General features: G+C 40.9%; 1 protein-coding gene across 1 annotated transcript; it reads left to right on the top strand.

Annotated features, from left to right (window-relative positions):
- Window positions 1-21,015: 21,015 nt before the first annotated feature.
- DMRTA1 (DMRT like family A1) lies at window positions 21,016-26,851 on the top strand. The gene is made up of 2 exons (XM_026718600.2): window positions 21,016-21,609; window positions 23,625-26,851. The coding sequence occupies exons 1-2, from the start codon at window positions 21,054-21,056 to the stop codon at window positions 24,467-24,469; spliced, it is 1,401 nt and encodes a 466-aa protein (XP_026574385.1). The 5' UTR covers window positions 21,016-21,053; the 3' UTR covers window positions 24,470-26,851.
- Window positions 26,852-72,089: the final 45,238 nt, after the last annotated feature.

Raw genomic sequence — 72,089 nt, 5'->3', positions numbered from 1 at the left:
GTGTGTGTGTGTGTGTGTGCACTTTCAGCATGCAACAACGAAAAGGTTAACTATCACTGCTCTAGGACAATGAAGGTGTTGACATAAGGGATATTGGAGAGTGCCATGCTGGAAAAGATGAAGTATTTAAACTTTAAAGAGACAAGGAAAAAGAACACTGTACTCACCATTTGGCACAGTGAAAAGTTGCAGGATCTAGTAGTGCAATTGTCCACTTGTACCTAGATGTCGTAGCATCTAGGTACAAGTAGTCCTTGACTCACAACAGTTTATTTAGTGACCGTTCAAAGTTCCAACAGCATTGAAAAAAGTGACTTATCACTGTTTTTCACACTTACAACCATTGCAGCATCCCCATGGTCATGTGATCAAAATCTGGATGCTTGGCAACTATTCATATTTATGATGTTTGCAATGTCTTGGAGACATGTGATCCGCTTTTGTGACCTTCAGACAAGCAAAATCGAAAGGGAAGCCAGATTCATTTAACAGCTGGGGTACTTATTTAACAAGTGCCGGGATTCAGTTAAACAACTGTGGCAAGAAAGATTGTAAAATGGGGCAAAACTCACTTAACAAATGTCTCGCTTAGCAATATCAATTTTGGGCTCAGTTGTGGTCGTAACTTGAGGACTTCCTGTATGTGAATTTAAGTCTCCATTTCAGTGTGTCTGATACAGGTGGGCTGCCTTGAGTTGAGGATAACACATTTAAGAATGTCAGGTTGAATGGAGTCTAATCCCTTCCTTCCTTCCTTCCTCCCTTCCTCCTCTCTTTTCTTTCTTTCTCTCTTTCCTTCTTTCCTCTATCTTTTCTTTCTTTCTCTCTTTTCTTTCTCTCTCTCTTTTCTTTCTCCCTCTCTTTTCCTTCTCTCTCTCTCTCTTCTTTCTCTCTCTCTTTTCTTTCTCTCTCTCTTCTCTCTCTCTCTCTTTTTGTTGAATGGATTCTTCCCTGATAAATTGCTCTTGTGACATTAAAAGTACACCTGTCCCCGTAGTCATTAGAATCCCAGTTCAATTCGTATGAGAAAAGCTGTAGCCAAAGGCATTGATTAGTGGCAAATCAATATCTGTAGCCAATCTCCAGACCTAGTTTATTCCCCGGGACTACAATGCTGCCTCTGTTCCCAAACGTGGTGGGAAACCAGAATGAAAAGTACTGAGAGAGACTCCATCATCAAAGACTTCCTCTTTCAATTGCTTTGCTAACATCTGTTCCTCTAGCCTTCCTATAATTGGGTGATTCTCCTTATTTATAGACTTTTTTTTTTAAGAGGAGGGGAGATTCTTTTAAACAGAGGGAGTTTTGCCTTCCCACAAAGGCATTAAGGAGTTTTGCCAGCAGCCCAAGTTGTTTTCTCGTTAGTGATTCTTTGGCCACCAGAGACGCGATTCTAAAACACAGCCAGCAGGCTTCACAACACCTGGCATCCTTGCTATACCTTGGGGAAAACACAAGCTAAAATAAGGCAAAAATAGTAGGCTATATAGATCCAGAAGGAATAATAATAATAATAATAATAATAATAATAATAATAATAATAATAATAATAATAATAATAATATAAAACAGCTGTGCCCAGGCTGGGTCTTTTAAGAGTAAAGATGTGAAGAAAATAATCACAGCAAGTAACAGACAATGCAATATTCGAGAAATGAAAGCAGCAAAGAAAAATTCAATACACGGATTTCATGCTGTTCCCATTTGGCTAAATACTCCTAAATATAAGCATTACCACATCTACAATATTGTCATCCTGGCAGAGGCACCACTTAAAACCACATTTAATAAGAGGATTTAAATAAGTTGAAGCAGTGACAAATGCAACTCGGATGCAGCTGAGGTGACAATTAAAAGGTGAGCCCCAGGCAAAGCTTCCAGAACACATTTTGTGAACTTGCCAGAAATGTGTAAGTAGCAAGGATAAAAGTTTCTTCCTTCTTCTTTTTTATTTTCCCTCACATAAGGACCTGATTTTTCCTTGCCTCCAGGGTATAATTGCTGCCATAAGAAATTAGCTGGCAAGACTACATTTGTATCTCTATTTGAAAAACCTTCTGGTTACCTGAGGCTAAACCAAGCAAAGCTTTCAGCCAAGAAATAGTTGCCTTTGGAAAGATTTTGTTTTGGTCCTCCATTGTTCAGGCATTGAATACAAAATATGATACCTTCCCAGCCACTAATAACCTCTAAGAAAAGAAAAGGTAATTTTAGCAGCTTCATTCTACTGGCTTTGATTGTCAGCTTGAGCTAACATGACATTTTATCATGGCTTCCTATCAAGGTGCTAAAGAAATGGTATTTTCAGAGAAGCCATTTGCTTCATCAGAAATCCTAATGAAAGAGAATATTTATAGTTCAGGGTTGACACGAGGGGTTCTTGATGCTCTATGACCATGATGGCAAACCTATGGCACGCAAGCCCCAGCCAAACTTACCTGCACTGTGCATGCGTGCACCTCCCAGCTGATTTTTGGACTGTTTGAGGCTGTTTTCACCTTAACAGTGGCTCGAGGGAAGACTCTGCAGCCTCGGGAGGCCGAAAAATGGGCCTTCTGGAAATACCAGAAGTGCTGAAACGGGCTTGTGTTCAGCCTACCGAGGCTCCCAAGGCTTCCCTCGAGCCTCTGGGAGGGCAAAAAAGGCCTCCCCCGGGCTCCAGAGGCCCTCCGGAGGCTGAAAACAGGCACTTTGGGTATTTCCAGAAGACCCATTTTTTGGCCTCCTGAAGCTGCAGAGGTTTCCCTCAAGTCTCTAGGAGGGTGAAAATGGCCTCAAATGAGCTGAAAATCAGCTGGGAGGCACACGCATGCACAGTGCAGGTAAGGGGTTGGGGCGGGGTGTTTCTGTGCATGCGTAGAGGAGGCAGGGCGCATTGCATTGTGGATGCTGGCATGCGCGCGCTTTCGGCAAACCACAACAAAAAGGTTCACCATCACTGCTTTATGAGCTTGCTTGTTTTCTTGCAGATGTTTCATTACCCAAACTAGGTAACAACATCATTGCTAGTAAGGTGTCTTACTTACTTCTTACTAGCACTGAGGATGTTACCTAGTCTGGGTAATGAAATGTCTGCAAGAAAACAAGCAAGCTCAGAGAGCACCAAGGAAGTCTTCAGTGTGTATTTTACTATTTGCATTTTGGGAAGGTATCTGAATCAAGTGTTTAGCTTTCTTTGTGGGGCCAATGGTTTTCTTTCAGTGTGCATCTGGAGAGAACAATTTACAAGTTCCGCAGTTCTTGGATTTGCAGGAGGGGTACAAGAGCTTCCATCAGTAGCTTGATAACTGTAAAACTGTGATTTACAAGGTATTTCTTTGCCTCATGAACTGTTGGCGATTGATATGATAGGAAATGCTTGTTTGATGAATTAAAATGTTTTATTTGATTTGAAAGTATGGATCTCTTCAATATTAACTCTTTGTTTCGGATCACTTTCAGAGCGCTCAATTAATTTGGCCAGTTTTTTTTGGTTTTTAACACAAAAGAGCTGTTTATTGTGATTTAAACTGGTGCTCCTACACATTTTCTCCCTTGGTTTACTAGGTTAATCTCAAATTAATAACACTTAGTCTTGAATAAAATTTAGGCTGGAGCTTTTCAAAACATTCTACGAGGAGTGGTCATCTCATTCTTATCTAAGCTGAAGGTTGATTCCATACAGCAAATGTGACTTAAGGAAGATAGCATGCTTTCCTGTCCATTTAGTCACAATGTAGTGTAAAGTCTTCCCATTACTTAAAAGCTAATGCTACTACGACAATCATATCAGAAACATTGAAGTGCTTCTGGGTTGAAAGGATTGAACAGTGACATCACGGTTGCCCCCCCAAAGTGGTACCTATTTATCTACTTGTGGTCACTTGCTTTCAAACTGCAGAGTTGGAGCATGTGACAGAAGTTGATCCCGTTCCAACTGGGTCTCGAACACAAGCCTGCCGATCCTCAGCCCAGTATCCTAACCTAATGAGCCACCTCACTCCTTGTGCTTAAAGTTTAACAATCTTGACAGAAAGAGGGGAACAAAGGAAAAGAAAGATGGAAAATCATGCTAGAGAACAAAATTATGACTTAAGATCAAAAATTGACCATACATCTCAGAAGTCATTTTCTTTCCTCTTTTTCAGAAAACATGCAAACTAAGCACCCTATTTCAAATGTTGGCTATAAAAATGATCATAGCTGCAAAATAAGGATATACTCTGCCTTTGATATCTGATGACGTATTTAACCAACCCTGAAGCCTGCAAAGAATTCTTCTTTACAGTGGATGTTTTTTTCTGTTTGAAAGGCTCTCACAGGACAATTTCTTTAGGAAGGGTGTCCAATTTTCAGCTCGCTTTAAAAATTTACCCTAAAAAGGGAGATCAGCTAGCACGTCACATCATGGAACTCCTGGCACCTATTGGTGGACTTTCCTACTTTGAAGAGATATCTTTTTCTATTTAAGTAATTCCCAGATGTGCACATGTGCCTTGAGTTATGTAAAGGTTACATAAGCCTGCATTCTTTGGGGAGACAGAAATAGCTACATAGTTGACACTGGATAGTGTGATGAAGTGATGAAGTGATGAAAGAATGTAAACTGACTTCATTCAAAATGCAATTTAATACAAGTTGCAAATATAAACTAGTCTCCTGGAATTGATAGTGTATCTGGAAGTTGAGGGTTCTGCGCAGTATCTTTGTTGTTCCTAGCATTGGACAAAGCATTCTGTTATTGTTCCTGAGGCCTGTTGGAGCCTCAACCCCAAGTGCTCCTACCATTCCTGGAACCATTTTGGCTTTTACTCTCCACATCCTCTCTAGTTCCTCCTTCAGGTGCTGGTACTTCTCTAGTTTCTCATACTTCCTCCTCCTGATGTTGCTGTCACTTGATACCTCTACATCTATCCACCACCATTGTCTTCTGGTCCTTGTCTACTACCATGATATCTGACTGACTGGCCGGTACCTGCCTGCCTGCCTGGTTCTGGAAGTCCGACATGATCTTAGCTCTCTTATACTGCATGACTTTCTGTGGAATCTCCCATCTGGATTTGGGAGGGTCTAATCCATACACTGTGTAGATGTTCCTGTACGCCATGTGAGCAGAGGTGGTATTCAGCAGGTTCTGACCAGTTCTGGAGAACCGGTAGCAGAAATTTTGAGTAGTTCGAAGGACTGGTAGTAGAAATTTTGAGTAGTTCAGAATACCACCTCTGACTGGCCCTGCCGCCATCTATTCTCTGCCTCCCAAGTCCTAGCTGATCGCCTGGGTCTTCTTTTGTTGCCTTGAACAGGAGAATGGAGCTGGAAAGCAGGTTAGTGGGGTGGGGAGAGAATAGAGATTTTGCAGTAACCTTTCCCTGCCACGCCCACCAAGCCACGCCCACCAAGTCATGCCCAGAGAACTGGTAGTAAAAAAAAATTTGAATCCCACCACTGCATGTGAGGTATTCGTTTGTGCCATTCAATGTATGGTGCACCTGCCTAAATCTTACACCCTGCCAATATGTGTTGAACCTTCTCTGAGGCCTCTCTTCATAGTGTCACCTTGGCTCTTGTCTAGTGCGGTAGACCTCTGCTTTTATGGATTGGGTGCTTACTGCCTGTTCTTATGCTGCCTCAGTGCTGTCTTTTAGTTTAGCCCTTTCAAGCCACCAGTAGGTTTTTCCAGTGGCTTCCCCAGAGTTGGTATTCAGCAGATTCTGACCAGTTCTGGAGAACCGGTAGCGGAAATTTTGAGTAGGTTGGAGAAGCGGCAAATACCACCTCTGACTGGAGATTTTACAGTATCCTTCCTCTGCCACGCCCACACATACATACATACTCTTTATTTTTATAGCAGTCAAGTGTCTCAAGGGTGGCGTGGGAGTATTATATGAGGATTGCAGTTTGACCTCTGGCCAAAATAATTTATCGGATTACTGAAAACTGTGGATGGATAAACAATTAGAAAAGAATCACAGAACACTATTTATATCTTTGATAATGGAAGCAAGATTATTGCATGGGGGTCAAGATGGCAGAACAAGTTGAAATGGCTAGATTGAATAATTGGATTAGGGAAAAGAAAATTTATATTCCTTTGTGACTGGAACCCCTTATGGCTTTTTGTGGAAAAAAAAACCCCATATGCTTATCATAAAGAATGTATATAATAATATATCGTATTGCTGAAGAAATATACACTATTGATACTGCATTTTGGTAAACCACTTGCTCTGAGGACTGGGTATGACCCCATGGACTGGGAGCTGCCTAACCCTATTCTCTTGATGGTAGTGTTTACTGCTTCCCAAGAGTAAATTAGGATTGTCATTTACTCTTGAAATGTAAATTTTGCACTGCAGGACTCTGCATGAATGAAGAGAAGAAATCTTTATCTTCTCTGATGGGAATTGCACGTTCTTCTAATAACAGCAAAATACAATTGGTTGACCGTGTCGTTTAGGTAACTCCTCACAACCCAGAATGCTGGAAACCCGAAGTTCGTTTCCCTTCCAAAGTGTGGATTGTTAAAAGTGTTAATTTATTTGAATTAATCGAAATAAAACTGTTTGGCCTTAACAACAACAACAAAAAGTTGTAGTAGCCCACCATATAATTAATGGCCAAAAGGAGGGTGGGAGGAGGCTTTGTCAGGCAGGGGATATCTATGAAAAGCTAACCATGAATAAGAGAAGTCTAGATCCTTCTTGTTTTATAAAGGCAGCCAATATCCTCCCGTCTGGCTAATTGGTTGTCATAGAGTTGATATCAAGGAAAAGCCGTTCCACAGCGACAGCCTTGTGAATAAAGCTCCTTTTCTCATTCTCACCTTTCCCTCCCTCCTTTGTTGCATTCAGCAAGTGTCAGGAGGAGGAAGCAATGATTTGGATAGGCTCTGAACTTAGGATGATAGGCACATTGATCTAAACCTTGGGGCTTTCCTCTCAGCAGGCCACCTTGCTCTGTCATTAGCCTTGGTCCCAGAATTAGCGGCATTCTCACCAGCTGACCCGTACGACCCCAGAGGTCACATGCCAGAATGTGGACATTGGTGTGTGAGCAGGTGTGAAACTTGGTCCGTTTGTTATTGGTTTATTATTGCACTTCTGTCACAGTGGGATTTTGGGAGAGAAAGGGTGGGGAAAGGAAGGCAAGAATCACAGGAGACTATGTTGAGCGAAAGTTTCATTAACATAAAAATGTGGTAGATGCCCACACTGGCTGTACTTGTCTCTGTGTACATTTTTTCCCCAGAGCAATAATTACTTTTCTGTTGAATTCCAGCAGGGAAAATGGAGTTCGGTGCTTATTTTTGTCGTTAGATGCTAGAAGGATTGCCTTATTAGAGCAGGGATTTGGGGAGTATTTAATTTAGAGATGGTTTCTGGGCAGAAAATATGAAAGAGTCCATATGAAATTATATCAGTAATGACTGTAATTAAAACGTATTATTTTTAGAGCAACCCCTTCGTTGGAATGGCTTTTCTGCTCTGGGCTCCTCAAAGGTGCTGTCAATATAATTTTATTATCAGTCGTTGCGCATGAGTTTTCCAACTGCAATTTTTGGGTGCGGGGGGGGCATGTGGTTTAACTCTCTGGTGTAACTGAAATTTGCTGATAGTGACATTCATTGCTTTTGAGTTTAGGCTTTGCATACTATTATCAATGTTTAAGTTCATTTTATATATATGTATATATTAAAATGTATTAAATATAACAACAGAAAATATATAAAATGACTTAATAAAAAGTTGTTAAGTATTTGTTTCAAATACTACCTTTCTGGAAATAGCAAGTGATGTATGTATCTCAACAAAACACTTTTAAAAATGTTTTAAAAGAAACAAAGCCCAAATTCTTTGTCTATGGAGATTCTCAGCCACCTAGGTCATGGCTGTCCCAAAGGTGCTTTTTCAAGAGGCAACTGGACTTTCTGTTTTTTCTTTGAAGACGTTTCACTTCTCATCCAAGAAGTTTCTTCAGCTCTGACTGCAAGAAGCTTCTGGGATGAGAAGTGAAATCTCTTCAAAGTAAAACCGAAAAGTCCAGTTGCCTCTTGAAAAAGTACCTTTGGGACCCAATTCTTTGATTTATAAAACTTTCCTCCATTGAACAAGACATGAAGGCAGTTCTTGTTTTGGCATGAAATTTGGCTGAATCCTGAAGGTTTATTTATATTGTATTTTAACTTTGGAAATAAAATAAAAGACTTGTGAAAAAAAGAATATCAAACTTTTACAACCTAATGTATAAATTGGAAGTAAGTTGGAACCCAATCAGCTTTTCCTTCCTCAGTTTCCACTTTGAAGATTGTTGAGGGTTGAAGATTGTTCACCATCACTTTCTTCTCACACTCATCCTGTAAGTGTTGATATATATCTATATATATTTATATCTATATTCTCCCCCCCCTCTAATATATATATATATATATATATATATATATATATAGAGAGAGAGAGAGAGAGAGAGAGAGAGAGAGAGAGAGAGAGAGAGAGAGAGAGAGCAAGCTCACATCACTCTGAGAAGCACAGAGCCGAAGACACAAGCCTGAAGATGATGAATGAGACTTCATCGAAACGTTGCCTAGATACTTCCAATCTTATGTGGGAGAAAACCCGAATAACCAAAGATCCATATATATATATATATACACACACACACACATATATATAAAACTACACATATATATAGCTACATATATATATATAAAACTACATATATATATATATAACCTCAGAAAACATATATATAACTATATATATAAAACTAACTACATATATAACTACACACACACACACACACACACACACACACACACATATATATATATATATATCTTTCGTTATATATATATGCAGGTCTTGGCGTGTTCGGGTAAGATTGAGAGTATCCTGGCAACGTTACAATGAGGTCCTTCTTGCCATCTTCAGGCTGGTGCTTTCGGCTTCATGCTTGTGCGAGTAAAGTGTGACCAGAGCTGCCATCTCCCTATATATACTGGTGGGGAGGTTGGCTGTGTTGTCATTTCTTGATTGGTTGATGACATCCCAGGTGTTGTGCTGTAATATCCTGGCTGTGTTGCAACATCCTGAGGTTTTGTGGTGTAACCTCCTGAGGTACACCACAAAACCTCAGGAGGCTATGACCCAGGAGATTACATTACGACGCAGGAGATTACAGCACAAGACCCAGGATGTCAAAACAATAGAACTCAGAAGGTCATCACACAGCCCATTACCCAGGTCGTTACAACACAGAAGCCTTATAGACACACAGCCAATACCTCAGCCACACATGTTCTTATGAAAAAGCCAGCCAATCTGCAAACATCAACTCCATCAACTAATCAAGAAATCACAACACAGCCAACCTCCCCACCAGTATATATAGGGAGACGGCAGCTCCGATCACACTTTGCTCACACAAGCAGGAAGCCGAAAGCACCAGCCTGAAGATGGTGAGTGGGACCTCATCGAAAGTTGCCAAGATGCTCTCAATCTTACACAGGAAAAGACCCGAACATGCCAAGACCTGCAAACATATGATTATGGGTCTGAGAGGTATGCCTTCTTTGTGTACTATTGTGTATTTTGTGTAGTACTCAGACCCATAGTCAGCTCCAGAGAAGCACCACTACAAAACCTAGCTAAACACTTAGCAAAGCAGCTACAGCCCCATGCTGAAGCAGCAGCTTCACATGTACAAAACTCATACCACTTCTTGGAAATGATCAAAGATCTACACATGGAACAAGAAGATCTGCTTGTAAGTTTCAACGTGGTTTCACTATTCACTCAAGTCCCGATAAAAGAAACTCTTGAAATCATCAAAAATAAACGCCAACCAGCTAAACACCTCATGGAACTAGCAGAACACTGCTTAACCAACACATATTTCATATACAAAGGACAAAGATACAAGCAAATTGAAGGAGCCCCTATGGGAACACCACTGTCACCTGTCATTGCAAACCTGTTCATGGAAGAATTCGAATCCAGAGCCCTAGCTAATGCCACCCACAAACCCAAACTATGGTTAAGATACATCGATGACGCATTTGTGATTTGGCCCCATGGAAAAGAAAACCTAGACAATTTCCTAACACACCTAAACAGCACACATCCCAAAATCAAGTTCACCATGGAAATGGAAACAAACAAACAACTACCATTCCTAGATGCACTAATCTACAAAAAAACAGATGGCACACTAGGACACACCATATACCAGAAGAAAACACACACCAACTGCTACCTCAACGCCCAATCCCACCACCACCCAGCACAGATAAACTCCGTGGCCAAAACATTAATCGCCAGAACCAAACGCCTGGCAGACAAGACACACATAAAGACTGAACTATGCACCCTGACTAAAGTACTGACAACTAATGGCTTCCACAAAAGCAAAATCACCGGCTTGATCCACAAAAACACACTGAGACATAATGGAGACCTAGAAGATGAACAGACCTATGGAACAGCTGTCTTGTCCTACATAAGAGGTACTATAGACAAAATCAGTAAGATACTATGCAGGCATCACATCAAGACTGCCTTCAAAACAGACAGAAAAATAGCAGCCATCCTAAGAAACCCCAAAGATAAAATTGACCTGGAAAACCAAGGCATATATGAAGTCCCCTGTGCATCATGTCCTGCCACATACATTGGACAGACCAATAGAAGAATAGGTATCTGCCTGGATGAACACAAAAATGCAGTAAAAAAGCTGGAACACACTTCCTCACTAGTCTAACAATGGCACCAAAACCCTAGCCACTATAGAAAACCCCAGCCACAGCATTATCAGAGAAGCCATAGAGATTGAAAAAAGATCTGAAAGCATGAATAGAAGAGATGATTCCACCAGACTGTCAATTATTTGGAAGCCTGCACTCACAAACAAAAAAATCTCCACACCACAAGCCAGGCAAACACCTGGGCACAAACAGATCCCCCCTGATACCTCCAGCTCAAACACACCCCAACCAGGCACCCAGATGAAACCTAGCTTCCTAATAAATGATAGCCATCCATTTACTCAGAGCGAAGCCTCACTAAAAGCCTCCAATATAGGAAACACAATGTTGCCAGCCAATCAAGACAAAAAAGCCACAAAACAGACAGAAGATATTAGAAACACCAATCAAGCAGAACACAGCAAACTCCAAGACCAATAAACACAGACCAAGACTCCCAACCAATCAGGATGAAGAAAAAACCATTCTGGCACAGCAGTAGTCTAGCCCCAAATTTAAAACAGAAACAACTGTGAAAGTCTGACTCACAGACGAACACAATACAGAAGCCTGATGATGGCAGATGAGATTCTGTCAAAACGTTGCTACAACTTTAAAAGCACAACTACAATGACGTGGGAAAATACCTGAACAAAGTTCATACATGTAAGTTTTGGCAGGCCAATCAGAACGTTCCTCTGAGGGTGTCATACCATGTCTTGTTTCGGACTCTCTTGCTGTCATGTACCAATTTGGGTGGCGGAGTGGTTCCTCTTTGCAGCATGGTAATCTTGGGGAGATGCAGCTTGGAACAATCCACCCTCCAGGCATTTCCCAATCAATATTTTACCTACACTTTGTGGTAGAAACTCCGCATGCAACATTTGCCGATGCTGGTAATTATTTGGCTTTCTTTATGTAGACTTTTAAGGGATGCGGTGGCTCAGTGGCTATGACGCTGAGCTTGTCGATCAGAAAGGTCGGCAGTTCGAATCCCTAGTATTGCGTAGCAGAGTGAGTTTCCATTACTTGTCCCAGCTTCTGCCAACCTAGCAGTTCGAAAGCAAGTAAAAATGCAAGTAGAAAAATAGGGACCACTTTGGTGGGAAGGTAACAGCGTTCCATGCGCCTTCGGCATTTAGTCATGCCAGACATATGACCACAGAGACATCTTCAGACAATGCTGGTTCTTTGGCTTTGTAACGGAGATGAGCACTGCTCCCTAGAGCCGGAAACGACTACCATGTATGTACAAGGAGAACCTATACCTTAACCTTGCCATAAAGTCTATGTTACTATCACCACCAGCAAAAGTGGATGTCAATGGTCAAAGACAGTTATTCTTTCTAAGTATTACAGGTGAATAATTGACAAAAATAATATCTAAATTTGGTCTAGTTAGAATATTAAGAGGAAAAAGAGGAGGTAGCCAGCCAGCCTGGCTGCCAGCCAACCGATCAATCCTTTAACCAATCAATAACAAGGACTAAACACTGGCAGCCACAGCTCCATAACAATTGTATATGTATTTCACCAGGTGCATATGGAAGTGGAAAAGTGCGACTGGGGTGAGAAAGAGGGAAAAAAACAAAATTAGTTGTTGTGTGCTTGCAAGAGCTCTGGGATTGGCCTAAGCAGATTGGAAGAGAGAATGAAAAGAACACCTGGGGGATCGATTTTCGTTTTGATTTCGGTTTTGACCCACTTGTCTGCTTTTGTGAAGATTCCAGCTGGGTACAATAGATTGCAATGCAGCTGGGTACAATAGATTGCCTGGCACCTTGGCAACAGAGTGCATTCTGAAGTGTATTTGTCTGGCAGTGCCCAACAGTTAACACAACAGCTTAAAAATCTTTAGAAAATGAGAGTATTTAATGCTCTTCAATGGATATGATTCTCACCTTTGTTTTCTAACACTATGCTTTTCTTTCTTTCTTTCTTTCTTTCTTTCTTTCTTTCTTTCTTTCTTTCTTTCTTTCTTTCTTTCTTTCTTTCTTTCTTTCTTTCTTTCTTTCTTTAATATGCCTCAGGTACTCCAAAATCCACTGGCTTCTGAAGAGATAGAGAGTTTGGGGAATATTATTACAGATACAGGTATGAAAGGCACAGTATAAATTTAACAAACGACTAAATAAAAGGACTGAATTTGTAAGTGGTTGGGCATTCGTGTTTTTACTAATTTTAGATGATGTTTAAAAGAAAGGACAACTAGGAGTAGAGCTGTGCCTCTGAAATTAAACCGTGGATAAGATTGTGTACATGGAGTCACCTTATGTGAATTGGGCTACATAAATCTGTTTTATGAATAAATAAATAATCTTTGTGGATTATTTGCTCTTCAGAAAAGGCAGAGTCTCCTGCACATACTAAATTCTGTAAAAATATTAATATATTGTATGCTTATGCACACCGTTACTCTATTCTCCTCAGGAGATGACCAACTCCGTTCACTTACAGGTAATTTTCAATGTACAACCACAATTGATCCCAACATTTCCATTCCTAAGATATAGTTGTTAAGTGAGTTTTGCCCCATTTTATGACCTTTCTTGCCACAGTTGTTAAGTGTATGCCTGCAGTGATTAAGTTAGTAACATGGTTGTTAAGTGAATCTGGCTTCCCCATTCACTTTGCTTGTCAGAAGGTCACAAAAGGGGATCATATGATCCCGGAACACTGCAACTGTCATAAATATGAACAGTTGCCAAGCAATCAAGTTTTGATCATGTGACCATGGCCACAATGGCCATGTGAAAAATGGCCATAAGGCACTTTTTCCAGTGCCGTTGTAACTTTGAACAATCACTGAACTAATGGAAGGCCACCATTCCTATTTCCTACCTTGTGAGCAACCCTTGCTTCTACAACATTCATGTACCAATTTGCATGTTATCTTTTCTTTTTTTAACTTCTCACCTCTCTTTCTCACCCCCTCATTAGTGCTATGCGGCCATGATTTCCTCAGTTGTCCTCTTCCTCCTGACCTATTCAATTTCTATGCATATATTTGTTTAGCGAGCCTGTTCTCATTCATTCTGTCTATACTGCCACTTCACTTCAATGCATTTCTTTCAAACTGTTCACTCACTTTTGTATTCATTTCACATATATTCAGAACTTGTTTGTTCTTGACCCCATTTCTTCTTGTTTTACCACACGTTTCTTAAGTATCCATTGTATTCAACTTCATTTTGTTTAACCCTAACCCCAACCCTGACATATCCAGCTTCCATTTCCAAATAAGAGACTCATATTCTTAAATGGATGATTTTTGCTTCTTTCAACAAATATTCATAAAATCAGCCTAAGCCTCTACTTAACCCATAAACTATGGGACATCACATAGTTTTTTTTCTTATTTTCTGATCGATGTCAAACCATTCATTAAGCTTTTCATTTATTCTCATGTGTCTTTTGCAGCCAGCATATATTACTTTTACTGTATTCAGCAACCAATTTTCAAATCCATATTCCTGCAATTTATTTCATAATACAAGCCTATTTTACTTTTATCAAAATTTCTCTAAACAAGGGGCCAATGAATCTGATCAAAGCTATAGAGATAAATGCACAAACACATGCACATTAAATGTTGCACAGAATTTATTTATTCTTTTGCACTGGAAAATGATTTTGTTCATATAGACAGAATATACTTTTTTTTACAAAGAATGAAATTTCTCTCATTTTCACTTTTAATGCAAATATTAATGAATGTTTCCTAAACAAATTGAAAGAAACCTGAAATGTGCAGATAACATAAAATCTAAACTTTAATTCATCTCAAAGGTAAATTTTAATGAAAAGACTGTGGCTGTTTGGCTTGAATAAACTGAAATTATAGTATAGTCTTTGACATGACAAATGATTTCTGACAGTTAATTAATTTCAATTTTTCAGACTGAAGGCAACCACTGTTATAAACTGTGCTCTAAAGGTATGTAATAGTAAACTAAATTAGAATAATTATAGGTTACTTTGCTATATAAGACTAAGATTATATTGAGGAGTTCCAGAAGTTTGCATGACTCTTTGAGTTGAATTAATTTTTATTGTCTTCAAGTCAATGAGTAATCTATGGCAAACTTTGAATCACCGATACTCTCCATGTCAAAAAAGACATGATTTCCAATCTGTGTTTCAGTTTTGAAGCTATGTTCAAAAGAATCCTGCAAGGTTTTCATATATCTGCAAGATTTCTGCTCGCAGAAAAACTGACAAGTCTTTTGTCTTCCTTAACTCCCTTAACTTTATTTAGGAGTAGACATTTAGCATAATTCTCTGCTTATAATCTCCTCTTCCAGGGTTGCAGTTTGGCTAAACATCTCATGTGTTTTTTTAGCAGCATCTGCAGTGGTGCTGGCAGGGCCTTAACCCACAAAATTTACCTTGGCCAAAAATTTGTATCTGTCAAGTAAGTCAAGCCATGAATGCACTCTTCTATTTCAAATTGTTTTGAGAGTTGGTTTTCCTTGCCTCTTAAAAAAAAGGAAACTTGCCCATAAGTTCTCCCGCTTTAAGAGTTGGTCTGTGAAAAGCCAATGAACCTCTTAGCAGAGATTACATTCTCATTTTTTGGCACTATTTTTGGGTTCAAGGCTCTGCTGATGAAGAAGTTGATGACTTCCAGTATACAAAACGTTGGCAGAATCATGGATGCAAATTTGTGCTGATAGGGAAAGCTTAGGCCAGCTACAGTAAGCGTACAATATACATTCAAGACATTTGATTTCATACTGTAAAAATGCATGCTACTTTTTTATTTGCACAACAATTCATAAATATTTAACAATGTCCCAATGTGTGTAATTTTTAAATATAAATTACAGTGTCACCTCAAAAATACTTGTTATTTACTTTAAATTTCAGTAGGATCCAATAGAAAAAATACAGAAGTGCATAATCATCATGGTAAAATATTTAATTTTTCTTAATTTCTATTAATAGAGAATGATTCTATACATTAGAACATGGCCACAAGGACGTCTGTCCATGCCATCCCCTTGGGATACAGAATCCTACAGCTTTCACTTGTCTGGACTGACATAAATCCTTTAACAATATTATTAACTATGTTTACAAGATTTTTTTCACTACTAATTTCCAGAGCAACAGGGAGGAAATCAAAGGTAAAAGAGGAGATGTGATAAGAACCCTTGCTCTACATGTTTTCCTAATAGAGGTTGTCCTTGACTTACAACCATTCATTTAGTGACTGTTCAAAGTTACAACAGAATTGAAAAAAGTGACTTATCACTGGTTTTTACTTTTGTGACTATTGCAATATTCTCCCATGGTCATGTGATCAAAATCCAGACCCTTGGCAACAGGTTCGTATTTATGATGGTTGCAGAGTCTGGGGTCTGGTGATCATTTTTTGTCACCTTCTGACAAGCCAAGTCAATGGGGAAGCCAGATTCACTTAACAACCATGTTACTAACTTAACAACTGCAGCGATTCGCTTAACAACTGTGGCAAGAAAGGTCATAAAATGGGGCAAAATTCACTTAACACCTGTCTTACTTAGCAATGGAAAAATTGGCTAAATTGTGGTTGTAAGTTGAGGACTACCTATATACTGTGCGATGATATAACTACATAATTAACTATGATAGAAGCTGCTTCAATATGTAATAAATAATATCCATTGCCTTTCTACATTGTTCATAGGTCTGACAGTGCTCTTCTAGGCAGCTTCTGCAGAGGAATAAATTATTCTGCTCAAACTCTGTACCGGATGTAATTGGGAGCACTGTATCTTCCCTAAAATGTCATATATATTTTTGTCCTTCCTTCTTCCAGGTAGGCCCAATGACATTTTTTTTTATGATGGCATCATCTGAGGATAGGTAATTATTGTATTTATGTCAAAACTGTGTGACCTTCCCAATGTTGCTGAATCTTAATTCCCCGAAAAAATTACTAATGGGGAGGGATCTGAAGCAGTGAAACTTACTTAGCAAAAGCTGGAGGACCGTAGATTCCTTATCCTTGAACTATGACCTGCTCAGAAAACATGTTGTGGATCTTAATTCAGATAAAACAAATTGCTGAAAAAATGAAAATTGGCAAGATAAGAAGTGATGTGATATGGAATGCAGGCATGCAGCATATTATGCAGGATATGGCTTGTTCTAAATTACACAGGATCCATAGAATTTCAGACATCCTTTGGTGTACACCAGGGGTGTCCAACCTTGGCAACTTTAAGACTTGTGGACTTCACAAGCAAAGCTGGCTGAGGAATTCTGGGAGTTGAAGTCCACAAGTCTTAAAGTTGCCAAGGTTGGACACCCCTGGTGTACACGCTCATCATATGTATGTACACTTAGAGCTTACGCACCGGAAACAAAATGCTTGTGTGTCTGATTCTATTTCTATTTTGTCCTATTCTGTCCTATTCTGTCCTATTCTATTCTGTCCTGTCCTATCCTATCCTATCCTATCCTATCCTATCCTATCCTATCCTATCCTATCCTATCCTATCCTATCCTATCCTATCCTATTGCTGTGATCCATTTTCCTTGTTTCCATTTGGGCAAATAGCTGAGCTGTTGTAACCCAGTTACTGTCTACCTGGGTTTGAAAAATTCGACTGAAAGAGGCAGTGGAAAAACAATATTCCAGATTTCTTCCCCTTTTTAAATTCAAACTATTGTCGAAACTCAGTAATTCAACTAAGCTTTGCACGTATGATATACATAACCTAGTTGCCCGAATTTCTTCCTTTTAATTCTGATGAATCAGAAGCATTTTTCCCTCTGAACTTCCATTTCTAACCTTATCAATTCTAAGTGTATTTGTGCATGTATGTGTATGTATATAAGCTTAACAGATGTGAACTCTGTTCCAGTTCTAAGCCTTCCTACTCTTTCTATTTCTAGAGTTAGAAAGGGCTTACAAGTGAGAAGATTTCTTTTTCCTTGGTTAAGCCAGATGATGTGGCAGCTGGCCATGGCCTAGCTGCTGATCCTGTCTCCAGGAAAACTTTTGATTCCCCTCCCCCACCATTCTTCCGGCACCCAACCGTGCCATCTGTGGGTATGTCAGGTCCCACACGTTCCTATTTCTCTCCTTCCATTAATTGGACCATCAAACGCTTTATGAATTTCTAACTGCTCACAAACTCACATCCTTTCCGAAGTACAAATGTTGCCCAATTGTATTAGGATTATAAGATACTGAAATGAAACTGGTAGTCTATCTCAGGGTTCTTCAAACGTGGCCATTTTAAGACTTGTGAACTTCAGCTCCCAGAATTCCCCAGTCAGTTGAAGTCCACAAGTTTTAAAGTTGCCATGTTTAGAGACCCCTAGTGTAACTTCAACACTTGCTCAAACATGTTTTGGTCATACAGGTAGTCCCTGACTTACAATAGCTCATTTAGCGACTGTTTAAGTTACAAAGGCATTGAGAGAAGTGACCTATGACTGTTTTTTCACACTTACGACCATTGAAGCATCCCCATGGTTACTTGATCAAAATTTGCACGCTTGGCAACTGACTCATATTCTAGCTGTAGATGCTTACACTAAGCTAGTTATATAATAAGGTGAATTAGGAGGCAGCCAGGAATATACGGCCTAACCCTAACCTTTTTTCAAAATAGGCCTCCAGTTAATGCAATGCAGCTACTCTTAACTTTAAAAGTGCTGCAAAAGACCATATATAAAAAGAGACACGGGGATGAAAATTTCAGTCTTATTCCAATACATACAGAAATGAACATCTCTGGCCTTTATGGAGATAGGAAACAGAAACAGTATGCTTATAAAGTTGGTCTGGATCTATTTATTTAAAGCAGGGCATTGGGAAGGCTATATATTTATGTATATTTATGTCTGGAAAACAAAGGAATTACTGGCAGTGAGGCATCTGTGGCCTAGCTTCATGAATATTAGCTTTCTACTTAGAAATACATTGTAATCAAGAAGCAAAAAAATATTACTGACTAGGTTAGAAAATATGAGAATGAATGAACATACACACACACAAATATCCCCCACAGCAAAGACAAGCAGAGATGGCTAAATTGATTTTTTTTTTTAATCCGAAGAAGAGAATATATTTAATTTTGTCTCAATTTTGAATTTACTTCCGGATTTTGTGTTTCCAGTGAGGGGAAAAAAATGACCCCTGGACACTGCAAATGTCATAAATGGGAGTCAGTTGTCAAGCTCTGAATGTAAATCACATGACCATGCTGCAGCGGTCATAAGGATGAAAAATGATCATGAGTTACTTTTTTTCAGCGCTGTTGTAACTTCGATTGGTCACTAAACAAACTGTTGTAAGTCAAGGACTATCTATATTGCATGCTTAGACAATCATTTCAGGAAATGCTGAGCCTTGTTTTGAAACTCAATTTCTAACATTGTCTATAATGGCTCTTAAAACCAAAGAAAAAGCATTCTCTTAATATCACAGCAACAAAAGCCTTAATTTTCAGATGTATGAGGTTGTTTGAAGGGTACTGTTTTAAACATAGATATAGAATATAATGTGGTGGCTTAGTAGAAGACAAATGTTTTTATATTCATGCTGGGCAAGCAATAAAATCATGGGTTGACCCAAGCTGGAAACTTGCTGTTAGTGCATGTATACCCTGGCCCGATTCAGTCCAAGGCTAAATATGTATATATTATTTATTTTTTATCTGCCTTAGATAACTATTCTCTTTGGCCAGAACTGGCTGGATTCACATTATTGAGCAGGAAATATAACCATTAAATATCAGTCTAATATTTCAAACAAATTAAATCACTAGCCCCCTACTTCTGAGAATAGTTTGAGAATAGTATGTAAACACCAATCAATAAGGTCTTCTGTCAAACATTTTTCTTGGTCCTTCAGACTTCCACATCAAATATCTCTGAATTCTTGTACAGGGCATAGGAAATGGACAGGAAGAAGATCCGTCACTAAGGCAACAGTCAAATAAATATAATAAGCCAATAAACAAAGTTGAGAAAAATGTCTCAAAATTATTCACATAATGGTAGAGCGAGTGAGGGCAGAAAAAAGTACATTCAGACTTGCAAGACTGTCTTATTACAGCTGTTACAATAAAAGTAGTGCTGACCTATATACAATTGGTTTCTTATTCTGCTCGACCTTGTCGTGCTGACAGTGCTTGTGTTAAAAGTTTCAGAGATGTGGAGGAGGCATGGATAATCCAGTCACAAATTTACCTAAGATTAATTTTATTTTGTTAATCTATCTTGCTGTGAGAACTTCAGGGAGGGGAAGGGATGATGGATCTTGTCAGTGTTGGAAAGTGCTTTAACATTCTTTGGGGATTAGCTATGCTTTTCTAATAAATCTTGCTTATTCTTAGGAGTTAGGAGCAGCGTAACATCACTGCAGTGGCAAAGTTAATTTTATCTGATGCTGCAGCGCATGCCAATCATAGGCCACCAGCAACAGGAGTGTGTATGGGTGGGAAGCAGGAGCGAAAAGTTGTCAATTATTCTCAGATTTTTTTTTTTAATCTCAAGGGTGCTTTTTTTCAAGAAGCAAGCAACTGGACTTTCTCTTTTGTTTTTTTTCTTTGAAGATGTTTCGCTTCTCACCCAAGAAGCTTCTTAAGCTCAAATTTTTTGTTCATCTCCACTGAAGGGAATATATTTGTGAAGGTCCACAAATGAAAGGGATTTTTTTAAAAAAATCAAGCCTGCTGAAGGTTAGACGGTTTGCAGGCTCACCTGCCTGACACAGGTTGGTGTTGGAAGGCACCAAGGGAAAAAAAAAAGATAAAGGCGGCAGAGTTCCCGAATGCTTTTCACACACTAAAGTGGAGGTGCTTCTTAGCACCTCTGGAAGCACACAGTAGTACAGCCAACTGACAGACACAAACACACCCTTCCAACTCGTCCCAAAGGTGCTTTTTTCAAGGGGAAACTGGACGTTTCTTTGCTTTTTTTTCTTTGAAGACGTTTTGCTTCTCACCCAAGAAGCTTCTTCCGTTTCGTTTCTCACCCAAAGAAGCTTCTTCAGTTCAGAGCCGAAGAAGCTTCTTGGATGAGAAACGAAACATCTTCAGAGAAAACCAGCAAGTCCAATTGCTTCTTTGAAAAAAAAACAAAAACGCACCTTTGGGACAAGGGCGACCTGGATGACTGAGAATCTCCACAAACGCTTCCAAGCCGTCCGGAGAGTTAGATTCCCCTGTCACTTCGGTCATGGTGGGCGGCTCCCTCCCTGCTCTCAAGTGGGCGGACACCCCGCCAGCCGCTCTCTCGGGGTCTGCGGGGACCAGCGCCCGGTCACACTCGCGCAAAAGCTGTCCACCCTCGGGGGAGTTACTCCCGTGCGCTGCTCCCGATCCGCGGACTCATGGCCACGGGCAACCCGCCGCTCCTGCCCGCGCCGGGGCTGCCCGTTTCGATGCCTCGAGCAGCACCCCCGGCAACGGCGGCGGGGGTCCCCATGCCGCCCACCTTCCTTCGCCCTCCCAGCTTCTTCGTGCGCGCCGCGGCCGCCGCGCTTTCCGCGGGCAACGCTCCAAGTTGCTACGCGCAGGCGGCGGTGGGCCTGGAGCGCGGCGTGGGTTACCCGCGCACGCCGAAGTGCGCCCGCTGCCGCAACCACGGCGTGGTGTCGGCGCTGAAGGGCCACAAGCGCTTCTGCCGCTGGCGGGACTGTGCGTGCGCCAAGTGCGCGCTCATCGCGGAGCGGCAGCGCGTGATGGCCGCCCAGGTGGCGCTGCGCAGGCAGCAAGCGCAGGAGGAGATGGACGCGCAGGGCGGCGGGGGGACTCACCCCAACCAGCCGCAGAAGCGGACGCCTGTTGCGGCTCGCCTCAGCTCCGGGAGGCAGGCGGAGGCCGGCGGCGCTGAAAGCGAGCCGGCTCCCAAGAATTCCTCTCCGGAGTTCCAACGCGGGCGAAGAGGTGGGATTCCCCTCGGGGTTGAGGGGGGGGGGAGTGTTAAATTTCCATAAAAAGTTGTTGTGTTGTGTTGTGTGTGTGTGTTTGTGTGGCGGGGGGCAGAAAGACAACCTCCCGAACTCAAATCCACCGCGGCGGATTCGAGCTTAAAGGGCTTTAAATCAGAGGTGGGAAATTGGTGGCGTTTCAGTCAGCGCGGTTCGCGAGAGTTGACGTCTGAACGGCGGAGAATCGAGGATGTTGGCAATTACAATGAAGCGTCTCTTGAGGGGAAAGGAGAACCGCTGGTTCTTTCCCCCAACTTTTAAGTTTTTTTTTTTTTAGATTTCTTCGAGATCAGAGGGAGATCACCGAGAAGGGGGAGGGTCTCTTTGAAAGTGTACAATGATGTGTTTTGAGAGCAATTTGCGATAGGACCGATTGGACGCTCTTTTTCTTGCGTTCTTAATGACCTTCAAGGCAAATAATAGTGTGTATTTCACGTGGAGCTATTTTATAGACGAGTTGCGCAGCTCAAATCCTTTTTTGGATTATGGAGATTATTCATTCCTTAATGAATTGTTGTTTGGGATTAGGGAAGAAACGCTTTAGGAAACCAGTCATCGGTTTGCTGGATGTAATAGATTGTAAAGTAGGAATCTGCCTTTTCTGTAGCTAGAGAAAAAGAAAAAAGAAAGGAAGGAAGGAAAGAAGAAAGGAAGAGAGAAAGAAAGAGGGAAGAGAGAGGGAGGAAGGAAAGGAAAGCAAAAAAACCCCATAGTTCAGCTCTATGTATTGCTGGAATTGAAATGAACCATAGATAGAATCCATTGATCTCTGTAAGATCCGTTCAACTAAATGGGTTTGTGCTGGTAGAAAGAATATGAAGTCTTTTTAGGTTCAAAAGATGCTAAAAAGTCTGTTTTTAATAGCATTGTAGCTCTTCGTCCATCTCAAACACAATCACATTCTGGCATTTCCCAGAATGTGTTAAGATTGTGGCTTTTCATCATGTTCCATAGCATGGATTATTAGAACTTTAAAAAGTTTCATTTTTAATCATGGGTGTGTCAGGATTCATAAAATATTTCTCTGGTCTTTTTAGAGCTGCCAGGGTACAGGTTGGCCATTTGCTTACATTTTAAAGAAAATATTAATGCTTGGAAAAATAGTTTTTCTAAAAAGTATACAAAAGTATTATTCATGTTGCAAGCATTTGGCATTGCATGTACACTACCAAAACAGAATATGTTGCTTATTCCAAGGCAAATGAACTGAATCTATGATCTGGCCTTCATATGGGCAATTGTAGAATATAAAGATATAAAGCACCAAGAAATTGTCTTGGGAAAGCTCTGTTAAAAGATAATGGGTATTATAGTTTTCTTTTAGTGCTCTCATTAATTTAAATGGTCTTTCTGCAGATCAGCTTGTGCTACAGGAAATCTGTGGAGGGAGGCAGAAGAACGAGTATGGGGAAAGCATTGAAACATTATTTGCTTCTTTATGGATGACAAAAGCACATCATCCAATTACGACAATTTACTTTCAGATACAGTTTGTAGGTTTTAAGCACTTGGGAATGACTTCTTCACACATGAAGAATATCCTGTGTGGATATTGCTTCCATTTTACCATTTCCATTTTACCATTTCCATGTTGTACTGTTGCAATATTTCTACTTTGCAGTAAGTGCATTTATTTCACACTCTGTACAAGTGAACAATCCTGCTTGGATATTTCATAATAGGTACGAAAAAAACAAGGATATGTACATCATATGCCATGCATATAGCAACCTGTGACACGGACACTTATGGTAAACTAGGTGTATATGGGAAATCTGTTGTATGTGCAGTGCAGTGGAAATAAGAGTTTTTAAAGGCACTGAATTGTGTACGTAGCATATGGAATACAAGATGCGATTCCATAACTGGTAATGCCTAGAGGCCTTAGGGTGTTTATATGAGAAAGTGGTAGATAAATCAGATATATTGTAATAACTTTAGTATTTGCCTGCATTTTTTTCCCCCCATTAGAAGAGAAGATTCAGAAGTATGACTTCTACTGCAGTGGATCGGGCAGTTCTGTAGTCCATTTGCTTACACCGTCTCTGACATCTTCTCCTGAAGTTGCTGGAAGCAATCAAGAGAAGCCACCCGAGATGCAGGCTTTAAGTAAAGAGATCTCTTTATCGGGTCCTGATGAATCTTTAGAAGGAACTGACAGCCCAGCCTCTTCGTCTTCTTCGGACATGGAATCAGGAAACGAAAGCGAGTGTCCCAAGGATTTTGTTCCCTGTAATGCCAGTGTCCCTCCTGTTCCTGCTGCTGACGGTAGCTTAAAGCGCAGAGACCCCCTCAATATTCTTACCAAGGTCTTCCCTAATCACAAATCAAGCAGGTTGGAAAGAGTTCTGCAGCTCTGCAGAGGAGACATAGTCCAAGCTATAGAGCAGATCCTGAATGCCAGCGAACACAGGCAAGGATTCCGGGAGCTTGCAATCCCAGTCTTGCCCGAATGCAGTGCTTTTCAGAGATCTTCCGATTTTGGCCTTGGAATAGATGTCGCAGCGCTTGGCAACAAGTCAGCATTTGTGCCTCTTCAAACCAGCTCGGCCTCTTCCAGGAGAGAGATGACCTTTTATGGCTTAAGCCCTAGACTTGGACTCGGACCTCTAAGAGTGACTTACTCTCCTCCAGGAAGAGCGTTACCTGGATTGATGGCACCGTACCTGAGGAATGGCTTGTTTCCTGCTTTTCCTTTCCATCCAGTGGTGGATTCTTCCTTTTCAGGGGTGATCAAAGATGCGTCTTATTCCCCCAGTGAAGACAAGCTTTTCAGTACCAAGATGTACGCCAGGTTAAATGAAGACCGCAAATAGCATTTTGATCGACAGTTGTTTTTTTCTTAGTCTAATTTGTTCAGTTGTGCTGATTACTCGTTGTGGAGCCCGATCCTTAAATGTACATCCAATAAAGAGAAAATTAGTATTAAATCCTTCATTTAAAAAAAAAAAAAAAGGCTGCCACAGGGTTCTTCCCCCCAAATCAGTTGAAATTGGCCATAAAATAATTTGAAAATGGAGAAATTTGTGTCAGCAGTGAAACATCGTTAGAAGCAAAATTGATATGGCACATTATATTATATATTAATATAACATAATTTCATCTCATTTGAATCTTTGGAAGAAAAAAAAGGTGACACTTAAGAGATTTGAAGTTGAAAATCCAAGAGTAATGTGAAAAATACCAGAAAATCAAAACTTTTTTTTTTCCATTTTCAAAATATTTGATACATTTGTCTTTTCTTTTTTACTTGAAATGTAGGTGTTTGAAGTCAAGAAATAGTTTTCCAAATATAGACTCTTGATTTTTCCTAATGAAACAGTTCTTGAAATATGTAGTACATGTCTCTGATTAACTGTTGTAGCAAAATTAATAAATGATTTTGGATATAAGCATATTATGACTGAAGATATTATGAGTCGTGATGGCTTAGTGGCTAAGACTCTGAGCTTGTCGATCAGAAAGGTTGGCGGTTTGGTGGTTCGAATCCCTAGTGCCGCATAATGGAGTGAGCTCCCGTTACTTGTCCCAGCTTCTGCCAACCTAACAGTTTGTAAAGCATGTAAAAATGCAAGTAGAAAAATAGGGACCACTTTGGTGGGAAGGGAACAGCGTTCTGTGCGCCTTCGGCGTTTAGTCATGCTGGCCACATGGCCACAGAGACGTCTTCAGACAGCGCTGGCTCTTCAGCTTTGTAACGGAGATGAGCACTGCCCGCTAGAGCCAGAAATGACTAGCATGTATGTGTGAGGGGAACCTTTACCTTTATTATGTCTTAATTATGTTTGCATATGGATAGAAGAATTGAATGAATTGCCTGGTTAAAAAATAATTTGGAATTATGCTTTAGAATAATGTGATTGAGATTCAAGCTCATGTAATTTTATCCTAGTGTATATGAATAATAATGAAGATTGGAAAATCTTTTATTTTGCATTACTAGGTGTAAAACATCTGCCAACTGTAGTTATACTGTGGCTGGGTCCACACATTATACTAAGTCATAGTTTGCTCAAACCATGATTTTTAATAGCCTGTAATCTCCAGGTTCACACAATGTGCTAAGTGAAAATAGCTTAGTGCAACATGTGAATCTAGTCCAGAGTTTGTTTGTGCTAAAGAGTGGCTTATTTAATAATGGTTTATTAAATAACCCACAAGTTTATGTGCAACAGGGTTTAATCTAATACAATGATGGGCATCTTGGGCATCTCTACAAGCCATGTGGGGTTTTGTAAGCACCCACTTCTGAAAAATATTGGTCTACCAAATATGGCAGAAATATCACATTTCAGTGGCCCAGTCTTTCTGGGATGAGAGGACCCCCAAGTGGGGGGGGTTAGAAATCTTCCTTACATTCCCACCTATAACTCCCTGGTATCCTTCCCCTCCTAAAGTCATAAACAGACCAAATTTAACTTGTTTTGGAAGAGCGGAGTTAAGAACATGAGGTATCTGGGAGCCAAATCGCTCCTGTCTTGAAATTCCCATGCAATCAGCCAAACCAAACAAACCACGTTATGATATAACAGGGTGTGTGAATATAATACATATAATACAGTTTGTTATGTGACAGAAAACAATTTTGGGAATTTGAAGGGTTTTCTTTTTTAGACTAGACATTTTGTGGAAAGAGAAAAGGAAAAAACAGATGACTCTCTCAAGAAACATTTCTGTAATGTGAAGCCTTAATTTCCAGCTAGTAGCACATTGGCTGCTGCTTCTGTGGGATCTGTAGGCACAGGGTGGACTTCTGATTCTGAAGTTAAAACCGGCAAGGGATGACAGAAGCATTTGGAGAACAAATGGGTCACATGTGTAATAATATATGTGGATTAATAAAATAATGAATTAACTAGTAGGAAGATGATAGCTGATTTGTTGATTTATAGGACTTTCCACTTCAAATTTCCACACTACAAATGGGTTAAAAGCAAGCTTTTTTAAAAGCATAAAACGATTCAGTGAAACAATTACTCCAGACTACCCGATAAAACTGCTACTTTTTGCATTTAATAGACAGGTTTTACTAGGGGTGAGGATTTATCTGTCTTTAAGTACATTCAAAAGATGTTCAGTTATTGTCCAAAGAAACCCCTTGTTTATATTACCTGAGACTTAGTCTACTTTTTAAGATTTGAGTGTGTGTGTGTGTGTGTGTGTGTGTGTTCATCTAGAAAGTTTTGTTGTTCATTTGGGCTTGTGGCCCAGCCCTAGATAATAAATAATCAAATTATGAAAAATTTATTATTTTATTTAAAATAAAATAATAAAATCCTTAACATATTTGTGGATGGGTCTTACTGCCCTTGCTCCACTAAAATTGCTCAACATTAATTTTGTCAACTTTTATTTCTGGTGCTGTGAAGATTTTCTTCAATGGAATTAGGTTCCAAGGTTAGTCACCACCATCTAGTGGCTGCTTGCAATCATTACAGGTTTAACAAACATTCCTCCCTAATTTTTTGTTTCGCCCTGAGTAATGAAACTATTTTGCATTAGCTGAAAATGATAAGCAATGATGGATTGAACAGCACTGTAAGCAAGCATTTTATTTTCACAGAAGGTATGTGGATTTTTTTTTTTAGTTCACTTAAATTTTATCCTAAAAGAGTTGGAAAGAGTGCAGAACACCCCCAGTAAAAATTAGAAATTTGACTCTCTGGATTCCACTCTAGCGCAAAGTTTAATGTACTTTTTGTTAATGCTTAAGAAAACAATATACATTCCTGTCTGTGTACACTCATTAACGCCATTCAATTCAATACCAATAAGAAGAATTGATGCATTTTCAGGCTATGAATGATCTCCAAATAACAGCATGGTCCTGAATATCATTTAATTGGAAAGAGAAAAGTCGAGTGCCAATGTTAATAAAAAGAAAATGTGTGATCTTAAGAGCTAGATTGAATTGCAAAACTAAATCCTCATTTCTGATTTCTTCAGTTTCTAATCTGTAGAACAGGGGCGTGAAACTCAAGACCTGCAGGCTGGATGTGGTCAGATCTGGTCCATGGGGCCCGGTCTACCCAATGTGAAGAGGAAAGATCAGGCCAGCATGGCTTTGACCCAGTCTACCCAATGCGAAGAGGAACATGCCAGCGGTTTAGGGAGTGGTTTCAAACTAGCCATGCCCACCCAGTTGGACACACCCACCCAATTGGCCAGCGCGCCCCCCCCCGCCAGGTCAACCATAGCCCTGATGCGGCCCTCAATGAAATTGTGTTTGACACTCCTGCTATAGAGGAAGCAATAAACAGACCTTCTGGAATGGCAGCGCAGTCTCTTTGCTCGCTGCTTTCTTGCTGCTCATACTGTATATTGTGTCATCTACCGAAAGCCTATCTTGGCAGCGATAAGGCAGGGATTTCACTAAGCACTATCCGGACTGTCTCAAAACTGAATCCAAAGTCTTGCCTGGTAGGTTTTGTTTTTGATTTCTAGATCAGAAAATAGAAGGTCTTGCTTCTTGCAGTGAAAAAAAAAAAGTACTCCCAGAGAAAGAAAGAATGACATCCAAATAACTCCTGCCAGCCTTGCATATTCCTTATCCTGCGCTGCCTGCTTCAGAGTCACATTTTTCCTGAAACTGTGAAGGCCTTGTCAAGGCCAGGCAAGCTGTCAGATAGTTTATTTCTGCCGGCATCTTCGCTAATGAGGGAAAAAAATGCTCTTTTTAAGATCTGGATCTGGGGCTTCTCCATCAAACTATTTTAAAGTCTCTATAAAGTCGTATTGTGTGTGTGTGGGGGGTAATCTTCACATTTAAAGTGGATTGAATGTATCCATTGTGTTTGATTTACTTAATGAGGTTTCTTTCCTAAATGGGCCAGCACTGCCATAGGACAATTTCATTCAGGAACACAAGAAAGGGAAAACTGATGGAAGACTTCACAAGAACTGATTCGGTGTAGTATTCAGACCCATGTTCTGTTTGAACCTCAGTTATGGAAGTTCATGGGTTGATTTTGGGCAGGTCACACTCTCTTACCGTTGGCGTGGCATCTCAGTGGTTAAGACGCTGGGTTTGTCAGCTGGAAAGCCGTCAGCCCAGGTTCAAGACCCAGGTGCTACACAATGGGGTGAGCCTCCCGTCCTCGCCTCAGCTCCTGTCAACCTAGCAGATCGAAAGCATGCAAATGCAAGTAGATAAATAGGTACCACTTCGGTGGGAAGGGAACAGCGTTCTGTGCGTCATGCTCACCACATGACCACAGAAATGACAGTGCTGGCTCAATGGCCTTGAAATGGAGATGAGCATCGCCCCCTATAGTCAGCAATGACTAGTGGAGTAAAATATGCTAGTATTTTACCTTTATAGTCTCTTAACAACTTACAGGGTGTTTTTGTACCTTACGTTCTTGAGCAAAAGTCTGGATAAAAATTTAACAAATAACTTCTGCTGGGCTGTATTTATCCTGAGGGAAATACAGAATACTGGTAAAAGAAAAAAGCTGTCATAAAAGTCCTTCAGCAAACAGTAGCTTTATGACCTGCCAGAGCTTCACCCAGACTGATGAATTCCTTGCTCTATATACTCAGAAGAGGCGGTGATTTTGTAGCAGGAACATTGACATGGTGAAACTACAGGTAACATGATCACAAGTACCATTGAATAGCTGAGGTCTTGTAGCAAGGAAACGATTCATCTTTTTTTTTTTTTAAATCGAACACACTATATAAATAAGACCCCAGAATGAACTAACTAGGTGGGAGATAGTTATGTGGACAAGATTTTTCTCTTTTTTTGAAGAAACATATCTTTCCCCTGCATTTTCTTTTGTGACATTGCTTGTTAACTATGCCAGTAACCTCTTGGCTTCAGTAGTATCTCCTCTAATCCTTCTACTGTGGTTTTGGGCAACCCCCAAATGTTCTGGAAATATCTGACTCTTATTATTTTCTCTCCCAGACTCGAATTTCTCCCTTATTTCCCATTTTTCTGTTTTAGAATTGGCAGTCTCTCCTTTGGATATGCTTATGGACAATTGGTGCAGCAAAAGCTACTGCCAGGGGTGGGATTCTACCCGTTTGCACCTATTCGCTAGAACTGCTTGTTAACATTCTAAGCAGTTCGGAGAACCAGTTGTTAGAAGAAATTACTGGCCTAATCCTGTAAGGAAGGCAGGAAGGAAACATTCTGGTGTTGCTTACAGAAACTGCCTCTCCGTTAACCCTTATTACATTCTTGGTAGGACTAGACTTCCTGTCTCAGGAACTTCTCTGGAGTTTTTCCCCACCTCCTTTGCTGGTACTTTGCTTGTGTGAAGTGACCATTCAAAGTTACAATGGCACTGAAAAAAGTGACTTATGACCATTTTTCACACTTACGATGGTTGCAGCAACCCCACAGTCATGAGAGGCCAGGCAAGGAGATGCGTGCCTCGATGTGAGTGATATTGAGTTGGCCACACCCAGCCAATAACATGACCAAGCCATGTCCACCCAGTCACATGACCACCAGGCCATGCCCACCACCTAAGCCATGCCCACAGAACCAGTTGTTAAAATTTTTGAATCCCACCCCTGGCTACTGCCATAGACTGCCTTTTGTATATTAAAGTTTCGGTAATAAAACTAATATGTAATCAAATCCAAGCACATCAGTAGATTAACAGTATGTTATATAAGGACATATTTCCTTGAGATCATGAATAGCCACCCAGATTCAGCAAAACTGGTTGTCAACTAAATATGAAAACAGTTTAAGCTGTGTTCTTTGGGGTGGTAAGACATTGCTTTGAAAATGCTGACCCAAGAGTGTAACAAAACAAAGATGCCTTTAAATTAGGGATTTAGAGATAATACTGAGGATCTCATAGACTGCGTTAAGGACCAGACGGTCATTCCTACCAGATAGAATAGGAAATAAATATTATTCCCTTAGGACAGTGATCAGCAACTCCAGCTACATACTTTGGGGAATGAGAAACAAAGAAACGATGGATTTAAAACAAGGTTACCCTTGACAAGACTGAGAGAAATGGAAGAAAAGGAAAACAACAGATGAGATGGATGGGATGAAATATATTCTGGAATGGGAACGTCCTTGGCAGAGCCATAAATTATTACTAAAATAGATCTGACAGTGAGCATTTGTCCATGTTGTGATTAGGAAACCATCTCAACTTCTCCAAGTCATTTGGGATGTTATAAACAGGGGTGGGATTCAGCCAATTTAGACTGGTTCGGGCAAAGCGCTTGCTCACCCAACTGGTTGTTACAGCGGTTGAATCCCATTTCTGGTTATAAAGCAATTAGCTAAATAATTTATATCTGCATACAATTACTGGAAAAGTGCATATGTGAATCACTGATTTGGATGAAAGACGATAGAGAAGTTTAATTCTCTCCCATTCTTCAAACACTGTACAGGTAATGCTTGACTTACAACAATTCATTTAGTGACCATTCGAAGTTACAACAGCACTGAAAAAAGTGTCTTACGATCATTTTTCACATTTATGGCCATTGCTGCATCCCCATAGTCATGTGATTTACATTGGATGATTGACAACTGGTTCATATTTATGAGGGTTGCAAGTTCACGAGGGTCATGCAATTCCTTTTGTAACCTTCTGACAAGACAGCCGCCAGTCTTTGTCAAACTTGTTAACTTTAAGATGTGCAATTCTCAGAATATTGGCTGGGGAATTCTGGGAGTTGAAGTCCACACATTTTGAAGTTTACCTTGGTCGAGAAGTTGTAGAGCTTAAGCTGTGGAGAGCTGGAGAGGCACTAAATGCAAACAGAATAAAGCTGTGTAACAACTGCACTTGGCAAAGAATGCCACCACAGTGCATATCAAGCTAGTGATGGGTCCCTTTTAAACAGAAGATGTGATTGCACACAGAAACAAAACTTATCTTAAATCAGTGAAGGGGAGAGCTATGTGAGCTATGCAGGGTTGCTTAATGTATGGAGATTTTCATATATTAAATTATAATACATGTAACAGATTAAAAAAAACCCTGAAATGTTGAGAGGCCTGTCTAAACTACGAGGCCCTGAGGCAGTGGTGGCTAACCTTTTTGGGCTCTTGTGCCAAAAATTGTGTGCACGCAAGCACTCGTGTGCTCGCGTGCCAGCACCCAGAAGGCAATGCGCACCCCCTATGTCCCATGCGTGCACATGTGATTTCCCCCGCTGCCCCCTTACCTGCACTGCACCTTCCAGTTGATTTTTGGCCCATTTGAGGCCTTTTTCGGCCTGCCAGAGGCTTGAGGGATTTGGCTTTGCTGGCCCAAAAATGGACTATTTTGCCACTTCTGGTATTTCCGGAAATACAGGAAGTGATGAAACGGGCCTATTTTTTGGCTTGCAAAGCCTGCAGAGGCATCCCTCAAGCCTCTGGCAGGCCGAAAAAGACCCGAAAATCAGCTGAGAGGCATGCACATGCACAGTGAGGTTCATGTGCTCACACAAATGGCTCTGCATGCCACCTGTGGCATGCGTGCCATAGGTTCGCCATCATGACTTTAAGGCAAAGATGAGGAAAAATGGCCCCTTTATGACTTGTGGACTTCAACTCCCAGAATTCCTGAGCCAGCATGGGTTTTCAATGCCTTTATATAAACATGATTGTTGCTAAATTCCAAAATACTTACAATCAAAGTATCTGGATAGGTAATCCTCAACTTAAGATCTATCGCTCAGCGACCATTCTGAAGTTATGTCTGACCTCCAAGAAGCATGGCTGGCTCAGGAATTCTGGGAGTTGAAGTCTACAAGTCATAAAATGGCCATTGTTCCCCACCCCTGCCCCTAAGCTGTAGCTTCAGGGGTGGGATTCAGCCAGTTCAGACTGGTCTGGGCGAAGTGCATGCTCACTGAACTGGTTGTTACATTGGTTGAATCCCACCACTGTGTAGCTTGCTTAGTTTAAGCCAGTCTGGCACAGCTTTCTTTTCTAGCAAATGGAGAATGCAATTATATGTGTGTAGAAGATAAAGTTGGTGAAGGACTTAAGTGCTTTTGCAGTTAAACCACTCGTACCAGCAAGGATATTTCTCCCAGTGGCCATAGACTAAAAAAAAAAAAAAATTGAAAAAAAAAATGCAGGGAACTTCTGTGAGTTTCCTCTTTTCTAAAACTGCCAAAAACTAAACATGATTTCCAAGGGGACACTTCCTCGGTTCTAAATTATTCCCGGAGTGTTGATTATTTTAATTGCTCATTAGGAGCCTTATCTGCTAAACAAACTAAATGATTGTCTTTGGGGTTTGGTATCCTGGGTCTCCCAATTAAAAGTAATCAGAGCAGAGGATTCCTCCCGCTGAGACCGAATAAGAAGTGCGTTGAAATGTAGCATCTTGAAACTGGGCTGCTGTTTTCATTGTTGCTGGACATCAAGACTTTATGGGGATGCATGTCCAGTGCACCTTCTAGGTGGTTCTAACAAAAGCTGGAATGTGGAAATATGCTGTGGGTGACTTAATTCAACATCACATTTAAATTGCATTTCATGTTTTAAGACAAACTCTTCTCGGATAATATTATGGCTAATAAAGGCGACAGGAAGAATACAATAAATGCCAAGGAACTGCTGTTCTCCTAGCATATGTCAGTTTGATTCTTAAGATTCCTGAGCATGGTTAAGGATTATGGAACTTGAAGTCTAGCACTTTTGGAAGCACTAGATTCGGGGTAAATTTACTAGGATAAGCTAATATACCTAAGAGTGTGTATTAATCTGAACGGGGTTTAGAGGAATATTTTATCTCTGGAATTGTCAGGCCTTAAAAATGCCTTGGTTTAGAATCAAGACACAGAAATGTTAGACAAAGGGCTGTCCAACCTTGTTAACTTTAAGACTGGGACAAGAAAGGTCTTAAAGTGGGGCAAAATGTTGGACTTAGTTGTGGCCATAAGCCAAGGACTATCTGTAATTTGCCTCCCCCTCACTTTCCATGAAAAAAACAAGCATTAGTAATAGCGTCTGCAAAACCACAATTAAATTGAAGACATGAGAGCCAGGAGACAAAAGAACCTTGATGACCAGATTCAGCAAATGTGGGTTTCAAATGTGCAAAGACATCCCAGTTGTATTCTGAAGCCCTCAACACCTCCCAAATTCTAACTGTGCATCGTGCAAAGGTGCCCGTCCTGCAAGTGGATTGCTCGATCCAACTTCCTGTTTGATGCTTTGCAGTTTTGAGTCCCCCAAACCAGAATGTTAGCATTCACAGACATATGACCACCACAGCTAGTTGTGGCCTGCCAGCGGCCAGGAGAGCTGACAGCACATTTGGATGGTGAGAAGGTTGTGGAGGAACACGGGCCAGTCCTGGAGTCTGGGGAAGGCTCTGATGAGTGCTCTGTGTCAGAGGCAGAGATGGGGCCAGAGCCATCTGACAGTTATCAGCTGCCTTCGGAGTTGGAGATCAGTGAGGCAGAAGAACAGCTGGAGCCTGTTCTCAGTGTGTGCATGCGCAGAACTGCCAGAAGAAGGGAACAGCTAAGGAACAAGGACGACTTGGGAGTAAAGGCTCAGGTGGATGGTGAATGGCCCCTCCCATGGGGAATAATTAAAGTGGAGAAAAACACTACAGGCTGATCCAACTTTGATGTAATGTCCTTAAAACAAATCAAAATGAGGCTCAGTAGTGTGTGTGGCCTCCACGTGCCTGTATGACCTCCCTACAATGCCTGGGCATGCTCCTGATGAGGTGGCGGATGGTCTCCTGAGGGATCTCCTCCCACACCTCGACTAAAGCATCCCCCAACTCCTGGACAGTCTGTGGTGCGACGTGGCATTGGTGAATGGAGCGAGACATGATGTCCCAGATGTGCTCAATTGGATTCAAATCTGGGGAATGGGCGGGCCAGTCCATAGCATCAATGCCTTCATCTTGCAGGAACTGCTGACACACTCCAGCCACATGAGGTCTAGCATTGTCTTGCATTAGCAGGAACCCAGGGCCAACTGCACAAGGGGTCTCACAAGGGGTCTGAAGATCTCATCTCGGTACCTAATGGCAGTCAGACTACCTCTGGCGAGCACATGGAGGGCTGTGCGGCCCCCTAAAGAAATGCCACCCCACACCATTACTGACCCACTGCCAAACCGGTCATGCTGGAGGATGTTGCAGCAGAACGTTCTCCACGACATCTCCAGACCCTGTCATGTCTGTCACATGTGCTCAGTGTGAACCTGCTTTCATCTGTGAAGAGCACAGGGCGCCAGTGGCGAATTTGCCAATCTTGGTGTTCTCTGGCAAATGCCAAATGGCCTTCAGGGTGTTGGGCTGTAAGCACAACCCCCACCTGTGGACGTCAGGCCCTCATACCACCCTCATGGAGTCTGTTTCTGACCGTTTGAGCAGCCACATGCACATTTGTGGCCCACTGGAGGTCATTTTGCAGGGCTCTGGCAGTGCTCCTCCTGTCCCTCCTTGCACAAAGGCGGAGGTAGCGGTCCTGATGCTGGGTTGTTGCTCTCCTACGGCCTCCTCCACATCTCCTGATGTACTGGCCTGTCTCCTGGTAGTGCCTCCATGCTCTGGACACTACACTGACAGACACAGCAAACCTTGCTCACATTGATGTGCCATCCTGGATGAACTGCACTACCTGAGCCACTTGTGTGGATTGTAGACTCCGTCTCATGCTACCACTAGAGTGAAAGCAGTGCCAGCATTCAAATGTGACCAAACCATCAGCCAGAAAGCATAGGAACTGAGAAGTGGTCTGTGGTCACCACCTGCAGAACCATCCTTTATTGGGGATGTCTTGCTAACTGCCTATGCTTTCCAGCTGTTGTCTATTCCATTTGCACAACAGCATGTGAAATTGATTGCCAATCAATGTTGCTACCTAAGTGGACAGTTTGATTTCACAGAAGTGTGATTGACTTGGAGTTACATTGTGTTGTTTAAGTGTTCCCTTTATTTTTTTGAGCAGTGTACTTATACCTGTTATCTTGTAAGTGATTGACAAATCAAATAAATAAAATAAATAAAACAGTGAAGAGGTAGTAGGCAAATGCAGGGATGGGCTTCAAAAATTTTAACAATGGGTTCTCTGCCTGTTTGATGGGTGGGCATAGTCAAAGTCGGCCTCCTCCACCATGGTGGGGGGGGCATTTTTTGCCCCCCCAGACTCTGGAGGCTCTCTGGAACCTAAAAATGGGCCCATTTCCGGCCTTCCCAAACATCCAGGAGGTCCAGTTTTCATCCTCTCGAAGCCTCCACACGCACCCTGCACTTACCTGCATCCAAAATGGGCTGCGTGGGGATTCCTGGGAGGAGAGGTGGGGAGTAGGCAGGGCCAGCCAGGAGTGGGAATTGGGGGGTTCTCTGAACTGTGCAAAATCTTAACTAGAGGATCTCCCGAACCCCTGTGAGCCCCCGGCAGCCAACTCCTGGACACATGGCTGAAGAGCCATAATCCTAGTAATTATGACCTTGCTCCCTCACATTGTGAGTGAGGAGAGGGCCCACACTTGGGATGGCGGGAACCACAAATTGGGGGGAGCCTTTGTGTGGAATTTCAGCCCTTCTGTATAGCACTGGGAGGTTGGAGCTTTTGGTAAGGAACTACTCCTCGTGCGGCGTGAGTCCCTTGGACTTATGATTTCACGCCTGTATTGGGTTCCATTAATGACCAATTCCTTCCAGTCTTGTAGTTCAGACAGACCATCTGCAGTTGAATGAAAGATGACAGCAGGCTCGAGGGGAATGCCAGTGTTTGCAGAAACACAAATACGTTTTTATTAAAAGAAACTGGCAGGCTGGGACTGCAATCACACCCAAGACTGAGCATATGGCGCACGGACAGATTGCTGACTTGTGGAAGATGGACGCCATTTTATCTGTGGCCTCAGCTGTTAATGGCTCAGAGACCTTCTAGCAAGAAAGCAAATGCGATTTCTCTGGTGTTTTGAAAACGATGCACCTGTTTAAAATGCCATGTTGCTGGCTTTTACACACAAAATGTCTTGCTGGATAACCTCCAATTCTGTGATGTATCATGCAGATCTGGCAGAAGTAACTAAGCCAACCTATTTTCATAACGCAAACAATCCTGAGATCAGGAAATCCAACTGTCACAGGTAGTTAATTGTTGGCTTATGCTCCAAGAGTCACAGCGCTGATGTGGATACCTGCGTGCCAAAAAGTGGCCTCAGAGCCTCAAGTCATTTCACAGGTATTAGCTAGTTTTTGATTGCCACTTTTTTTTTTATCATCACCAAACAGGATTAAATTAGAAACAGGGAGGTGGGTGTAAAACCCATGGTCCATTACAAATCCTTTACGTCAGCAACCCATTTATTTTCCAAGGTTCTTGAGTGCAATTTTATTTCGAACTTTTTGGATGCAATTTAATTTGGAGCTCTCTTTTCTGACGGTATTGCTCTTGTGGTTCTGAGTTTTTCTTCCATGATTTGGTGGAAAAAATAGCCAGTTGTCTATTCATTTATTCTGGATAACACATTGTTTTGGAGTTGGGAGGGAGGGGGAATTGGAGAGCACTGTTTAATAAGTCACAGGGGTAAAGGGACAGCAAATAGAAATTACCTTTTTAGAAAAAAAAAGTGTGAAACTGATGCCATCTACATGCGTGTCATTCTCATTAGTAATACTTTATTTGAAAAATAAAAAAAACCCTGTATTTCTATTATGCCACTCAAGTTTAAATCCTGAGTGATGGGGAAGACTGCTAAGTTTTTAAATGCAGCCAAATTCTATTTGTACTGTGCCATTTAAATTCTCTCATTTAAGATGTTTATCGACAAACTAAAGCAATCATGGCCAGGATGAGATCCATTTTAGCATTCTTATAAGCTCACTGCTTATAAGCATGCTTTGAAGAACTTCTATTAAATACCGGTGACTTCTAATTGTTTATTATTTGTCTAAGACCCTGTTTTATTTGGTTTTTTGCAGTTTGATCATTTTAGCTAGACTGGGGGGTATCAAACTCAAGGCCCATGGGCCCCCCTGGAAACAGGAGAAAACTGGCCTGTGGTGCCTCTGCCAGTGAAAATGGAACCTGGAAGGGCCCTGCACAGCCTCCTCAAGTTTCATTTTCACTGGTAAAGGGCTGCAGGAGGTCATCACAACTGAAAACGGAGCCTGGGTAGCAGTGGTGGGATTCATTTTTTTTTTACTACCGATGCTGTGGGTGTGGCTTGGTGGGCATGGCATGGCTTGGGGGGCATGGCTTGGTGGGCAGGAGAAGGATACTGCAAAATCCCCATTCCCCCTCCACCTCACTACCCTGCTTTCCAGCTCCGTTCTCCTGTGCAGGGCAACAAAAGAAGACCCAGCCAATCAGCTGGGACTCGGGAGGCAGAGAATAGATGGCCAGTCAGAGGTGGTATTTGCCGGTTCTCTGAACTACTTAAAATTTCCACTACCGGTTCTCCAGAACAGGTCAGAACCTGCTGAATACCACCTCTGCTAGGTGGGTGGAACAACCTCCCTGAGCTCTATTTTCGCTGGCAGAGGACTGCAGTAAGCTGTCACAGCTGAAAATGGAGCCTTGATCAGTGACATAGAGCTGGTCATGCCTCCTGGCCATGCCCCCCCCAAGGTCAAACACAACCCTGATGTGGCCCTCAATGAAATCGAGTTTGACGCCTCTGGCATAGCCTATCCGTCTGATTTGATGATTTTAGTTTTATAAAAAATGGGGGTTTTTTCTAGTTTTTTATTATGTCCACCACTGGGATGGATCAAGGACAACTTGCTGCAGCCAATTCGCTACTGCCAACTTGCCACTGCCAACTACACGCAGCTAACTTAATGCAAGATAACTGTACTTTAGACCTGGTCTTCTTCTTCTTCTTCTTCTTCTTCTTCTTCTTCTTCTTCTTCTTCTTCTTCTTCTTCTTCTTCTTCTTCTTCTTCTTCTTCTTCTTCTTCTTCTTCTTCTTCTTCTTCTTCTTCTTCTTCTTCTTCTTCTTCTTCTTCTTCTTCTTCTTCTTCTTCTTGTTACAATATTATAATTATATAATATCATTATAATATAGTTACCTCATGTTGATTGTATCAGTGGTGGGTTTCAAAAATTTTTTTATCACCGGTTCTGTGGATGTGGCTTGGTGGATGTGCCTTTTGCATGTGCACGCGCAGAGGGTTTCTACTGACCTTCTCCTGCAATCCTGCACTCTCCTTGTGTCTTCAACAGCTCACGTGTGGCAATCCGCTGTGCCGTAGGAAGCAACTGAGCTTCGAAACCAGGAAATGAAGGTCAGTATAGAGCTGGGGCAGGTGGGAGGGGCCCAGCAGCTGATCATCGGAGAGAACTGGTTTGCTCATAGATGATCCTCAGAGCTACCAGTTCAGCCAAACTGGGCTGAACTGGTAGAATACCACCACTGTATTGTATTATGGAGAGTTGTCCTGTGGTGAGTTGATCATAGTGAGTTGGTGGCAGCAAGTTGGCCAGGCGATGTCCCATTCCGATTGGGATTGGGTGGCTAATAAACACAATAAAATTATTTTGTTAAAAAAAAATCAGGGCGGTGTGTAAATGCACCTTTGTTCCAATCAACAAATGGGAATTTTGCATAGACACAACCCCCACCCCCATCATCATCAAGGCAAAGCAGCCAATCCAAATGGACCAACCTTGACCCGGTACTTTCTGTTGTGTGAAACACTGTTTGAGGCACAGCATCTCATTGATACAACATGATGTTGCTTTGTAAATATCCATACTGTAACACCTAAGCCCCTAAGATCAGCCTCTGCATCAAGGGAATACAGATGCTCATCTAACTGCTTTTTAAAAAGAACCCTGTGGGAGTTAAAAAAAAAAAACCCAGCAAAATTAGCTTAACTTTCATTTAAGCCAGTTAGCTTTTAGCTTTGCTAAGGTTACGTGTTTGCCAAAGTACAATCATTTTGGTTTCTTCAAACATCGAGTTTTATTTTATTAACCTTTTTAGATTTCTCTGAGGAAATCAGCAACCTGTGAAGAGGGTGTGTGGTACACAACTCAAGATCAGTGGAATTAAAAAAAAAATCCCTTACCCCTACTTAGAACAGAAAGATGCTTATTTATACTAGTTCAATGTTGGCAAAGGGGATTAAACATTAGTATAGCTGTATTAAGCCTGTGGTAGGCATAATTTGCTAACAGGAAAAAGAAGGCACTGACAATCTTCTGAATCGGGGGAGGAGGGAAACTGAATATTGACTATTTTTGATCCCTGCCCCCCGCCCCCCATTGTAGTAGCTATGGTTGGCTGAAAAGGAGGCTTTAAAAACACCATCTCCTGGTTGGCAAAGGGGTCATTTGGCAACCAGGAGACGGCGTTTTGAAAGCCCCCTTTGCATAGGAGATAACAGTAGAGCTATTGAGGCTGAATGTTGTTGAAAGATGGAGGCTGAGAAAAAGAACGATTTCCCGCCCCCCTGCAACACAAAACTCAGTTGTGGAATTTGCTATGGAAATGTCAAGCAATGATTACCAATTAAAAAGGTAAAGGTTCCCCTCGTACATACATGCTAGTCATTTCTGGCTCTAGCGGATGGTGCTCATCTCTGTTACAAAGCCGAAGAGCCAGCACTGTCTGAAGACATCTCCGTGGTCATGTGGACGGCCTAACTAAACGCCGAAGGTGCACGGAACACTGTTCCTTTCCCACCAAAATGGTCCCTATTTTTCTACTTGCATTTTTACATGCTTTACAAACTGTTAGGTTGGCAGAAGCTGGGACAAGTAACGGCAGCTCACTCCATTACGCGGCGCTAGGGATTCGAACTGCTGAGCTGCTGACCTTTCTGATCGACAAGGTCAGCATCTTAGCCACTGAGCCATCGCTACCAATTAGGACAGCATTAAAAGAGGAGATTAGGTGCCCTCACAGAAGAGAAGACTTTCAGTGACAGCCAGAAAACAACATATGGACAACTTTGAATACTTCCAATGATACAGTTCAGCTCCATAACCGTTACAAAACCATGGTGTCCTTCTACTGTGGTCTCATCTTGTTTGTAATCTTTCCAAAGAAAACTACTTAACTGCTCTAGGAAAAGATTCTTGGATGACATCATCCTTTGATGTTGTTTCTTTAGGGCTTTTCATAGGATACTTATTAGATATCTTTGTGATTTCTTTTTCTCCTTTTTGTTTCATTTTTAATACACTCCAAACAAGAGCCTCAGGGTAAAATGGACTGTGTTCCTTGTAAACATTCAAAAGCATCCCGATTTGGTTGTTGACGCTCTTCAAAATCTCCTTCGGCAGATGCTTTACATTTGGGGATGGGGGAGAAGATTTCCCATAGTGTGTGTCTGTCTCCTCAGTGGCCATCCTGAATGAAGAAGGATGGAAGCGGTAGTCCGATACATCTATAGGGCCTCAGAATGGAAACTTCTAGCATTAAAGGATTGAGTCAGATGTCCTTTGCCACAATACATTGGCTGCACTATGTGTTTCCCCCCCCCAGCACTTTTATTCTGAAATAAGGGGATTCTAAATCTACTCATAGATATTTTGATGATTATTAATGATCCAGAGCAGCTATTGGCTTGACTTCCATCAAACATGACTCTTATTTAATTTTAGGTAGAATAAAAATGAAGGATTTATTGATACTAATCTTTTAAAATGTCAATAGGCATGTGTCTGTCTTGGAGGACCATAAGCAATTTGGTTGAACCAACTGTTCTGTCTTAATTAAGATATTTAAATGTAAAGTAATCTGTGTAGACAGGATGTATGATGGATTCAGATCTTTACTTTATGGCTGCCCAGTTTTCATCAGCTAATTGCAAGGCCTGTCAGCTGTATCTAGACTGAAATCTCATCTCTATTGCCAGAAATACTTTTCCAGGATATATATCTAATTGAATAATAGTGGCCTTCACTGAAACTTTTTTACAATTAGGAATTGCCAAGAACTCTTTGTGCTTGGCTAGTTTCCATACCAGAAGGCTATTCTGTTTCCTGAATATCACATGAAAAGCAGAGTTGGAAATGGTTCTGCTGAAATGGTTCTGCCCTTTGGTTTCGGGCCTAGGATCCTTAGTGAAGCGGAAGCTCTTTTGAAAGCAACTAGCTTTCATTTTGAGAGGGCAACAGATAAGAATACGGGTAGTCCTTGGCTTATGGCCACAATTGAGCCCCAAATTTCTGTTTGCTAAGTGAGTTGACTGTTAAGTGAATTTTGGATCTCTTCATGTCCTATTTTACCACAGAATCACTCCAGTTAATAATACTCCAGTATTAATAATAATCACTCCAGTTAATAATACGATTGTTAAGTGAATCTGGCTTCCCCATTGAGTTTGCTGGTCAGAAGGTCACAAAAAGGGATCACATGATCCCAAGATACTGCAACCACCATAAATATAAGTCAATTCCCATCAGAGGTGGTATTCAGCAGGTTCTGACCAGTTCTGGAGAACCGGTAGTGGAAATTTTGAGTAGTTCAGAGAACTGGCAAATCCCACCTCTGACTGGCCCCACCCCCATCTCTTCTCTACCTCCGAAGTCCCAGCTTATTGGCTGGGTCTTCTTTTGTTGCCCTGCACAGGAGAACGGAGCTGGAAAGCAGGTTAGTGGGGTAGGGAGGGAATGAGGATTTTGCAGTAACCTTCTCCTTCCACTCCCATTAAGCCATGCCCACGACTAGTAAATTTTTTTGAATCCTACCACTGATTGCCATGTATCTGAATTTTGATTATGTGACCATGGAGATGTTGCAATAGTTGTAAGTGTGAAAAATGGCCATAAGTCTCTTTTTTCAGCGCTGTTGTAACTTTCAGAGTTCATTAAATGAACTGTTGTAAGTCGAGGACTACCTGTATTCTAGTTTTATTCATGGGTGTCCCAAAAACAGCTGACTGCCCTTCTGATAAATATAGCACCCATCCCATTTTTACAAGCATGCTAATTAGAGGTTCATGGGGTACTTTTTCAAATGCCTATGTGATGACCTGGGACAAGGCACGGAAGCCACACAGCCAGAGAAAAGTTCTAATTCCCCTTTATTGCTCCAACTTTCCCCCACATGTCCCCATGTTTACTGCAAGTTCTGGAGCAAAACTCTCACATGCACTTCTAACAGCTTGTGGCTGTGAGTAGTCCAGCAAGCAAAGTTAGCAAGTCAGCAACCAAGGCAAGAAGTCCAGTGAGGCAGGCAAACCAGGCAAGGCACACAAGACAAAGCATAGCAAAGTCCAGACGTCAGCAACTGCACGTGAGGCTCCACGGATTCAACGCTTGTTCCTCACAAATGCCCTGTCAACTAAAAAAATACTTCTTTGGTCTTTTTAGTTGCCACCAGAAAGGAAGTGGGGAAAGTAGTGCATTCCTTAAATGTTTCAGATAATTGCTAGGCAGCCAAAGCTGTTGGCGTGCAAGATTATTTTACTGGAGAGCATGATTGATGACTCTTGATGGCTATGGATGTGTCCCATTGGAGAATATACATCCAGGGGGGTGGGGGGAAGACCAGGGTCAAGGGTGAAATGAATGATGTGTCTTAGAATCGGCTGCACCCAGGTAACACCGACATAGTCACTCCTAATAAAACATTTTTTAAAAAAATTCTGAGAGATACGGCTGGACATTTGATTTGAATGGGGCTGGTTTGTCAGAATCCTGACACGCCCCTCCCAATGGCATCTCTGAAAGTCTGTTCCCAGGACAGCCTCGTGAAGAGGGGCGGGGCAGTCTCCTCCCGAGTCATCAGGTCAGCCTGCGCTACTCCCACCTCCTCTCCACTCTCCGTGTTTGGGGATCAAAAGTGGGTGGTCCTTGCTCGTCACCAGATTTCCGTTGTTCCTCTGCTCCACTGCCTGCTCTCTCTTCCCCCGCCCCTCTCGGCCGTCCTGCACCTGTTCTTTCTTGCTGGCAATCCTTCCCAGGCCTGAGGGAGTTGGGGCTGCCTCATCCTGCTCCTCCAGTCATTCCTCTGGAGCCAATGAGGCCACACACTCTTCCTCCATCAGCCCCAGCTCTGGGTCATCCTCCTCCATGGACTCAGGCTCCGACGGGGCCATGACAGCCTATCTGAAATTTGGATAAATTATATCCATAATTTTACAACTTACCTGGTTGCTAAAAAGCTGAAGAGGAATATTCTTGCAATACCGGCTGTTTACAAACTTAAACTAAATTCTAACAAGCATTGTGTCATTTTCAAAGAATTTACATATGTATTGCACAAGGGCACAAGGGATTTCTGGAGTCCCAATGGAAAAAGATCAGGAGTTAATTTGATGGAAGAATTTGGTTAATTTGGTGGAAGAAACTATATTTAAGTCTACAGTGTGGTAAAAGGGGCAATAAAACATACTTATTTTAAGACCATTCTTGTCTTTCATTGGGGCAGGAAGCCCCCAAGCTTTCCCTGGGGGCTAGTATGAAATCTCAGGGTACTATTTTGTTGATTATATTACTCCAATTTGCTCAGGCTTTGATTGTACTTGAGGAAAGCCTATAGAGATGACTGGAATAATGTCTTTAAAAATTAATCTAGCATTAATTTTTGCTTGCTGACGCTGAAGCAATTCAAATGATGACTTATGGGAAGTGGGCGGGGGGAAATCGAGAGTACAATACTTCTCCTATTTTTATGAAATAATTTACTACTGAAAAGTTCCCTTCTCTGACAGACTTTTGAAGGGCAGTTAAGACTGAGCTATTCCATGGGACACTTAATGGATGGACAGCAAGGAATAGCTTCACGGGTGCCAGTTAGGGATGGATTTATTTGTATCATTTTCAAAATAGTCTTTAGGGCCTTATGCAGCTTTGTAAAAAAAAAAATCTTTGTGGACTTAGAGGTTTAAAAATGCTTTGAACAAACAAACAGATGAATGAAAATGCAGCAGTTGCGGTGCTTTTAAACCAATTTCTTTGGAACAGGTGTTTGCATTGGCTGTTTGAAGCAGGACAGTTTTAAGCTCTTTTTCCTAAGGATTTCCTTCTTTTTTTTCTTCATATTGAATGTTCCCTATATCAGAAGAGATGCCAGGAAAGCCTTCACTAGATCCTCGCTGTGCAGTGACAAACTTCTCCCACAGAGAGGCATTCCTCGATCTCAGTTTCATTGTGTGCCTTCTTTCGGTGCCTAAAACAGGAAGCATTCATGAGGAAGAAAAAGAAGAAGAAAAAGGAGTTTGGATTTTGAAAAATGACATTTCTACGGCCCTCTGGTTTATTACGTTGCAATGCAATGCAGAAAACCCCTCTCCCAATGCTGGGGTTGTTTTCAAAAACAGAATTTCACTTTTATGGTTAGCTTTTTATCATTAGATAAAGGTAAAGGTTCCCTTCATATGTGCTAGTTGTTCCTGACTCTATGGAGCAGTGCTCATCTCTGTTTCAAAGCCGAAGAGCCAGCGCTGTCCGAAGACATCTCTGTGGTCATGTGGCCAGCATGATTAAATGCCAAAGGCGCATGGAACACTGTTACCTTCCCATCAAACTGGTCCCTATTTTTCTACTTGCATTTTTTACATGCTTTCGAACTGCTAGGTTGTCAGAAGCTGGGACAAGTAATGGGAGCTCACTCCATTACGCGGCGCTAGGGATTCGAACCACGGAACTGCTAACCTTTCTGATTGACAAGCTCAGCATCTTAGCCACTGAGCCATTATCATTACCCCCTATTTATTTAAGACATTTAGAAAGACGCTAGTCTTAAAAGAACTTCTGGGAGGCTTATAGTCAATAAAACAAGCTAAAACCGACAGCAATAAAACTGAAAACAGGAAAACCTGAGGCCACAACCCCACTTCCCTGATGGAACCCACATTGTCATTTTACCCTGATCTTGCTCTCTATCCCAACACGTGAGGGAAGAGCTGGGCCTTGAGTGATGCCTAGAAGGACAGAAGGGCAGATCTCAAAGGGCAGGGCTGCAATGGAAAAATCACTTACATGCTGAGGAATGCCAATAAATTATTTCCCCCTCATTTATTTGCATATGATTCTCTAATAGACACTGAATAGAGGGGTTTTGCAGCTGGGGAGTTTGGGGAGTTGAAATCCACAGATCTTAAAAGTTGCCAAGGTTGGACAACACTGCTATGGCATATTGCTATATAGAATAGAATAGAATAGAATAGAATAGAATAGAATAGAATAGAATAGAATAGAATAGAATATTGGCCAAGTGTGATTAGAGACACACAAGGAATTTGTCTTGGTATATATAAACTTCCCATGAGCATTTCTGTTGATGGTGAGGGTGGTGAGGCAATGGATGGCGCCTTCCCAAATTCTTTGGGATATTGCTTTCCAAAATCTAGCAAGGAAGGCTGATCCATTGATAGATAATACATTCTGAGTTATTGATATAGATTATTTTAACAACCAATAAGCCCAAGTAAGCATATTATTTCTGAATAAGGTGGTAGGGCCTTTTTTTTTTTTTAGAGTACCAGTTCTTTGGAAACAATTTTGTTGCAGATGCTACTGCTGGGTTTGTGTTTGTGTGCCTGTATGTTTAAACATCAGTACCATCATTAACTGTTGCCTATGGTTACCCACATCTTCAAGCAGAGATTTGATTGTTTTCGAAAAGACAATTTTGCATTGCCTGAAACGTTTTTCATCGGGGCTCAATAGTACAAAAGAAGTTAAGTTCTATTTTTGGCCAGGACTGCATCAATCTCTTAATGAGTCAGAAGTCCCCCAAAGTGATTTTTAGTACCATCTTCCACTTCTTCACATGGGTTGTTTAACATTTGGCTTTGATGCAATGTAATTGAATGCATGCTAACTAAGTCACAGTCAGCTCAATATGTGAATGTAGAATGTGCTCTTGATCCATTTCTGTTTGGAAGTAAGTCCCATGAAATTCAATAAAGCTAACTTCCAAAGAAATAGTAGAGAATGTTAACCTTAACAAGCTGAGAGTGAAAATAAATATCAGAATATCCAGAAGGAGGAGATTGGTAGTTAATTCTGGCCTAATGTGTAGTTATTTTGATTGGCCTCTTGTTTTACTTTTTAAAAACATATTCAAAATATAACGTTTATAAGCCTAGTGTTATAAACTGGAGGAAGGGATGCAAAGAGTAGAGAAAGGATATGATAAATAGTGAACTGTGGTGGCTCAGTGGTTAGAATGCGGCATTGCAGGCTAATTCTGCCAATTGCTAGCAGTGCAATCTTCAGTGGCTCCAGGTTGACTCAGCCTTCCATCCTTCCAAGGTGGGTAAAATGAGTACCCAGATTGTTGGGGGCAATACGCTGACTCTGTAACCCGCTTAGAGAGGGCTGTAAAGTACTGTGAAGTGGCATATAAGTGCTATTGCTATTGCTAAAATTAACCAAATATGGCAAGATAAGTAAATTTGAATATGGAAGGTCATAATCTGTTTGAAACCAAATACTAATTTGGAGATGGTCCACATGTATGGCAGATTGACCATACTTTCTAAGGATCATCAGTAAGTATCACGTTGTCCTTTGTTCCTAATTAAACAAGGCCCTCATAATGGAGTCATATCTTTGTGTGCATACGTTATGTCTGAAAAAAAAAGAGTGGTAGCATGTTCTGATGGAAAATGAGTAAAAGCAGAAGTGACTCAATGCACAAAGATCAATAGCTAAGGAGTTATTTTTATCATAATTGATTTTTTTAAAAAGCCCAAGTAAGTTAACAGGAAGGCAGTGAAGGTAGAAGCTGGATTAAGTTTTGTTTATAAACTAAAGAAAGGAGAAACTTTATTCAGTGTCAATAATTATAGTTATGTCTCTCCCTTCCATCCTTGGGCTTGAATTGTTATTTTCAGAAACGATTAAGGTGGATTAAATCTTGCTCTATGTTAAAATGTTAGGGTGGAGTTTTAAGGTCCACAAAACAAAGGCATGCCTGTGCCTTAGTGTGTTAGTCAAACATTTCTGATTTACGGTAGAGTCCTGTTCAAAGCTTCCTTGTCCCAATCACACAATCACAATGGGACCTATAATCTAATGTTGCTGTGGAAGGATCCCACTTAAGATACCACCCAACCAGGGGTGGGCTGATGGGGGTTCGCAGGGGTTCGGGAGAGTCCCTAGCTAAGATTCTGTGCAGTTCAGAGAACCCCCCCCCCCCAAACCCACTCCTGGCTGGCCCCGCCCACTCTGCCCCTCCCCTCCCAGAAGTCCCCATGCAGCCTGTTTTGGATGCAGGAAAGAGCAGGGCGTGTGCAAAGGCTCGGGAAGGATGAAAAATGGGCCTCCCAGAAATTCAGGAAAGCCGGAAATGGGCCTGTTTCCAGCTTCCAGAGAACCTCCTGAGTCTGAGGAGGCTGTTTTACCCTCCTGGAGGCTCAAGGAAAGCCTCCGGAGCCCAGGGAGGGCAAAACGCCCCCCCGCCCCCATGGTGCAAGAGGCTGACTAGGCCACGCCCACCTAGCAACTTTGCTAAAATTTTTGAAGCCCATCCCGGTCATATCTATAATAAGGATAGCCACTCTGCATCACTTTCTAGCCAATTGCAACCCTTATTTCTTTTTAAAAAGTGCAGCATGCTCTTTAGCCATCAAACAAGCAAACCCTGATATTCCTCCACCCCCACTTTCTCAGTATCCTATCCTCTTCTCTAACAAGCCAGGTTTTATACCTAGGCAGGAAAAAAAAAGCACATCTAAATTAAAAATGATGACGATCTTTCATGATCTTCCATATATAGAACGAAGCTCAAACTCAAATGGCCAGAAAAATCAAGCATAGCTTATTATTTAGGATTTTTTTCTAAAAGAATTTTTTTTTGTATTTTTCATAGCCGTGCCTTGTGCTCTGTTTTTTAAAGATTAGGACAAGAGATGAGAATAACATATGCACCTCCATCTGTAAAATAGAATAGAATAAAATATTGCAGAAATAGCATCATTCTCTTTCTTTCTCTCTCCTATCTAGTACTTTTAAATCCCCCCTTTATTATTCTTATAAATAATACATAAATGAATAATTATAAATGTATAATTATTTTACATAGATTATATAAATTTAAAATGATTTTTATAAGTAATAAATAATTATAGATAAATTTATAAATGAATAAGGTTGCAAACATACCTACAGTGGTACTTCCTCCTATTTTCTCCATAACAATGCCCCTGTGAGGAGAGTTGGGGTATCTTTCCCCAAAGAAGACATTGATAATCCCGCCTGTCTCTCTTTTTTGCCTAAAGAAGAATACTATAGTTCAGTAAAATGTTTATGGGTGAGCAAGATTAATGTGGTTCTTGTCTTTCATGGTATGCTCTTCTCCCCAGTGGTCTACAGCCTTCCTGCCTTTCCATGTTTCAGTTAAAGTCAAGGGAAGAAATTATGAGCTAATTCCTTTGGAGCAGCTGTTTCAAATTTGAAAGCTGAGGCAGCTACAATATACTTCGTTTGGTTTGTAGTGTAGGATGTTCAGTGAATGAATCTAATCCATTGTGGCTTAATCATTAAATTATCACAAAACAAACTATAATTTAGCCTGTCCAAATGGTGCTTTTTCAAAAGGCAACTGGACTTAGTTTTTCCTTGAAGGCATTTTGCTTCGCATCCAAGAAGGTTCTTCCGTTCCCTTCTTCATGAACAGAAGAAGCTTCTTGAATGAGAAGTGAAATTTCTTCAAGGAAAAAACAAAGAAAGTCCAGTTGCCTTTTGAAAAACCATGGATGACTGAGAATCTCCATAGACACACAGTTTAGCGTGTTATGTGACTAGAACCTAGTTAGTAAGACATGAAAAACGCTGAGGAAATGTAAAATCCCTTCATATCCAGCACCAGTGAAACAAAACAAGAAATAAAAGAAAACAGAAAACTTTCTCACGTGCAGATTAACACTGTTTCTTCTACTTCATTCTGATGCCAGATTATTAATTCTGTCACAAAACAATCTCATTTGCCAAGGAGGACAGACTTTTGAGAAATGGACATGTGAGTAATAATTGCAAAAGAAAAGTTTGCAGCAAGGGGAAAAAAAAAGATTTTGATATCATTGTTCTTTCAGGTATAATAATATACTTTCAGATACATCATCTGTTAAAAACTTCAATCAAAGAATTGTGTGGGATTTAGGAACGGATTGTAATTTAAGAGTGTGCCAGTGTAAGACTGTAGGGAAACTGATATGCTAATATTTGAATATAGATTTTAATGGTACCTAAGGATTTCAGGGGAAGCGAGAAAGATATTTTAAAATCAATTCCAAACGGTATATAGACACGCAGATGTAATCCAATATTGTCAACTGTTGAAACATCTCTCTGTTTATTTTAATATATTTTTAAAATATTGTCCTCATGTCATTTATTCGCAATACCGTGCTTCCTATAATTTGAGATTTAGATAAAACTTGGAGCATAGAATCAAAGGGATGGATGGGACCTTGCAGGTCATTTAATCCAACCCCCTGCTCAAGGCAGGAGATCTTATATCATCCTGGTTAAATGGTTGTCCAGTCTATAATTGAAAACCTCCAGTGAAGGAGCACCCACAATTCAAGGAGGAAAGCCATTCCATTGATTAACTGTTCTCACTGTCAAGAAATTTCTCCTCAGTTTTAGGTTGCATCTTTCTTTAATAAGCCTCCATCCATTACGTCTTGTCCTTCCCTCTTGTGCTTTGGAGAATTAGGCGGTTCCCTGTTCGGTGTGAAGAGATTCAAATATTGGAAGAGAGCTATCATTTCATCCTTACTCCTTTTCTTTGATAGGCTAGACCAGGGGTGTCAAACTTGCATCGTCACAACGTGACATATTGCAACTTTCCCCCCTGTCGCTAAACTGGGCGTGGGCGTGGCCAGCGCATGATGCATCCAGCCTGCGGGCCACGAATTTGATAGCCCTGGGCTAGACATACCAAGCTCCCTCAAAGTTTGATCATATTATTTAGCTTCCAGTCCACTTATCATCTTTGTTTCTCTTCTCTGCACACTTTCTAGAGTCTCAGCATCTCTTTTGCATTATGGTGACCAGAGCTGCTTGTAGTATTCCAATGGTGGCCTCACTATTCAGGATATTATTATTTCAACATTTTATAGTCATCCAAGGCAGGGTTTTAATCCTATCTCTCAAATAGCCTATATAAATGTATGGTCTATATTTACAAATGGGCACACAAAGACAGACAAAGACACACACGCACATGCTGGAAGATCCACCCACAGAAATGAACATATGTGGCCATAATTTTCTAAGTGGGAGGATATAGCAGCAATAGAATTTGCCCAAGGTGTGTTGTGTGTGTGTGTGTGTGTGTGTGTGTGTATGTTAATCTGAGCATGGACTAAAAATATAAATTTATACTATAGAAAGATATGAAACAAAAAATAAAAATAATTTGCTTTCCAAGTCTCTCAGTCCAGATTTTCTTGAGCGTAAGATAGGAATGTCTTAAATCAGTATTTTTCAACCTTGGCAATTTTTCGGATATGTGGACTTCTGCTTCCAGAATTCGCTAGGGAATTCTGAGGCTTGAAGTCCACACATCTTAAAGTTGCTAAGGTTGAGAAACATTTGGCTTAAATGATAAGCGCAAGATACCCTCAGGAGGAGTCACTGAAGTAGTCACCGTGCGCTTAAATGGACTCAGGGGGATGTTAGAGGACAGGAAGGCCTGGAGGAATGTTGTCCATGTGGTTGCAATGGGTCAGACATGACTTTGCGATTAACAACAACCCTTAGAAATGTTAGAAACTGCTTATACTGAGTCAGGTTATTGATTCATCTTGCCTAGTACTGTTGACACTGAATGGCAATGATCTCCAAACCTTCATGCAGGTTTCTATGTTCTTCTAAATCCTACCAGGAGCCTTTTGGGTTCGATATATGTCCTCTTGGTAGTAAAGGGACTCCATTGGCTGAGGTAGTTTAGGAAGAGGGGGGAGAAAAACTATGCCATGAGTTTCATGACTAAACATGTTTAGTCATGAAAGATTTGAATCAAGCTCTCCTTGATATTAATTTTTAATATTCTAAATGTGATATTCCTTCTGGCTTATGTTTGTAATCATTACACTTCACTGCTAAAAGTTAAAGTTTTCCCTGTCAGTCCTGTCCAATACTAGGGCGCGGGGCTCATCTCTGTTTCTTGGCCAAGGGAGCCAGCATTGTCCGAAGATAATTTCTGTGGTCATGTGGCCAGCATGGCTACAGACCAAAGGCACATGGAACGCTGTTACTTCTCGTTGAAGTGGTACCTATTAATCTACTCACATTTGCATGTTTTAAAACTGCTAGGTGGTCAGGAGCTGGAGCAAGTAATGGGAGTTCACCCCACGGTGCGGAGCTGGGGTCTCGAAACTGGGCTGTCAGCTCTCCAGCTGACAAGCTCAGAATCTTTAACCGCTGAACCATCGTGCCCCACACATTAATTTTACCACACTTTTACTACTTGCAATTCCGTTCTTTTGAATTGGCTGGTTCAATATAATATGTAGAAACATGAATGTTGCAGTTGTTCCTCCATGAAGTTGGAAGTCTCCTTTCCTTTTTGTATTCCAAAATAATTTTATTCTTAGATCAAGGGAGTTTCTTTCTAGCTTATATTGATCAAACCCGTTCACTTGAAAGGTAGGGCTCCACCTGCATTAAAGCTAAGTCGATCTGATGGGTTGATACCAGCTAGGGAAGCGTGACACTTCGTTATTGACTGAATATTTCTTTTGGGTGAAGAATAATCACAATCATAGTTGCAGCAATCATACAAACCCAAAAGAGCAGGGAAGTGGTGAGAGCATAAGAAATAAATGAGGAGATATAGCCAATCAAAAGTACTACCAGGGATGCATTTTGACTGTTCAAAGATAACATTGGATCCCAATGGCTAACTGAGAGTTTCTAGCTCAACCAGATGTCTGCAGGAATCCCACAAGCAGGAGATAAAAGCAGTAGCCTTCTCTTGCTGTTTTTAGAATAACTGATACTCAGCTACACAGAGCCTTTGATCCTCAAATAAATATATAGAGCTAAAACGACTGGTAACCCTTTCTCATGTCTATGTGTAATCCATCTTTTAAATCCTCTAAGATGGTAGCCATGACTACATCTTACTGCAGAGACTTCCATAGTTTTATTGCGCATTCTAAACTACATTTGCTTTCATTAACAATGGTCCAGTTTGTTCCTGGGAGATTTCTATCAGCATAGATTTTTGTCATAAATTGTAGAAGTAATTTTTTTTTTCAAAGTATGGCTAGCTTTGCTGATTCCCAGCCATGCTCTGTTGAGATTCTGCAAATGAAAAGTACTTTAAATTCACATAAAACAGGGATACATACACGGTGCATCTTCAGCAGCTAGAAAATTGTCACCTGCTGCTTTTTCTGTAGCTATTCCAAAGACCCAAGAACAAATGAGGCCATTCTTTTTGGTTCGTTGATTCTAGTAAAACAAATAACATCAAAGGCATCTCTCCAATTTCCTTTAAGATTTTGGAAGGAGAGCGAAAGTGAGAATGAGTGAAGATCACCATATAATGAAAGATGACAATTGTACTGCAAGTTGTGTTAATGGGAACTTGGTCTCGGGTCATATAGGTCTATCTCTTCCTTGGCCGTACAAATACAAGAATAATACATTGACTGACCCCTTACTGCCCTTTTATGACATGTCAAAATGGCTGCTTTGCCTTCTCTAATGACAAGAATGTCTGCCATTCGAAGTTGACCTTTGAGCAAATCATGAGTTTGGAAAGCCATCTCAGCCCCCACTGTGAATGGATATTAACCAGACCAATCTCTAATTTCCTATACTTTCAATTCCCTGATGGTTTTAAATGAGGAAGATTTTTTTTCCGTCTCATGATGAAGCAAACACTCAGAGTAAAGTTCAAGTTGTTTGTGCACAACTGTACTGACCCACAGCAAAAGCTGCCTGGATTTAAAATGTTCATTTATTAAAGTTCACAGAAACAGATGCTCAACATTTTTTGGTTCATTATTCAGTCATTGGCTATTAATGCATGTTATTGCTTCCACCCAGCTTCATTATGCTTCCCATTATTTGGCAAATCTTTCAACATAGTTTGGTTGTATCATATGAGGAATTTATTTAGTTAGACAATAAAAAAATTCCTCCCCCATTGTTGCATTATTGTATTACATGAGCCGCTTATGCTTCCTGAAGTTTCTTCTTTTGCAGTCCTCCTCCAGATTGGTTATCTGCCAATCTGAAGAAACACATTAACCCAGTGGCCCCCAACTTTTTTTGTGCCATGGCCTGGTACCGGCATCACAAAATGATCCGCGGCCTGGTACCGGCATCAGCACGCATGACAAGGCAAGGCAAGCCGAGCGACCGGCCAGCCAGCCGTCCCCTGCCACCTTCAACTCCTCCTTTGTACCTTTTTTGTGCTTTTTTGTGCTTTCTTAATCTCCTCCGCCATCGGGATGGCTCTTCGTTCGAAGCCGCCCCCCTCTTCGATGAAACTAAGGCGCGAGGATTCCTTCAGGACCCAAACACTGCTTTCCAACCGGAAAAGCTCACCCGGAAGCACTTTCTCGTTGAAACAAGATGGCGGTGCGCAGCAAACCAGCAGCCCGGTAGAAAATGATCCACGGACCGGTACCGGTCCGGGGCCCGGTGGTTGGGGACCCCTGCATTAACCCATTTAAGATTTTCTTGAACTAAATTCTTACTTAGCCTCTTGCCCTTTATTTTATATTCTTTAAGTCCTTTAAACTGTAATTTAATTTCCCTTCTATATGTGGATGAAGTTTTATTCTCTAGGCAGTTTCTCAAGCTTCATCTGTAGTTAAGTTCTCTTCTGCTTTTTTTTTAACCGAAATATGACACTTCAACCGAAGTTCTGCTGCTGATGTTAACTAGCCTGCTGAAGAAACGTTTGGAAATTGAAACAACAAGCTGGGAGAAAAAATCACCACCAACATAATTTGAAATCCAAATGTGTTTCAGAAGTGAGGTTTGTGAACTTACATGTTCTTTAAAAGTTTTGCTGCAAGTTTTGATGAACCTATCATCTCCTGGTGCTCAAACTGTGGAAAACTGATGTCCTGCAGTGTCTTCATGAGGAGTGCAAAAGGAAAATTTCTTTTCTTCATCTTAACTGGAGAGGTTCCACCGTATCAGGCTCATTGGAGCTAGTTCTTTGGTCTGCGCCAAAGGCTTTGTCTCTGCTTCACTGGAAATGTCTTAGTTTGCCAACTCAAAAGTCCCATGGAGACTTTTCTCCAACCCCCCCAAATTTTAACCTTAGACTGTCTACTATTGACCTCACCCCCTTCCTAAAAGGCCTGTAGGGGGCGTGCATAAGCACACCAATCGTGCCTACCGTTCCTGTCCTATTGTTTTTTTATTTTTCTTATAAGTATCTATCTCATTTATTCAAAATTATATTTATTCTTATACCTGTATCTTGTAAGCGATTGACAAATCAAATAAATACTAAATGCTAAATAAAAATAATTAGTTCTGGAACAATGTTGTAATACTCCTATGAATTACCTGTTAATGCGGAACAAACATGTTTTGGAAGATTTCCCAGTAAATTGTCTCAGTTATGTCCCAGTACAGTGATGGCTAACTTTTTCAGCACTAAGTGCGCGCATCCCCAAAATGCAATGCACATGCATGCCCTGCACATGTGCCCCGCTCCCATGCATGCACATTTGACCCCCCATGACCCTGTGCATGCACCCCGCCCCATGCATGCATGTGCAACCCCCGCATGTGTGCCCCACCTCCCCACATGTACACACAACCTCTGTGCACACCTCATCTCCCCATGCATGCATGGCAGAGACCTGAAGACCAGCTGGCCAGCGGGAGTTACATATGCGCATGCGCAACAGAGCTGAGCTGGGGCGACAGCTCACGTGTCCAGAGAGAGGGCTCTGCATGCCACCTCTGGCATCATGGTCCTAGTGCATGGAATTCAATAAATTAGCCTTTCCAACTGGTTGCCACTTAGATGTGTGGATAGTCTGAAAATTTTCAGTCAACATAACCAACAGCAGTTGCATATCCGGAGAATGCTACAGTTATGTGAAAAGTATATCATTTCTCTGAAGAGTCTCTTTAAGATTCTTCCTCACAAAGAAAATTAGAAGAAGAAGAAATCAGTTGCATCATTATGGACCTTCAGTAAATCTGTGACAACTCTCCGAATTTCAGAGTAACTTATTTGAAAGCAAGATTATCTTACTTTCTGTTAATATGATATTCGATGGAGCTGCAGTGAAGAAAACCTTTTTGGCAAGATGCAAATTCTCCCAGGAGAGATCTGCAGGGGCAACCTGATACCAAGATGGAGCCAAGGAATGGGTGAACATATGTTCTTCCTTGGAAATTCCATTTTTTTTTTTTTTTACTTCTGGGGAAGATGAACTGGTCAGGAATGGTATACCCCATGGGTGTGAACTGGGGGTATGAGGGGGGGGCGTGGCCTGGTTGGCTAGCGGTTACACCCTTGAGTTCCCTCCCCCCCCCTTGTTCCTGGGTGGTCAGGTAGTTCTGCAAGGGGGGGGGGGAGCCGCGGGGGTGCTTTTTTTTGGAGGGGGGGGTTTTGGGGAAGGGGTCCCCAGGTGACGCCGAGGGGTTGGGGCCCCGGGCCCCCCCCCCGCCCCAGCCCGCGCCGCAACAGCCGCCCGGCCCCCCCGCCCTCTCGGGGTGGGGGGCCTGGAGGGTGCCTTCTCCCAGCCGCGGGGGCCCCCGCCCGACCATTTTCAGGCCTGGGTGGGGGGGAGAGGCAGGGTTTTTTTGGGGGAGGAGTCTGACCCTGCTAAAGTATAAAAACAACAACAGTTCCTTGGAACTTCTCCAGATAAGGATAGGATGGGAGACTGCTTATATGTGCTCAAGATGGCTGCTCCTTGCAAGGAGGATGCAGGACAGCCATTTTCTCTAAGATTGAGCCGTGGAAGATGATGGAATCTGCTATTTTGCTTGCAACAATGGTAGAGCCTTTTAAAGGACACTAAGTTTCAAACTTCACTTTCTAATAACGTTCAGAAATTTCCTATTAACCATCTATTAATCAGCTATTAGAAATTTTTGAAATGACAAACTTTAAAAGTTTCTATCAGATGAGTTTATCTTCAACACTGAACAAAGGAAAAGTTAATCATATGCTTAAGACAACAATTTGAATAAATAAACAGAGAAAAGCTAAATGAGACTTTGATTTAAGAAAGTTATAAACGGATTAAATGGATTGATAAATGTGCAATATTGACTTTTACTGTAAGATTCTGACATTAATTGTGAAAAAATAAATAGCTTATCATGGGAAACAGACTTATTTTAGTCATCCTGGCTATTACAAGTCATAATGAAGAAAAATGATAATTTTAGAAACAGAACATCAGAGTGGTTAAACATTTCAAGTGAAGGGGGAAAAAAAGTCAATTAATATTTAGATTTGCGAAATGACGCAAAACATCATAACCTAGGAAAAAGTAAAGATTTTTGAAGTACGGAACCAGAAATTATGAAATGCAATATCAATATGGTAAGTAATGGTCTGTCTATATGGGTTGACTAAGTCTAAATGTTATTAATGAAGAATGACAGATATGGAACCAATTTTATCTGATAATAAAAAGAGAGTACTAAAAGTGGAATTACAAATTATAGGTCAAAAAATGATTTGTTATATATACAAAAGAAACTGGCTGAAGTTTTAAACATAAAAAGAGCATAAATGATAAACCAAGAGAGTGACCAGGAAAATGATTTTCTTACTGGATCTACAAAAGAGCGAAGGTTTTTGTCCTCCAAGCTCTCTTGAGTAGCCACAGCCTTGATTTTTTTACTTAGGGAACAAAAAACCCCCTCTCTAATAACAAATAATCGTGTGTTAAGAATATTCCTCCATCATTTAAATTGAGACTAATGATTCCATTCTATTCCAAGGCAAATATTAGCCTCTCTAAATTGCCACATCCATCCGGATCGTGAGAGATATTTTTCTCCCTTCTCTTAAAGGGGTGGGGGTGGGGAATGGGTTCAGCTTCAGCATCCCATAATTCATGTGCAACACCAGGGAAACAACTGGATGAGTTTTTCTAATTATGTCCTGTTTTGAGGTTTTGCGCTGGAGGCACGAAGGGAGAAACCACAGATGTGAGACATTGCTTCAGCTCCTAGCGCAGACCCACAAACAGATGGAAGGTCAAAGATTTTAAAAGAGAATACTGCTAAGGTTGAGACTGGCAGAATCTAGGATGACAAGCAGGACCATGGTGACATGACTAGATTGATAGACTGAATGCTTATGGGCATACAAATTGACATGACTATATAGATATCCTGACTACAACAGATACTATGATGGATGGCTTAACTTGCCTCTTTAAATTATGTTACATCTCTTCAATTCTCCACCCCCCTTCCTTCATTTCTTCTTCTTCTGGGTGCTAGTAGATATCTCTGAGTACTCTGCAGATTGCTTCCCATCTATTGTCCTTCAAATGTATATGGATTAACTTAAATCTGTCAGTGAAGTAGCTGAAATGGAATTTTAAGAAGTTTCCAGATGGTAAAAAAAAGTTTCTGTCTTGGTTGTATTTTCTGGGTTCTCTGTTTGCTCAGTCATGATCAATAACATAAAACATAGAATAACAGAGTTGGAAGGGGCCTTGGAGGTCTTTTAATCCAACCTCCTGGTCAAACAGGACAATCTGTACCATTTCAAACAAATGGCTGTCCAGTCTCTTTTTTGAAATCCTCCACTGATGGAGCATCCACAATTTTTGAAGGCAAGCTATTTCACTGGTTGATTGCTCTCACTGTTAGGAAATTTCTACTCAGTTCTAGGTTTATGAGTACATGGTGATAGGTATCCATTATAATAGAAGAGCCTTGGTGGCGCAGTGGTTAGAGTGCAGTATTGCAAGCTACTTCTGCTGACTGTCAGCTGCCTGCAACTTGGCAGTTCGAGTCTCACTGGCTCAAGGTTGACTCAGTCTTCCATCCTTCGGAGGTGGGTAAAATGAGGAGCCAGATTGTTGGGGGCAATAGGCTGACTGTGTAAACCACTTAGAGAGGGCTGTAAAGCAGTATATAACTCTAAGTGGTATAATACAGATTGCCACTCTTTTTGTGATTTTTTTTTTACCTCAGAAAGGTGGCCATGTGGTAGAGGGTATTAATCTGAGCTTGATGGGATGTGAGGTCCCCAAACTCATGACGCCTCTCAAAGGTAGGATTGTGGCCATTGGAACACCAAACAAATACATAAATTAACAACTGCTTTTTTGGACAAATGACCCAGAGCTATAGTACTATTGTAAATTGGACCACTTTTTAGCCTATAGTGAGCCAGCAAAGGAATAATTTTCCCAGTTCTGTTCCAATGGGGGTGGCAAAGAGGAAACATTGTTTTAGGAAGTGGAGAATTGCAGTATTGCAGAAATAGGAGCTAATATTCTGTTTCCAATCAGCTTCTTTTGAAGTATGTTGTTCTTGTTGAATTCTGGGAAATTAAAAATGGCAGCTTCCTGGGGAAGAGAAGTGAAATATTTACCAAAAAGGGACCTAGTGAAACAGGTTTATGATATGTGAAGAGCTATAGGGATCCATTTCATGCAATTTTAGGTTTTATCCCACTTTTTCTTCTATCTTGCAAAAACTTGGCTTTGTCTGAAAAACAGACTCAAAGATTTAAAAAGAGACCTGTGTCTATTTTGGATGGATGTGAGATTGGAATTATTGTCATTTATATCAAGCTGATTAATGGTTTAATGAAGCCAACCTGTGGAGAGACATTGATGAAATCGTTTTACCTTGAAATGCTGCATCGCTTTTATCCATTAATTGTGGATGAATCACCATTTCCTAGAATAATATTTAGTTCAAGATGGAAGAGCTCTTAAAAATGGAAATCTGACAGAATCCAGAACTTACTTAGAATGTCCATAAAATCATTTGTTTATTGCATTCTAACTTTGATTTTTTCTCCCCCTTTCCATTTAGAACAGCTTATATTACAACACATTTTAAACCATTTAAACAAGTCAGGAACACAAGGGGAAAAAATGCAACAATGCTCATTATATTAAACAATGGATAAGAATTTGTTCTTCTTGAAATGAGAAATTTCCCATTGATTACAGGATGGAAAGGAAGTAAATTAAAAGCATGGACTTTGATGGACTTAGTAATAAATGATCCTGGGCTCAATAAGGTGTAGATATATGAAAGGCCCTCAGAATCTTAAAATATCTCCTGTTCAGCTAGCAAAGCCCATCAGACTAAATAATTACCAAAGAACTGCCATACAGGTGGCAGGTTAATTACTCATTAATGCTCAATTAAAAGTAATTATGGAAACCCAATCCTTTGACCGCTGAATCCACGAGGTAAAATTCTCAGGTGAATGACATCTGTCATTTAGTAGCTCCTCCTGCATTTGTTTTGGCCGGATTTAACCCATACTTTGCAACTGGGAGCAAACATTCCAGAACGGTGTTTTGTTGTTTCTCATTGCACGCAAATGTGGAGCTGGTGCAAGATAAAGCTTCTCTGGTCTTTGAGGAATTTCCACCATTTTGTTTCGGAGTGAACCATACACAGAAAGAAGACCCTTGAGAGTAGAAAGTCCTGTTTTCTCAACATGAAGATGGAGAAATCCTGCTTCTTTATGGAGTTACAGCAGTAACTCATGCCTATCACCAGCCTCCACTGTGGAATATAGCAAGTTGATTTCTAAACATGGTCTGTGTCAGGGCCACATATTTCTCTGAATATTCTATTTCACCTCATTTGTCAATCATTTAAAAACAAATATGTCTGCATGTGTGGTCATAAGTATGTAACTTAATATACAGGCTACCTCAGAGATATTGTTTACAGACCACTGGTTTGTTTACAGACCACTGCACTAAAGTGAATATTGCAATAAAGGCACTCATATTTTTTTGGTTTCCCAGTGCACATGAAAGCGATGTTTACACTGTATTGTTGTCTATGAAGTGTGCAAAGCATTAAATCTTTAAAAAAACCCACCGAATGTACATACCTTAATTAAAAATACTTTATTGCTAAAAAATGCTAATCATTTCAGCCTTCAGCAAGTCATAAACATTTTGCTGGCAGAGAGTGTTATAAAAAAAATGCAGTATTTGCAAAGTGCCATAAAATAAAATGCAATAAAACGAGGTACAGGTAATTCCTTGCCTTAGGACCACAACTGAGCCTAAAATTCTGGTTGCTGAAATGAGACATTCATTAAGTGAATTTTGCCCTGTTCTCTTTCTTGCCATAGCTATTAAGTGAATCACTGCGTTGGTTGAGCTAGTGACATGGTTGTTCAGTCAGTCTGGCTTCCCTGTGGACTTTGCTTGCCAGAAGTTTGCAAAAGATGATCACATGACTTCAGGACATTGCAACTGTCATAAATATGGACTGTTTGCCAAGCAGCCAAATTTTGATCAGGTGACCGTAGGGATGCTGGGACAGTTGTGTGAAAAATGGTTGTAAGTCACTTTTTTCAGTGCTATTGTAACTTTGAAGGTCACTAAATGAACTGTTGTAAGTTAAGGACTATCTGTATGCCTGTACACTGTTTCTTAAAACACTTTTCTTGATAAGCAGTATTTTCATCTTGATAAGCACCTAATTCAAGTTTTTTTGACATGTTATTTCCCATGGGTATACTTTCTTTTTTTAAAAAATGGACTACAACTTTTGCAAATAATTTTCAAATCCTGTGAATAAGAACTGGTGTCAGTGTTCCAACTCCAAATAAATAAACTCCAAGATAGGCATTTCCTCAAAATTCCATTTTATTAGAGTTGTCATACTGGCACATCTGAGAAAACCTGAATCTAAGAGTTCTGGGTTTTCCCTTCTCAAAAGAAAATCAAAGATCCATTCCCTGCATCCATCACATGGCCCAATCAAATCTTCATCCCAACTGGAGACATCCCTCCAGTTACTTCCCTCCAGGTGCAGGGGAACATGTCCTTGACTCTCTGAGAAAGAATGTTGCTGTGTCTAGTCTTCTACCTCACTATGAAATCCTCCTTCCCAAATTCCCAGGCACTGAATGTGGCAGCCTCGAAGCTTCCAAGTAAAAAAATGGCTTCTAAGATTGACAACTGGTTTAGCCAAATCTACAGAATGGAGCATGGTTCATAATTGCAGTGGAGCAATGGTGGATCCATGTTAGGGTTGTAAAAGAGCCATCAGCACTGTACTTCTGAAGAATAAGTGATGCCAGGAGGCTTCAGCCTATGAAATAAAGTGATACTGGCATGGTTGTGGTCTTACATTGGAGTTCTGACAATAGAAAAGACCATTGATGCTATTATGGTAGAACATGGTTTTGTGCTCATGCTTATATTTCTCAATGACTTATTTTCCTTGCTTTCCTTTCTCTTACTTTGAGTAAACATCACCAGCCCTTTTTTCATTGTTAATATGCCCCAGTGGTGGGGATGCAATTTTTTTTTTTACTACCGGTTCTGTGGGTGTGGCTTGGTGGGTGTGGCAGGGGAAGGATATTGTAAAATCTCTAGACAGAGGTAGTATTTGCCGGTTCTCCACACTACTCAAAATTTCCACTATCGGTTCTCCAGAACTGGTCAGAACCTGCTGAATACCACCTCCTAATCTCCTAATGTGTCTCCTAATGTGACATCTGATAGTGTTTATTCAATATTCTATTTATTCCCACCATTTATAGAACCACAGTACTATATCAAGCCATATTTTTATTGAGCCCTTCAGGTGTTTTAGCGTATCTACTTTCATTGGAAAAGACCAGTCTGTTTTATTTGGAGGGTTTTTAAATATTACTTTATTCACTGTTCTGTCCTTAACCTGTCCTTCTGTTCAAGATTTTGGTGACTTGGGCATTTCAAAAATGCATCTTCTGCTCAAGTAGTTCACATATCACTCCTAGCTACTCATGTGTATGTTAGCATTGTAATTTACTTTACTAATCTATTAACAACAAGAACATCCCAAGTATTGTGAATTTGTACTTATCTGTTTCTTAACTAATTCTAGCATCCATCTGTGGTTAAATGTCTCATTTCCTGTTTTACCTTAGTTTTCACTCCCTCCCAAGGCTCACACTCTTACCACAGTTTGAAATTTAATTTCACACCTCCTGTTTTCAGCAAAATGGATGGTCTCTCTCTCCCCCCCCACCCGCCTTTCTAAACATGAATAAAAAATGTTTTGTCAGCAATGGAATCTGAACTTTAAACAGCATATTTAATATATATTAAGCCCAAAATTTATGTTGCTAAGTAAAACATTTGTTAAGTGAATTTATCCCCCTTTTACAACCTTTCTTGACAAACTTGTTAAGTGAATCACTTAACAGTTGTTAAGGTAGTGATAGAGTTTTTAAGTGAATCGGTCTTCCCCATTGACTTTGCTTGTCAGGTTTCAAAAGAGGATCACATGACGCTGGGAAAAAATATAAAATATGCGTTGCCAAAAGTCTGAATTTTGGTAATGTGACCATGGGGATGCTGCAGCAGTCGTAAGTGTGAAAAATGATTATAAGTCCGTTTTTTCAGTGCCATTGTAACTTTGAACAGGCACTAAATGAACTGTGGTAAGTCAAGGACTATCTATATTCCCGTCCACTGTGCTAAGATTCCCATCCAATGGCCATTCTAATTCTCATCCCCCATTTTTTTCCCGAGCTGCTTATGAACATTCTCTTACTTTAATGAGCATGCTCAGTTGTCATTGGGAAGTTTTGCATAGTAGCTGGCCAATACTAGCTCCTGAAGACTTTCTTTCAGGTTTTATTCAATTTGATAAAAGAGAATTTGCTCTAGTGAGTTTCAGTGAAATTGTTTAATTGTGGAGAGTTCAAGGGGATATAATCAATGTCTGGCCTTTCCTGAAAAATTATTCTTCCAGCAGTTATGTCCCTTGCTGTCAAAGAAAGGCATCAAATAGGGCTTCCTCTCAAGTACTACCATCGCACCTAAAGGGAAGTGCTTCCCTAGAAAAATCGTTTGAGAAATTCTTCTTTTCCAGTAGAAATTTGTAGAATTTGATAGAGAATGTTGAAAGCTGTAATTGTGCCCAGTTCTTGCTTCAGCCCTTTGAGGTAATCCAGGTAGGAAAGCAAAGCAGTTTGGTCTAGTACATGAGTGTCAAACTTGCCACAGCACGTTGCTGTCATGTGATGTATAGCGATGGTTTTTTTCCTTCGTGGAGCTGGGGTGGGCGTGGCCTGTGCGTGACGCATCCAGCCCATGGGCTGCCAGTTTGACACACCTGGTCTAGTACTTAAGGCACCAGGCTAGAAAACTGTGAGACTGTGAGTTCTAGTACCACCTTAGGAATGAAAGCCAGCTGGGTGATTTTGAACCAGTCACTCTCTCTCTCTCAGCCCAGCTCATCTCATAGGGTTGTTGTGGGGAAAATAGGCGGAAAATAGGAGAAGAAAGGAATATTAAATACGTTCACCATCTTGGGGTTACTTATAAAAATAATAAAGGTGGTGGCCTAGAGGTGGAGTTGTCGCCTCACAATCAGGAGGCTGTAAGGCTAGATAGTGGCAGATATTTCTGTCTCTGGTTGCAAGGAAAAAATATCTGCTGTCAACCCTGCATAGGCATCAGGAAGGGTATTCGGCCAGTAAATGCTCAGCTCCATGCAGCCACCCTGACTCCACCCTGATGCAAGGGATTACAGCGTCATTTTTTAAAAAAGTAAACAAGGAAGCAAACAACAGACCATGGGTACCAACACTACATTTATTGCAAAGTTATAGCACCAAAATCTTGCAGGTCTGAAAGCAATGTTCCCTTCCCCGTTTTACTTCCCAGAGAATCAGGTGAGTCCCTTCTGATATATTCCCCCGCCCCCATTTGCATCCCTCCTTTGGATCCAGATTTCTTTTCTCAGACCATTATCTATGCAGCAGCTTTTTCTCCTGCCTCCCCAAGGCTATTCTCACAGCCCATTACATCTTGTCATGCCTTATTAAGTAAATGAAATAAGATAAAAATAAATCTGCTGCCGGTCACCTCTGGGTTTTCCAGATTTTGCTGGCATTCTCTTTTCCTGTTTGTTTTGCAGTGTCCCTGTATTGCCTCTGTTTCTTCAGTATCTACTATATCTGAATTCAGTATTAGGGAAGGTGATAAAGAATTTTATTAAGGAAAATTGTACTAGCCTAGGGGTGTTTTGAAAAGGGGACTAGATGGCTTTCAATGGGCTACTTGGAAAAAAAAGTCTAGGCTCCCTTTTTAAAAGTAGGATTTCTTTTTAAAAATAGCAAAGGCAAATATGTCGATGGATTCTAATTAAAAAATGCAAACATGCATACACGTATTTCCATTTTAAAGGTATGTGCATCAGAAGCAGCATCACATCAACTAATGTAAGTTAAAAAGCAATCAGTGATAACCCCACATGGTTGTATTTAATATCCTATCTCAGGGATTCCCAACCTCAGCCTGGATCCAGTCCATGGCCCATTGGGTACTGGCCTGCATGCAGCAGACAAGCGCATGAAGCTCCATTTATGGAAATGGCCAGCGTGGACACACAACCTTCCACTCTCCTCACCCCTCTGCTGCTGTCATTACTGCTGGTCCAGAGAGCCAGAAAAGTTGGGGACCTCTGTGCTATCTAATACTCTTTGAGCTGACCAGAAAGGTATCCCAGAGAAAATGTGCTGCCCCAGTTGCTGAGCCTCATTCCTGCCACTGTAATGAGACAAGTGGATGGTGATGTCCTTACTGCATAAGCATGTAGATATGCGCATGTGTACACCCACACCCACACAATCACACGCATTTTGTTCAATTGTGCCCAACTCTTGAAGACTGTAGAGAAGTCCCTGCCACTTGATTGGCAAGATTTTCCACTTTCTAAAAAAAGTAATTATGGTTTCAGGTTGTCTCCTAAGAATTGTGGGGATTGATGGCTCAGTAGTTAAAGACACTGAACTTGTCACCCTGGGTTCAAGACCCGAGCACTGAGCGATGGGATGAGCTCCCATTCTTTACCCCAGCTCCTGCCTATCTAGCCGTTTGAAAGCATGCAGATGCGAGTAGATGAATAGGTACCGTGTTTCTCATATAATAAGGCCGGGTCTTATTATATGAGAAAAATAGCTAGGCCGTCTTTTCGGGGGTGACTTAATCCCCCCCTTGCATCTTCGGGTGGGAGGCGACGGCTTGGATGTTGATCTCGGTGTTGGTGGGGCACTTCATATCGGGGTCAATGCAGGCAGCACCATATCCGGGTGTGCAACAAAAGTACTTCCTAACAGCAAGCCATTCCACCCATTTCACATGTTTTAATATAGGCCTTAATTTGGGGGGGAGGGGCTTAATTTAATTTCATGCCTATAAAACATGCTGGGACTTCCTATTGGGGGAGGCCATATTGTTGGAGAAACAGGGTACCACTTAGGTGGGAAGGTAACAGCATTCTGTGCACTTTTGGTGTACTGCCATGCTGGCCTCATGACCATGGAAAATGTCTTCGGATAACACTCAGACAAGAAATGGAAATGAGCACCATGCCCTAGAGTCAGACATAACTGGTCTTTACTTTTCCCTTTCTCTTAGAAACACCATCAACTGAGGGAAAAGCAGTCACCAATCATTGTCCCTAATGTCCCTGGTCTTGGACAGGATTGGGCAAGTGTAAGTGTTTGTAAGAGTAGGTCAAGTTGTTCAAAGAACCGACACAGAGATGCTCTTATGTAACCGGCCTGTTTCTGAATACAGATCTACTTCTCTTCTAAAGAGTGCAAAACCTGTGCCCCCTCTAAAATAGTCTGAAAGATTAATAGCAAGGAGGAGGGATGGGAAATGAAATGGGATAGAACAGCTGATGACAAGTGAGCTGCAAAGAAACCAGGCATTAGCAGAAAGTCCAATTTCTCCTTGAATCTGGCAGTATTTAGAAATAGCTTATGGATGAAAATGGGGGCGATAATGAGGCAGGAACTGCCATCCCACCAAGATAATAAACACCTGAAAAGTATAACCATATGAATACCGTGGAGGGAAGGAGGGGAATAGCTGTAATATAGCCAATGTGGATAGAGCCCAGCTTTCTTTCCTAGTTGAAATCTACATCACAGAACTGTCTCCTGTTTTTGCTAAAGCAACAGTTACATATGTATTTAAAAAACAAAGATATCCTTTTCTAAAACGAATGCTAAACTCATTTGTGTAAGTAGCCCATGACAGATCTAATAGCGAGAACCTGACATTATAGAAGTACTGTTGGCACTATTGGCACTATTGTAGAAGCCAGAAGACTGGGTCTCTCCTTCAATCCAAACCAAAATAGCTAGGGATGGAGGCCGGGAATAACAACCAGACAAGAGAGAACCTGGTACCTTTGGTAGCTTAAAGTGGTCAATAGCTGCTGGCCAGATTGAGTTCTGACAGCATCAGCAACCACACCATCAGTCAGTCAAGCAAGATTGTGTTGCAAAAAGAAGAGTCATTTTTTTAAAAAAACACTGGGATATTTCTATTTACTGAAAAGAAGATTGACTTGATGCTGCAGATATATTCACTGGTGAAAAAGTTCCAAATGTTTACCTATGTCCCAAACAATTACTACCAAACTGCCTTCAGTCGGGGACCTGTATATTGCATGAGTCAAAAAGAGGGCTGTGAAAATATTTACAGATCCCTCACATCCCAGACATAAACTGTTTCAACTCATACCCACAAAATGACGCTATAGAGCACTGCACACCAGAACAACTAGACACAAGGACAGTTTCCCCCCAAATGCCATCACTCTGCTAAACAAATAATTCCCTCAGCACTGTCCAACTATTTACTAAGTCTGCACTACTGTTACTGTTAATCTTCTCACCACTCCTTATCACCCATTCCCTCCCACTTGTGACTGTATAACTGCAACTGTGTCGCTTGTATCCTTACGATTTATATTGACTGTTTCCTAGTATGATCTGACTGCTTATTGTACCCTATGAGTATTATTAAGTGTTGTTCCTTATGATTCTTGACTCTTGATGTATCTTTTCTTTTATGTATACTGAGAGCATTTGCACCAAGACAAATTCCTTCTGTGTCCAATCACACTTGGCCAATAAAGAATTCAATAAAGAATTCTCTCTATTAACGTACAATTTAGGTAAACAGGAAAAGCAAAATCTTATTAAAGTTGTCTTCCCCACCTGTGTCTTGGGTATGACATCTCCCAGAATGCGCATGTTGGCTGGGGGTTTGTAATCCCAACCCTTCAGTAGGATGTCAAGTTGGGAAATAGCGATGGCAAACCGAATGGAAAGTGATGGCATCAGCAATGTTACACTTGCCCAAAGCACAGTGTAGATGTGTTGGTACTGCTTCGTAACTTGATAAACTCATTGGACGCTGTCAGTTCTAGGGATGCTGTTTTGCTTGTATAGTTATTGACTGCAGTTTGTAGTCAAAAACATTTGTAGACTGCTTGCGATGGTATGATTTAAACTTTATATCATTTCTGAGGTGCAACATGTCTGCAACACCCATAAAAAAGTATTACAAGTCGTCCTCAACTTACAACAGTTTGTTTAGTGACTGTTCTAAGTTATAACGGCATTGAAAAAAGTGCCTTACGACCATTTTTCACATGAGTGCTACAGCATCCCCCATTGTCACCTGATCAAAATTCAGGTGCCTGGTAACTGACTCATATTTATTTACTGCAGTGTCCCGGGATCATGTGATCTGCTTTTACAACCGTCTGACAAGCGAAGTCAATGGGAGGGGGGAGTGACATTCAGATAACAACTGTGTTACTAAGTTAACAGCTACAGGGATTCACTTAACAGCTGGGGCAAGAAAGATTGTAAAATGAGGCAAACATCACCTAACAACCGTCTCACTTAGCAAAAGAAATTTTGGGCTCCATTGTAGTCGTAAGTCAAGGATTACCTTCCTCCTCCTCCTCCTCCTCCTCCTCCTTTCTTCTGCCATATCAGTCATCGTATGTTGGCGATCATGTTGGCGATCCTATTTTGATCAACAGCCGCACAAAAAAGTGCTGCTGAGTTTTGTCCAAACCAGTTCCTTAGATTTTGAAGCCATGATGTTCTTCTTCTGCCTGGCCCTCTTTTGCCTTCAATCTTTCCCTGGATGATTAAGCGAAGAATTATGTATTTTTACAGGTGTCACATCACAGGTACGAAATATTCTAACTTCCACTTTTTAATGGTTTTGATGATCTCCCTTGGCTTTCCCAGGTGGCTTATCACTTCCTCATTTCTGAAAGGACTACCTGTAGAACATCAATTCAATTGTTGTGGCTGACATATTGACTTTTTTTCCCCAACCATGCCTTGTGGAAACCCCTGGTTATAGTTTTTCTCTTCTATGCCAGTTCTTTTTTCAGATATTAATTTGCTTTACCCTTATAGATTTATAACAGTTTGCATGCCTGATATTTCAGTCCCTACCATCTCACTATTGAGAATTGTTGCCAAAATAACAAAAAGTGACGTAGGTGGAGTAATGGTCTGATTTAATGTCAGATGGCTTCCTGTACCTCTTGCTTGGTGGTGTGAATCTAGCTTGTTTGCCGCCCCATTACAGGAGCTACAAATAGAAAGATGGCCAAATTGGAATAGGAACTTGTCACTTCATAACACCTATAGGCAAAAGAGATGTAGATACAAACTAAATTCAAGTATACTGAGTTGGTTAAAAAAAAACACCAGCCTGTTTCTCATTATATTAGAGAGATTGGATTTTATCCTCTGCTAGTGGAGAATGTGGTAATGTAGAAGCCGCTCTGTGCTACAGAAGCGTGGGAAAAATTAATACTTCCCTCATGCCATCTCTGTTTTGTAAGCAGTATCTTGCAATCTAAAAGAATCCGTTAAATTATGCAGCAGCAAATGACAACTTTCCACTTCACTAAAGGTAGACCGAACACCTGCATATGAGGCACTGAGTACACCTGAACATTTTTCACAGGTTGCTGAGAATTCCATATTAAACCATCTGTAGCTCTGAAGATCTGGTAGCTCAAAATGATGTCTGGGAACAACCTAAGCAGCATGACTGAGCAGACGTGTTCTCTCTCTCCGCCTTCCTCCCATTTCTTCCCTTGACTAGGTATCAGAATGGTCAAACAAATGGCAACTACAAATCTCAACAAATAAATGCTCTGTCTTACATATTGGCAAAAAAACAACAGAAAATAAAATACAAGCTGAATAGTCAAGATCTTGTTGATGATCCAAGCTCTGTAAAGGACCTTGGAATACTCATCTCTAATGATCTAAGTGCTAGAGCCCACTGTAATTACATAGCCAAAAAGGCATTAAGAGTTGTTAACCTAATGCTATGTAGCTTTTTCTCTGATAATATCACACTACTAACTAGAGCATACAAAACATTTGCTAGACCAATACTCGAATACAGCTCATCAGACTGGAACCCACATCACATATCTGATATTAACACAGTTGAGAAAGTCCAGAAATATTTCACAAGAAGAGTTCTCCACTCCTCTACTCGTTGTAGAATACCTTATGCCACCAGACTTGAAATTCTAGACCTAGAAAACCTTGAATTACACCGTCTTCTGTCTGATCTAAGTATGGTATATAAAATCATACATTGCAATGACTTACCTGTCAATGAATACTTCAGCTTCAACCATAACAACACAAGAGCACACAATAGATACAAACTCAAGGTTAACCGCACCAAACCTGATTGCAGGAAATACCACTTCAGCAACAAAGTGGTCAATGTCTGGAATACTCTACCTGACTCTGTGGTTTCTTCCCCAAACCCCAAAAACTTTAACCTTAGATTGTCTTCTATTGACCTCACCCCTTTCCTAAGAGGTCTGTAGGGGGCGTGCATAAGTGCACCAAAGTGCCTACCGTCCCTGTCCTATTGTTTCTTTTATTTTTCTTATATGTATCCATTTCATGTATTCATAACTATGTATATACTTATACCTATTATCTTGTAAGTGATTGACAAATCAAATCAAATCAAATCAAATTAATAAATAAAAATAATCCACATTTCAAACAAAGACACAACCCTGTCAGGGTGTATAGGTAATATGGAACAATAGATGGGAGGGTCTCTTGAGAAAAAGGTGTTGAGCAGACAGAAATAAGAAGATTGAAGGTGATGTCCTAAGAGAAGGAAATACAAATTAGAGAAAGAAAAGAGTGTGCAAAAATGAGAAATAAAGGCTAGTCACTGAACCACAAGTTAGTTCCCCCATTTTGGGGATGTCTGATTCTTTGGGTTTACCTTTCAAGTCATATAATTTTTCCATTTCTCAGAAACACAGAATAGAATAGAACAAAACCTTTATTGTCATTTAAAATGTACCCTAATCAGCATACATTAAGATGAAATTTTGTTGCATTCAGCTCTCAAAAGATATCCATTATGCATATACCCATATATATTATATGACACAAAGAAACAACACAGTCTAGTCTGGATGTATACATGTACATGGCGAGGAAAATGAATTTTGCGAGTTTATCAGACGGATGGCATAGGGAACAAAGCTGTTACAGAATCTGGAAGTTCTCCTAGAAATACTTTGAAACTTCCTCCCAGAGGGGAGCAACAGAAGCAGACCATGAAGTGGATGTGTGGGGTCTCTAACAATGCTTTGAGCTCTAAGCATATAGCGCTTATAAGCTGTATCCTGAATAACAGAAAGCAAGCTTCCTATAATCTTCTTGGTTGTCCTTACCACTCTCTGAATGGACTTTCTACCTGAGGCACTGCTGCCACCAGACCAAATTGTGATGCAGTTTGTTAAAATGCTCTCTATTATACCCCCCGCCTTTTTTTTTCTTAGGGATAGAAGAAGTGTATGAAGAGAATGTTGGAATCTTTGAAAAAAAATTGAAAATATAATTTATAATGCATTTTGAGCTGAGATACAGGTAGGCCTTGACTTACAACCACAACTGAGCCCCAAAATTTTGTTGCTAAGTGAGACATTTGTTAAGTGAATTTTGCTCCCTTTTTGACCTATCTTGCCATAGTTGTTAAGTGAATCACTGCAGTTGTTAAATTAGTAACATGGTTGTTAAGTGAATCTGGCTTTCCCATTGACTTGGTTGTCAGAAGGTCACAAAAGGGGATCATATGACCCTGGGACACTACAACTGTCATAAATGTGAGTCAGTTATACACTTACCCATGAAAATATTTCAGATCTATCTATATCTATTTGTCTCTCTGTCTATCATATTTCTCTCTCCATCCATCCATCCTCCTGTGTGTGGGGGGGGGAGGGGGGAGGGGTAATAGACCATATAGGAAACATGCGGTCTATCATACCCTCCCCCACTTTTTCTTAGGGATAGAAGAAGTGTGTGAAGAGATTGTTGCAATCTTTGAATAAAATTTGAAAATATAATTTATAATGCATTTTGAGCTGAGATCAAGTAGTCCTTGATTTACGACCACAACTGAGCCCAAAATTTCTGTTGGTAAGCAAGTGAATTTTGGCCCATTTTACAATTTATTTTTTTTTGCCAGTGAATCACTGCAGTTGTTAACTTATAACACGGTTGTTAAGTGAACCCGGCTTCCCCATTGGCTTTGCTCATCAGTAGGT

This window comes from Pseudonaja textilis, chromosome 2 (genome assembly GCF_049901715.1).
Source record: "Pseudonaja textilis isolate UNSWEBS1 chromosome 2, rPseTex1.2, whole genome shotgun sequence".
NCBI classification, from domain to species: domain Eukaryota; kingdom Metazoa; phylum Chordata; class Lepidosauria; order Squamata; family Elapidae; genus Pseudonaja; species Pseudonaja textilis.
Note: the sequence above shows the minus strand (reverse complement) of the source record. Positions and strands in the feature narration are given on the sequence as shown.

Coding starts and splice junctions, on each gene's coding strand:
- DMRTA1 (XM_026718600.2), top strand. CDS start 21,054: ATGGCCACGGGCAACCCGCCGCTCCTGCCCGCGCCGGGGCTGCCCGTT. Junction 21,610..23,624: donor GTTCCAACGCGGGCGAAGAG/GTGGGATTCCCC, acceptor TCCCCCCATTAG/AAGAGAAGATTCAGAAGTAT.